Below are 72,089 nucleotides of genomic sequence, written 5' to 3' on the forward strand. Positions count from 1 at the left end.
CCAAAAACTTTCCTCTAGCACCATTGCAATTATTAACCTCCTCCCTACTCGTTAGCCCCTAGCAAACATGATCTGCTTACTAATACTGTAGCTTTGTGTTTTCTATGCATATAAGGAAAACCAATTTTCTCTCAACTCTTCCAAATCCTTAGCTGAGACTCCTGTAATAATAATAAAAAGATTAACAAAAGAAAACTGAATAGAAATTTATTAACATGAATGACTCACTTATGCATGGGAGATACCCAGGAAAAAAAAAATGAGTTAACTCAAAAGAGATGGCTTTAGAATTCAGGCTTAAATACCATTTTAATGGGGGAAGGGGAAGACAAATATAGACCTCTTAATGGAAAGTAAATAACTTTCTGGACAGATGAATGGCCCTTAGAAGAATAGATGGGAGATATCATAGTTTGAGACAAAATCCATTTGGGTGTGGTTTGATTTCTAGTCTCATTTCCTGTGATAAGGGTCAATCTTCTGTGGTTTGATGAAATTTCCAGGAACAGAATTTATGACAATTGAGTTCCTTTTGGAGGATCTTTAACCAGCTAAAGGGAATTGAGAGAAAGCCTCTCCCTGCATTAGTTGTTCAAGTGCCAATCATCAATGTTCCAAAGTGACATATTTTGGAGTAGCATGTCCTGAACTCATACAGTTCTCTGTTGGGATGGCACATTCTGATCTCTTTCAAAATACTCACAGCATGTAGGCTTTTGTGTCTGGATTCTTTCATTTAGCATAATTCTTTTAAGATCATTCATGTTTTTGCATTATCAGTAACTCATTCTTTTTTTTTTCAATTTATTTATTTTTAGAAAAACAGTATTCATTATTTTTTCACCACACCCAGTGCTCCATGCAATCCGTGCCCTTTATAATACCCACCACCTGGTACCCCAACCTCCCACTCCCCCCCCCCCGGCCACTTCAAACCCCTCAGATTGTTTTTCAGAGTCCATAGTCTCTCGTGGTTCACCTCCCTATCCAATTTACCCCAACTCCCTTCTCCTCTCTAACACTCCTTGTCCTCCATGCTATTTGTTATGCTCCACAAATAAGTGAAACCATATGATAATTGGCTCTCTCTGCTTGACTTATTTCACTCAGCATAATCTCTTCCAGTCCCGTTCATGTTGCTACAAAAGTTGGGTATTCATCCTTTCTGATGGAGGCATAATACTCCATAGTGTATAACTCATTCATTTTTAATTGGTAAGTAGTAGTAGTTCATTGTATGAACGTGCCACAATTTGTTTATATAATTAACTCAGCTTTGGGATTTTCCCAGGTTTTTAACTTTTGTACATAAAGCCTTTAAGAACATTTGAGTGACAGTATTTTTGTGAGAGTATGTTTTTATTCCTTCTGAGTAAATATCAAAAAGTTGAATCCTAGATTGTAAATTAATTATATTTCCACCTATATAACAAGTCATTATACCAGAGAGACTGTATTATTATGCACCATATGCATTATTATGTACTATATTATTGTGCAGCAAATATTGTTGGCTTCATTTGTTTCACATCTTCACATACTTGATGTTGTTTGACTTTAATCTTAGCCATTCAAATGTATACTAATGGTATCTCATTGTGGATTTAGTCTGTATATCTTTTTTTTTTTTAAGATTTTTATTTATTTATTTGACAGAGAGAGAGAGAGAGATCACAGAGAGGCAGGCAGAGAGAGAGGGGGAAGCAGGCTCCCTGCTGAGCAGAGCACCCAATGCGTGGCATGATCCCAGGACCCTGAGATCATGAGCTGAGCTGGAGGCAGAGGCCTAACCCACTGAGCTACCCAGGCGCCTGTCTGTATTTCTTAATAATAAATTATATTGAACATCATCTATATGCTTATCAGTCATCTTTATATCTTATTTGTTGAAGTATAGTTCAAATCTTTAGTCCAATTTTTAACACTTTTTTAGTCTGAATGTTGAGGGGTAGTCACTATTTTTTTTCATATTTTATTCTGTTGATCAAGACTTGTAGAACACATTGGATGAGCAGAAATCTGTAATTTGTCTCTGATATCTGAAGAAAATAATATCATATTTTTACCATTAATCATGATGTTAGATTTCTCATAGATATCTTTTATAACTTTGAAGGATTCATATTCTAATATTAAGGTTTTGATAGGGTTTTTTTATTATGTTAGATTTTGTCAGATGCTTTTTTTACATTTTGAAATAATTCTGTTAAATTTCCTTTGGTCTTTTAATATAATTTAGATTAAATTGATTTTCAAGTGTGAAGTAAACTTTTCACTACTATGATAAATCCCACTTGGACATGTTGTATATTATTTGTATATATTACTGAAATTGTTTTTAAATATTTGCTTATAAATTTTTGCATCTTCGTTATGAAGGATTTTTTTAGTAGTTTTACTTTTGAGTAATATCTTTGGCTTTAATAATAGAATGACAGTCATCTTCTACAGTGGTTGGAAAGAGTCCCTTCTTCTTTTTTCTGGAAAAGACTGGGAGGATTCTTTTATTTATTATTTTTTTAAGATTTTATTTATTTATTTGACAGACAGAGATCACAAGTAGGCAGAAGGGTGGGGGGAAGCAGGCTCCCCACTGAGCAGAGAGCCCGATGCCGGGCTCAATCCCAGGACCCTGAGATCATGACCTGAGCTGAAGGCAGAGGCATTAACCCACTGAGCCACCCAGGTGCCCCAAGACTGGGAAGATTCTTATTATATCTTCCTTTGAAGTTTTATAGAATTCACCAACAAAGTCCTTTTGCTCTAAAGTTTTTCTTCGTTCTTAACTATAAATTTAATTTTGTAAATAGATATAGAATTTTCTGGTTATTTATATCTTCTTGAATGAAATTTAGTAGTTCAAGTCATTTAAGAAGTCTGCACTTTTGGGGCACCTGGGTGGGTCAGTGGGTTAAGCTTCTGCCTTAGGCTCAGGTCATGATCCTAGGGTTCTGGGATTGAGCCCCGCATCAGGCTCTCTGCTCAGCAGGGAGTCTGCTTCCCCCCTCCCCTGCCTGCCTCTCAGCCTACTTTGATCTCTGTCAAATAAATAAATAAAATATTTTTTAAAAAGTCATCTGCACTTTTTCTCTAATTTTAAAATCTTATTGGTATTAAGTTTTTGATAGTGTTCTCTTATTATGCTTTTAATAATCTTTGGAGTCAGAGAATTTAATAAATGATGGATCCCTCAATTTTTATTTGTATTACCTTAGACAAGGTGATAAGTCATCATGACTATGTTTGCGGGTATTTTTTACTCTGCATTTACCACAGGCCAAACCATAATTCATAACCTCTTAATCCTTAAAAGACTTAGATCCCAATGAACACCATAGGTTTTAGTGGATTATTTTCCTTGGTCTACAAAAATGCATTTCTTTCTTCTGTTAAGATCACAATTTTATGACCCCATTCATACTACTTTTTTTTTCTGATAAAAAAAATAAATCAGACGATCCTATATTGAGAGATATTCAATAGGATTCCAACCCAGTACTCCTGACAAAATTATCAGGCCAGCTGAGAAACTGTCATGGACTGGAGAAGACGGGGAGCCATGACAACTAAATGCAATGTGGTACACTGGACTGGATTTTGGAACAGAAAAGAAACATTAAGTAGAAAAACTGGAGAAATCTAAATAAAGGCTGACTTTTAGTTAGTAATGTGGGGTTACCTGGGTGGCTCAGTTGGTTCAGTGTCTGATTCTTAATCTCAGCCCAGGTCTTGCTCTCAAAGTTGTGGGTTCAATTCCCATGTCAGGATTCCCACTGAGCATGGAGGCTACTTAAGAAAAAAAGAAAAAAAAAAAAAAACAGTAATGTGAAAATCTCAGTTGCTTAGTTTTTACAATTGTACCATCATAATGTAAACTGTTAACAATGGAGGAAACTGAATGAGCAATATATGGGAAACTTCGTGTTGTCTGTGCAACTTGTCTGTAATTTCAAAATTATCCAAAATAAATATATATATATATATTAAAAACTTTGTTGACTATGGTCAAGCTTTTTGTTTTGTTTTCAGCCTATTTCTTTGCCCACACCCTGTGCAATGAACTCTCATTTGACAAGCACTGGTACCATTTGCCCACATTTCTCTTAAATACACTCCAATAAGACTTCCATTGCTCACTAATTCATCAAAATCTTTCTTATCAAGATGGCCAATGGCATCACAATGCTAAATTTGGTGGTGAAGTTTGTCTTCATATTACTCTGCCTCTCCGCAGCATGTGACACAGTTGATGACTCTCACACCTGCTTGAACTCCCATGATTTTCTTTCTTTAGAATTTCTTTCTCTAGAATCAGCTGTTCTCTTCCTTTTGATGATCACCTCCATGACATTGATTTGACATTATTTTTACTTTGAGAATGCCCAAATTTATTTTTCCCACCTAGACCCTACCCTTGAACTCGGAAGTTATTTATCCAAGTTCTTTCTTTACCAAGTCACCTATGACGATCTTCCTAAACTAGTTCAGTATGACTCTTTCCATCTAGTTACTCCAGCAAAATACTTTGGAGACATCCTTCATCCTTTTATTTAACAATGTGTATCAAATTCTGTCTGAAACCCTGTAGCCTCTAACTTCAAAATATATCCCTAATCCAGTCACTTACCGTTATACTCATTGCTACCATATAGATTTAAGCCCCAACCATTTTTTTTTCCTGGGCTGTATCAGTAGTCTACTAAATAGTAACCTGTATTCCTTCCTTACCTCCCTAAAGAGATTCTTCCACAAAGCGGCCAGTATGATTCCCATTTTACTAAGAATAAAAGTGTTAACCATTTCAAAGACTTGCAGGGTCTACATCATAGCATTTCTTAATAACCTCTGACTTCTCTATGCCTCTGTGGTATGTCTTTGCTATAATACCAAAAAGTACAGTTCCTCCTCAAACTCTTTGCATTACTTTTTTTCTTTTTCTAAAATTTTTGAGATGTCTGCATGGTTATATCCGTGGTCTTCCTTCTTACTTCTTCCTCTTCAGTGAGGATCTCACTGACGATCTTATTTAAAATTACAACACCCACATCCTGACATTTCCCATCCGCTTTACTTTGCTTGCTTTTTATAGCAATTATTACCTTCTAACATTTTACATAATTCATTTATTTATTAAGTTTATTATTTGTCTCATGAACACAGAAATTATGTAGTTTTTTTCAAAGTACATAGTAGACAATAAATATTTGTTGAATGGATGAATGGGTTGACTTATAATAATGGCATAAAAATCCTGAATATTTTAGAAAGTTATTATTGATTTCTGCCTATAAATTGATATGACACCTATATTAAGAATAATTCCAAAAAAAAAAAAAAGGAATAATTTAAAGGAAGCCTCTGTAGGCGGGTGACATGCTGTACCTCCTTTTTCAAAGTAATAGTTTTTGTAGTAGCCTAGATGTGCATATTGTATTTTTCATCAATTGAAAACATTAACTAGATTTACTGAGTACTCAACTGTGTAAAGCACTCTATTTCCTTCTACTGAAATATTATAAAATAGAAATTTGTGCCCCTATTAATTTTATTAGAATGTGTTTTGAATGAAACCAAATTTGCCCCTTTTTGAGTTTAACTCAATATGAGACAGGTCTATTTATCAAAGATATTTTTATAGTAGAGACCAATTAAACCTGACAGCTTATCCACAATGGTTTCTTGTATGATAGAAGCTTAAACATATTACATTAAGGAGACAATACAATACAGAGTATAGTAATAAGAACAATTTGATTTTGGAATGTTTTCTGCTTATCCATATTTTCCTTTTCATTATTGTATTTTATATTGACAAGTCTTAAAGTAGAAAAAGATGAGAAATGCTGCTTTATTTGATTTCAGGAAACATTTTAGTAGCTTGCAATTATTATAACTTACAAGTAAATGATTGGGTAAAAGTGTTAAGTTTTACCTTTAGTCCTTGAAGAGTCTTGATTGAGAGAAAAAACAGGGAAGTACAGTCCTCAGATATTATTAACAAGTACTTAGAGAATACTTATTTATTCCAACCACTGTTCCAATAATTTTACTAATAATAAGTCATTAATCTCTTTAACAATCCCCTGAGGTAAATACTATTATTATCTTTATTTTATAGATCAGAAATGTGAGGCACTTGCCCATGGGTTAAGTAATTTGTCCAAGGATACAAAAAAAAAAAATTAAATGTTGGAGTAAGGTTTGAACTAGACAATCTGGTTCAAGAGTTTTGGTTCTTTATTTTTTTTTAAGATTTTATTTGTTTACTTGAGAGAGAGAAAACAAGGGAGAGAGCACAAGCAGGGGGAATGGCAGAGAAAGAGAGAAAGGGAGAAACAGGGTCCCCGCTGAGCAGGGAGTCTGATGTGGGCCTTCATCCCAGGACCCTGAGATCATGACCTGAGCTGAAGACAGATGCTTAACCCACTGAGACGCCCAGACACCCCTGAACTCTTTATACTTTGGCCTTGTTCCAACTATTATGCTTAGCTTTGCCTAGAAAGTATCTCCTAATTTATTCCTTTACCAGAAACTATATAAAGTACCCACAGTTCTTTTTCAGAGGGTTTTGGGAATTGATGACCCATTTAGTAATCTGGTACATTGTAGCAGACTGATAGTGCATTATTATTTTGGGATATTTTCTCTGTACTGCACACCCCTGTAGGGGAGAAACTTTGGGTCATTATAACTGTACCTGCAGCACCTATTATAGGTAACTGGTATACTGAAGAAACCCATATTCTTGGTGTAATAAATAGCATTTACACAAGGTCTTTTTCCACTTAACTAATTCTTATAATATTCAGATAGGTTAGACTGTGCTGTGGTAACAAATATATCTTAAATTCTATGGACTTAAGGTCATAAATGTGTATGTCTCCCTTATATAAAATCCACTGTAGATCAAGTAACCCTCTACAACTTGAAGTGAGACAATCTAGAAAAATGGCCTGTGTCAGGAGTAAAAGAGATGGAAAATTTTGCTATATCATTTTCAAATCCAGGTCTGAAGTTCCTAAACATCACCTTTATCCACACCCCACTGGCCAATCCTGAATCATATGTATACAATTTAACTTAAAGGAAGTTTGGGAAATCTAGTTATCCTGTGTGCCCAAAAAGGAAAAAAACAAAAACAAAAACAAACAGACAAAAAAACTGTTTGATGATTATATGACATTATCTCTGTCAAAATTCAAATTTTTCCAAGATATAAGATGTAGAAAACCAGCTGTGTCAGATGAATATTCACTTGTATGATCAAATTGACTCATTGATAGCTGGACAACAAATTCGGCAGAGATTTGCAATTTTCTTACAATATCTATTCTTTTCTTCATCTGCAGTAATAGAAACCTAAATTTTTAGTACACACATGGCTACTCTGAAAATACTATATCATTAGCTTTCTCTGCCTCTTGATGCGGCGCTGTGACTAAGTTCTGGCTGATAGGCTACAAAGGGAAATGTTCTGTACAGTAACTGAGAAGTGCCTTTAATGGGACATATGCATCATCTCAGTTTTCTACTTACATTTAGCCATGATGTATGAAAATTAAAAATGGCTAAGTCTGTAGCAACTATATTGAACCATTAGATCATATTGGGAATGGAAGCCAAACATGGCAAAAGAATAAGATCTATGAAGGCCGATTCCTTGGCAGATGTACCATCTCTTTTCTTAACTTTCTAAACATGGGGGAAAAGTAAACTTCTATTTTATTAAGCCAATCTTATGTTGTTATTCTTCAGCTACTTTCAGGCAGACCTAATCATAGATGATACAGCAAGTAATCAATTGGTTTAAAAAGATCAAGTATACCTTGCATACAGACTTATATGTTCTAACATGATTTTGAGGACTCTTATTCATTTACATTCATTGGCATTAAATTTACACAAGACCAGAGTGTGGTCTCTGGAGTCAAATTGTCTGAGTTTGATGTCAGATCTACCACTTTCTGGATAAATAGCAATGGACAAGTTCTATAGTGTTCTTATGTTACTCTTACATTTCTTTAAACAGTAATATTTCAATGCAAATAATAAGCTTTTATAAAGATGAAATAAGTTGACACCTTCAAAGTGCTGACTAGACTTACTAGTTCAGAGAGAGTGGTCCTAAAATGTTACTGTTTCATACAACAAATGGAGCAATGGCACTGACTGTTAAGGTCTCATCATTGATTTAAACAAATGTTCTATACAAAGACTAATGTGTTTTTGGATTTTTTTTTTTGGCATGGATAAATTTACTAATTTTACATGATTATTCCATGCTAATAAATTAGTCGTATTTAAGTTATTATTTTTAAAATTTTGAGTAATAAATAGTACATTCCTTTATATCTCAGAATAAGAAAAATATGTACAACATTAAAGATGCCAAGTCAAAAAAAGGTTAGATTTAAATTAAACTCATGGGAGAGAATCTGACCTTGCTGAGTGTGTGTGTGTGTGTGTGTGTGTGTGTGCTTATATATAGCAGGGCTGTTCAAAGTATGGTCGGTCCCTAGATCAGCAACAGCATTAACATAATCTAGGAAATTGTTAGAATTGCAAAATCTCTGGCACCACCCCAAATTTACCAAAAGAGCAATCTGTGTTTTAAAAAGCCCAGTGATTCTAAGAGAAGACTAAAGTTTGAGAGCCACTGATATATATTTTTAACTAAAATACCAAGGTTAAGAAAAGATTCTTAGTTTGTGCACATTCACTAAGTTGGTGACCTTAATGAGAATTCAAGCTCAGTTTTAGCAAGATTGGATTTTTCCTGCATGAATTTTAATGTATTTATTTGCTTTCTATTATGTCTTTCTTCATTATACCTTAACTTTATTTAAAATGTTTCATAGTAAACTCGTATGAGTACTTTGGTGAAAAGATGTTCTAAATAATCAAATAATTTAGGTTACATGCAAACAAATTAAGATAAATGGTACAGACTTCCCCTGCTATGTGAAAGTAGAACATTCCTATACATCTTTTCACAAGGCAAAACTGAGGAAAGTGAAGAAGCGATTGCCATTAAGTTGTATAGAAAGTTTTTTGAGTGCTCCAAGATCCAAAAAATAACCAGTCTTGGGCTTTCCTGATACCTTAGGACACATCTGGCTGAAAGGTGCACAGAATGAATTGAGAGAAAACACAGATACTCACAGACATAGTTCAAAGATACGGCCACTTGATGATGAGAAGTTTAAGGTAGTTCTTAAGGAAGGAGCTGGGTGGTGCCATCTCAAGTTCTGTTGGTGTGCTGCCTTTGTAAGGGGTCACTGCAAAACAAATGCTGAAAGGTATTTTCACTTTTTGCCTATTTTCATTAAAAAAAGCCCTCTTCATATGTTTCCATTAAGGGGAACAAAAAAAAAAAAAAGGGTACTATTGTAGGTCTCTTATAAAAACAATTTGCATAACATGAACTTTTGAAAAGTGTTATACCAGAGATACCTGTATTACTATTACCAGATCAAGATGCTTTACTTTTCCACTACTTGGGATCCACTCTATATGTCACATTTCGTCAAAAGCATCAAAGAGCAACATCTCTATAGCTTGATAAAAATTAAAAAGGGCGGGCACCTGGGTGGCTCAGTGGGTTGAAGCCTCTGCCTTTGGCTTGGGTGGTTGTCCCAGGGTCCTGGGATCGAGCCCCACATCGGGCTCTCTGCTCGTAGGGGAGTCTGCTTCCTCCTCTCTCTCTGCCTGCCTCTCTGCTTAGTTGTGATCTCTGTCTGTCAAATAAATAAATACAATCTTTAAAAAAAATAAAAAGGAAAGAGATAATAGAATAAAATAATAAAATACAGCAGTGAACAGAAATGTAGTACCTAGAATATCCAGTTGCTACTCACTGGGTATTCTAGAATTTAAGGTTCAGAAACCTTTCTGGTCATCAGCTGCCTGTCAGGATGGAGCTTGGGCAAGGTCCCTTTTAATGTATTCCCTTCAGTATATACTAGGATATATATTTCATTATTTCAGAATATAAAATTTGCTTCCCACTTGGAATATTAGCTATAGAATATACTTTCTTCATAGCTTTTCCTACTCTTTTTAAAGAGACCCACAGATTTCTGATGGATTTACCTTTAAAGTGTCTGGAAATTTTCAGTAAGCTCTATGCCCTACATTGGGCTGAAACTCATGACCCCAGGATTAACAGTCACATGCCCATATGGTTCCATTCATGTGAAATTTAAGAAACAAAACAAATGAGCAAAGGGGGAAAAAAAAAGAGAGAGAGAGAAAGAAGCAGAACAAGAAACAGAAGCTTTTTAAAAAATTTTTTTTATTTAAATGCCAGTTAGTTAGCATACAGTGTAATATTAGTTTCAGGTGTGTGATACAGTGATTCAACACTTCCATACATCACCCGGTTCTCTCCACCGGTGCCCTCCTTAATCCCCACCACCTATTTAACTCCACCCACTTCTCATAACCAGTTTTGATTTGTAATTTGTAATCAGTTGTTCTCTATATTTAAGAGTCTGTTTATATATAAGTCTGTTTACACACACACACACATACACACACAAACACACACACACGGTACATATACATATACTTCATCTTCCTTATTCATTCATCAGTCAAAGGAAACGGGCTGTTTCTATAATTTAGCTATTGTAGATAATGTTGCTATAAACATTAGGTACATGTATCCCTTTGAATTAGTCTTTTGTTTTGTTTTGTTTTGTTTCTTCTTTGGGTAAATCCCTGATAATGCAATTGCTAGGTCATAGGGTAGCTCTATTTTTAATTTTTTGAGGAAACTCCATAGGTTTTCCACAGTGACTGCCCCAGTTTGCATTCCCACCAACAGCGTAAGAGGGCTCTCCATTCACTACATCCTCACCAATACCTGTCGTTTCCTGTGTTGTTGATTTTAGCCATTCTGACAGGTGTGAGGTGATAGCTCATTGTCATTTTGATTTGCATTTCCCTGATGATCCATGATGTTGAGCATCTTGTGTTTGTTGGCCATCTGTATGTCTTCTTTGGAAAAATATCTAAAGAAACAGACTCAGCTATAGAGAAGAAACTGATGGTTCCCAGAGAGGGGGTGGGTGAGGGTAAGTTAAATAGTTGATGGGGATTAAGGAGGATACTTGGCGTGATGAGCACTGGATGATGTGTGGAAGTGTTTAATCACTATATTGTACACCGAAACTAATATTGCACTGTATGTTAACTGATTGGAATTCAAATAAAAACTTTAAAAAATAAAGTATTTGAAAGTTTGATGGAAATGTTTAAAACTTTAACAAAGTAAAATAGGAAAGCAATTATAATGTGTGATAAATGTCACCAAGTTTAATCTAGTTTGTTTAAAATCTTTAATTATTACATGTTTTGATAGCCTCTGAAAAGTGCTTTTATTTTATTTAAACCCCAATAGGAAATTTATTGACATCTTCTCCTTCAATACTATATTTAACCTGTGCATCTTTGAATACTTCCCTCTGTGATTAACAAGGAGGTTAGGGAGTGGTAAATGGTGAAGAAAAATTATACTTATCAATCACTCCATGGCTGGCAATTTGTTTTAGACTTTATTCCCAAGGCACTGCTTCCTGAATGTAATTCAAGTAAACTTATCCTGCATCTATAAAGGCAAAATTTTTCACATCAGTTTTTAAATTCAGTCTAAAGAATATTACTGAACATTTTTTAAAGTAAAAGTTTTAATATGAGACAAATGTTTTAGTATTTTCTTCTTTAAACCATGTGAACCTTGACACTAAATACATTAATACAACAAATTAGATATATGTTTATTAAATATCAACTTTGGAAAAGAAAACAAAATGTTTATATCTATATGTATACATGTGCATTCTAAATCAGTTTTGATGTGGTTAAATGTGTTCAATCATTTTATAGCAATAGCTTATTTCATTACTATAAATATCTATATTTAAATATTCCAAATGGACATATTACATATAGTCTTTCTATACCACAGAATGATGCCCTCTCTATCTTTGAATCATTTCTCTAGCTCTTTAAATTTTTGTTTTCTTATTATATATCATAGAGGAGAAATTGTTTTTATATTTATTGCCAAATACATTTTTAAAGCAGAAACATTCAAAATATTTCCATTTATCTATCTACTGATTAATCTTATTTACTGACTGTATGATAACAAAATAGTAATTAAATATTGAATTAATATTTTATGCTCAATACCCAAGGTTAGTCATGAAATCAATGTAACATTTGAGATTTGACCCAGTTGCTTTTCTTTCTGCATATGAAAGAACAAGCATGAATTATACAAAACCCAGTAAAACTTCTTATTTCTTGGAAGGAAGATATCAGTGTTCTTAGAACTGAGGATATTAGGGTGAACAATCTAGATAAAGTCCTTTCCTTCATGTCACACACTCCAGTGTCAGATGGGGAGGAGGGGATAGTGCATAAACAAATAAATAATTGATTTTATAAGTGAGGTAGTTTAAATAATGACAGAAAGAGTATGAAGACAATAAAAGAATCATAAATAAAATCCATGATTGGTGATGAAAACCTGAAAAAAAATTAAATACCATGATCAAGGAAGGATTTTTCTAAGGAGATGAGATGTAATCTGCAACTTGAATAATGAGAAGTTAGCTATACTGATATTTTATGGAAGAAGAATAACAGAAAGAAAAAAAAAATACATAGAGAAAGGAATGTAGAGACAGAGGACTACCTCATACTCCATATTGGATGTGATAGAAAATGCCTCCCTTGTAGACTGAATTTAGCCTGAACTCACTTCTAAGCCCATCCTAGACCTTGATAATTATTAAGGTGGTGGTGGCTTGAGGGGAAAACCAAGTCCTCTGACCAAGATAAAGACAGATGGAATGTTTTAATAATGTCTTTAAAGCCATAGAACACGTTGGTCATGCAATATAAACATTCAAATCAGAAGCCAGAGGAAGCAAAACTAAAATCCCAAGTCCTGCACCAGGATAAAAAAGGATTAATAAAAATATAAAAGGAAAAACTAAATTATGAAATAAAACAGTGGAAGTTTCATGTTTGAGTCATTATGGAACTTGGTATTAAAACAAATGAATAAGAAAACAGGTAGTGAAATGTAAAGAGAAGAGAAACAATTTCTCAAAGGCTGGAAATTAGTGCCAAAGTTGACTACAAGTAACAATAGCACTTGAGACTTAATAGAAATATCAAGAGAATCCACTGCACATCCCAGTAGATATGAAATAAAAATTTAAGATTATTTACTGTAAAGGGGGGAGGTAGCCTCTATTGCTTCTCAGTCACAATAGGAAAGCAATTTCTAAAATTCATAATTAAATAGAAAATAGTAATAACAACTCAATCACGGCAAAACAAAACAAAAAAACCAGAACGCAAAATTCAACACTCATTCCTAATAAAATTTTTGAGATAGAATGTTATTTATTATGACAAAATCTATTTACTTCAAACTAACAGCCAATCTCATGGTTGACAATAAACCTCTGTATAGATTGTTATTGTCAAGAAAGTCAAGCAGGCTCCATTATGGCACCATTTTTTACCTCATTTGAAACTGATGGCCATCCTATTTATATACTAAAAAAGGAATAAAGAAGTAGAACAATAAAAAAAGGAATCAAATTACTATTAAGGTAGCAATATCACCATATTCCTAGAAAACCAAAAAGAATTATCTGACAATTAGTAAAAAATGAAACCAGAGTTAGGCATTTTCAGTTTATAAATGATATAGGAAATCAAAAACCTTATTATATAAAAATAATAAAAGGCTAAATATATGCAGGAATTGATATTTCTAATTGCAAGAACAAAATAACCACTCATGAACTAAGTTTCCAATAAATTCATATAAACCATATAAAAACAGCAAAGACATAAAATTCCTCTAAGAAAATGAGACCTGACTATATAGAGAGTCATATTTGTTCAAGATTGAGATTTATAGATTTATTATTATATTATGTTATATTATGTATACCATTTCTCTTAATTAGTTGATAAATACAAATTGATTTCTAATGCAAATGTCAAGCATTTTTCTTATCTTATCTTTTCTTTTTTTTAGAGAGAGAGAAATAGACAGAGGGGAGGGCAGAGGGAGAGGGAGAAGAGAGGATCTTAAGTAGGCTCCAGGATCTGCATTGAGCTGATGTGGGACTTGACTTCCTGACCCTGAGATAGTGACCTGAGCCAAAATCAAAGGTCAGATACAAACAAGTGAGCCACCCAAGAATGCCAAACATGTTTTGTTTTTTAATTTGATGACTTGATTCTAAAATTTTCTGATTTTTTGGTTATAACCAAGATATTTTGAAAGAGAAATACAGATTAGTCTTTAAAGGTGAGGCCATTTTGGAAGAAGATTGTCCCATCAGAGAGAATTCTAATTCTATAATAATCAAAACAGGGTACTGTTAGCGCATTTTTGATGTTAAGGCAAAGAATTAAAAAATACTGAAGCATAAATGTGTGTAGAAAGACACCATCTCTGTGAAACTGTCCTTGGTACAGCTCTGCAAGACTCTGTGAGGTCATACACTTGTCTGGAGCCCTGATTTTGGCAATTACAACCCTGGGGACCCCTTCGGATCTCCGGTCTGGAGGTCATCAGGGATTTTAACTGCAGCACCACAGGACTATTTATATTAATGTGCTTTAAAAGCTGTTGCCTGAAGGTCTGGCTTCTGATCAGCCTGAAACTAGGTGCTAAATGAGATTCCTCCCCTTGGATCACTGACAGGTGTTGGCACACTCTCAAAAATGGGGTCATATCAAGAAGAAACCAGGCAGTTTAGAAAATCACAAAGGTTTGAGGGACAACAAAGAGCTAGGACAAGTTTGAACGAGAAGGATTACCTAAACTAGGCCATGCCTTCAAGACTGAGCTATAGTTTTTGGCTCTGATTCCAAAGGCAAGAGAATCAAAAGCAAAAATATACAAATGGGGCTACATCAAACAAAAGCTTCTGCACAGTGAAGGAAATCTTAATGATACCAAAAGGCAGCCTACTGAATGGGAATCAATATTTGCTAATCATATAGCCAATAGGGCTTAAAGCCAAAATATATAAAGAACTCATACCACTCACTACCAACAACAAAGAGAACCAAACATTCCAATTAAAAAATGAGTAGATGATCTGACTAGACATTTTCCCAAAGAAGAGACAGATGACTAAGAAGCATTTGAAAAGATACTCTACATCATCAGTCACCAGGGAAATGCAAATCAAAACCACAATGAAACATCACCTTACACCTGTCAGAAGAGTTATTACAAAAAAAAAAAAACCAAAACCAACAAACCAAGAAATAATAAGTGTTGATGAAGATATAGAGAAAAGGGAGCCCTTGTACACTGTTGATAGGAATGTAAATTGGTGAAGCCCCTTATGGGAAACAATATAGATGTTCCTCAAACAATTAAAAATAAAGCTACTACATGAACCAGCAATTCTAGTACTATTCAGAAAAATGAAAACACTAATTTGAAACGTTCTATACACCTCAATATTTATTGAAGCAATGTCTATAATAGCTTAGACATGGAAACAACTTAAGTGTGTCTGTTGGAATGGATAAAGAAGATGTGGTCTATATATACAATGAAATAATGCTTAGCTATAAAAAAGAATGAAATCGTGCTATTTGCAACAACATAGATGACTTTGAGAGTTTTATACTAAGTAAAATATGTCACACAGATTTAGAAAAATACTGCATGATTTAACTTACATGTGAAATCTAAATAAACAAAACAAAAATGAACAAAACCCAGATTCACAAATACAGAGAACAGAATGGTGGTTGACAGAGGGGAGGAGAGTTGGGGGTGTGTGAAATGAGTAAAAAGGATTAAGAAGTACAAACTTCCAGTTATAAAATAAGTGAGTCATGGAGATATAGTGCACAGCTTGGAGGATACAGTCAATTAGATTTCCAACTATGGAATAAATAAGTGAAGAGAATAAGAGGCAAAACATAGAGAATACAGGCAATGACAGCATTGTACGGTGGCAGGTGGTAGCCATACTTGTGTTAAGCAGAGCATACAGAGAACCTATAGAACCTATAGAGGACCTATAGAGGAACTGAATCACTACCTTGTACACCTGAAACTAATGTAACATTGTGTGTCATCTATATCCAAATAGAAACAATTTCAAAAAGTAACATTGTAGTAACTTTGTAAGGTGACATAGCTAGACTTACTGTGATGACTATTCACAAAGTATACAAATGTTGAATCAGTATGCTGTGCACCGGAAATTAGAATAATTTTGCATGCCAATTATATTTCAATAAAGTAATTCTCAGCATAAGTTTATGTATTTCAAATATTGTATTCTGTATTAACTGGAAAGAGAGAATATAAATCTATCACCTTAGAAATTACTGCAATGTTAGAGGGAATTGTTTAAAAAAAGATTTATTTGCCATTTAAGCATTCCAACCACTCCTACGGTTAAAAAATTAAGATGCATTAGATATTTTGTATATACTTAAATATATACTACATACCATGTACTGTGAAGAGAATAAATAAATCAAACATGGCTTGATTTTCCAACTGCCTACTGGACATTTTCACATGAGGGAATTTGCTCCTTAAATAGCATTCAAACTGTATTCAGCAGCCACACTTTGTTGGAAATTGGGGATTCAAAGATGAGTACAACATAACTCTGTAGAACCAGCTTATCGTACTGGTATCTAGAACTAAACTTATCATTCTATCTCTTCTAAACCTTCTTTTATTTTTATTGACCCTCCCAGCCACTCAGCTGAAACCTGAATGTGGGCTTTGATGCATCATCCCCAATAAAAAGATGCCTCTCTTGCTCAAAAACAAAAGCAAAATAAACCAAGAAACAGAAAATACTGAGCATATTAAACTATTTATAAGAATTTATTATATGATAAAGTTATGATTTCAAATCTGTCCACAAGTATTAATACTAGACATATGTAAACTCAATGAACATTTGATAAAATTATTCAAGTGAAAAATTACATGATACTATGCATAATTGTGGCAAGATTAAAAGCAATAGGATGTATTTTGGCATGGGAAAATCATCTTCAAAAATGTGGAATTTAATAGGTTTTGAGAAAAGTGTTTTCTGTTTTAGTTTAATTTTTTCTTTGGCTTTTTTATTGTAGTTTTTGACAATATTCTTACATTGTGCCCCAAAATATCATTATCTCTACAACTAGTTATTTATATCCATGATTATTTCTTGCACATCTTCTCATGTTTTTTCTTCTATGCATTCTAATAACATGAAAACCATGCAAACTATTTCAAATTATTTTATCCTAAGAACTTTCTAATCCTCTGCCTACTAGTGGTTGTCTATTTCAAAGAGAAAAAAAAAATTGAAGTCCAAAGAAAATTCTAACTTCCTGGCAACCTTCTTATATCTGGGAAATGTATACATCATGGTTATGATTAATTCTCTGTATCATCAATCCTGTCTTTCACTAGTAATGACGTTCTTTTAAAGAAATTTGATTATACAATTTCCCTTCCATGTTGATCTCCATCAATGATCTTTTAGATGGTGAATGAAGCAACTGAAAACACTTTTCATATTTTAAAACATGCTACATACATTGCACCCAAAATTCAACTACATATAAAGAATCATACAAATTCTTTTTCATTTCAAAGAATCTCAAATTTAACTTAATGATTATGGAAGAAATGATAAATGATTGAGCTAAATTAAATTAAATTCTCTTTAAATGTTAAGTAAAAGCTATGTACAAACATGAATTGAAATGTAAAAGAAATAGTCATTTCAACCAAGAAATAAGATACACTTTTGGTTTCCTTATTGCAGTTGAAAAGAATGCTACAAAGAGAAAAATTGCTTATCTGGAAAATTTATGGTTAAAATGGAATAACATCAGATTAATATTTTAAAATATTAATATTATATAGTATTTTAAAATATTAATATTATGTAATATTTTAAATATTAATATTATATAAATATAAAAGGTTTCAATTTAGAGTCCTTTCCTCTCACTGTTTTTACTAAAATCTATTTGCTCTTTATTTTTAATCACATTCCTTTGCCTATTAGAAGCAATACCTTACATAAAATATTTAAATGCATATTTATACACTTATGATATATGGAATATATATATTTGAATATATATAACATCTTTGTCCCTGTAATTCTATTAATCATTTTTTTGATTTTTCTTTCCACATCGCATGGTTTTATTATTACATCAACATACCAAATATATATATTTTTATATGTATAATATATGTACCTATATGTACACACAGAGAAAAGATAATTCTATAAAAATCATGGGATTCATGGTGATCTTCAAATTTTAATCCACTATAAAATATATTTTACTGCAAAGAAGACAGGGTCGATCCTTAAACCAACTTATAAAATGATGGCAATTTCTTTATACTGAGAAATATATTTTTTTTACCTGTTGTTAATATTTTTTTTCCAATTTATTTATTTTCAGAAAAAGTCTTCATTATATTTTCACCACACCCAGTGCTCCATGCAAGCCGTGCCCTCTATAATACCCACCACCTGGTACCCCAACCTCCCACCCCCCCCCCCCCGCCACTTCAAACCCCTCAGATTGTTTTTCAGAGTCCATAGTCTCTCATGGTTCACCTCCCCTTCCAATTTACCCAAAAGCACATACCCTCCCCAATGTCCATAACCCTACCCCCCTTCTCCCAACCCCCCTCCCCCTAGCAACCCACAGTTTGTTTCGTGAGATTAAGAGTCACTTATGGTTTGTCTCCCTCCCTATCCCATCTTGTGAGAAATATTTTTTTTAAATGAGAGACAAATTTGGTAACCTCCAAATGACAATTATACTACCTGGACTCTAAAGGAGCTAACTATAAGCCAGACATCTCAGTCTGTAGAGGGTCCCTGGGAGCCAAGAAATCACATTCATTTGCAGGATTATTTCGGGTGCAGAATTTCTTAATTACTTTTAGACACATCAGAATTGAGCCCCAATTCCGCCTGAAACTTTTGCTGCGATGATTGTCATTCTGCTGTTTATTCCTAAAACTGCTGTGTGTGACCATGTTCCACATTTACCTTTAAGTTTAAGCAAATTATGAAAAGCAGGCTTGTCAAAGCTGTCATAGCTGAATATCGTCATCATCACATAACTGTTTGGACTTAAGAAAAAAGTTCAAACTGTGAAGGGCTTTGGAAGCAGATGGTTGAAGAAGATAGTCTGGAAGGACTTTCCAGGTTTCTCTCTTTAAAATATCATGCCATGGCTTTAGTGTCATTTCTGCTAAAATGGCAGATAAAGAAATTTAGGCTCAGAAAAGAACACCTACTTGTCTAAGGTCACTGAGGTAATGACAGAGTCGAGGCTTGGACCCAATTTTCAGTGGCTACTGCATGCATGAATTGCATGCACGAATGCCTTCTTGCATATCACAATTTGCTCTTAAAGCACATATTTGCTGGTTTTATAACTCCTGTTGACAGCATGCAAAGGCCTTAATTCTTTCAGGCACTTGTCTTTTTTGACTCTCCTTCTAGATACAGACTGGGATGGGTCCACCAGCCACTCAGATGGCTAATCATACAACATATGAAATCTCCATAGGAGTCAGAACGTTCCTTGTACTTCTCAGTTTTTACACGGGTGTGGGATAACTTGGTTTCAGAAACCATATAGAAGGTGACCTGAGCATTATCTTTATTCTACCAGTTTTATAAACTTAGCAAGACTCCAGAGGTATAGAGAACTTGCAAGAGAAGACACAATTCTTAGAAAAGATTTATCAATGAAGTTGGTTATAGGAAAAGCTTAGAGGTACAATATGGTAACTTCTAGCTCTGAATAATCCCGCCAAAGAGTTATCATAAAACACAGCTAGGCGTCTAGAGTTTGTATCTTAAAATAGTTAAAACTCCTGCCATTTCATTTAAGTTGGAACATTTGCTAAAATACGTAGATAATACTAGCAAAATAGAGTTCACAGGAAGTACCAAAATAGCAATATTTTCTGAATGAAAGTATTGGTTTCAAACAGTAATGTGAAAATGCTTGTTTAACCTTCAAACAAACTATATCATATATTTTATATATGTAATTTATTCATTTTAGAGAGAGAGTGAGAGAGCACGTACATGGTGAGGAGGGGTAGGGGGACAGAGGGAGAGGGAAAGAGAGAATCTCAGAGACACTTCATTGAGCAGGGAGCCCAGCTCTGGACTTGAGCTCATGACCCTGAGATCAAGACCTGAGCCGAAATCAGGAGTCTGATGCCTAACTGACTGAACCCCCCTAGAAACATAGAAAGAAGATGTGCCTTGGTTTCTCTCTTCCTCCAGTTTCTAATATTCAGAAATATTATGAATGCAGGCACGCCCCTCCCAAACAATATACTTTTTAAAATTAGACCTGGCCCATGACTACAGCCCAGAAGGAACCAAAAAAGGCATTTTCAAGAAGGAGATAGCCGTATCAGTTATATTTGCAGGGCAATGCAAGAAACTTTGCTCCCTAAGCTTCCTGCATAGTTAGGATCTATGTAGTAGTGAACTGGAGCAAATGTGTAGTGTATCCTTAATGCAGTTGACTAAAAATTTGCTTTGAACCATTATATGGGGGATTTGATTCCTTTGCAGTTATAACAGATGAGCCACTATTAAATGAACCATAAAGTGTCCATTAATAATAACCGGGAAAAGATAAACAAATTGCACAGAATTATGGTGCTAGATCAGATCCAGATTGGAGACAATTATGTTAACTACTTGAGACAAAGGACCTCATCAATATAAAAAGGGTGAGGGGTTAAAAACAAACCTCACAATTTTACTGTGTCTACCTCTAGACATTATTTAAGGCATTTACAGGAATAATTAAAATATCTTTCACCATATAGCAAAATGTGCTTACTTTGGTCAATAATCTTTGTAAGCTGCATGTTCTACAGCGTGAGCTAAATCCTTCTTAATTTTTGTTGCTGTTCCTGTGTCAAGTACAGAGTAAAGAGGTCTGTCAGGTGTTATTTTGAAAGGTTCTTGAACAATTGTGTATGTAATTGACTATACATTTAAGAATGTGGTTTCCAGGGCAGGTAGACCAGGTAAACTAGACCTTTTACTAAACAGTACTTTTTGGAGTGCCTAAGTGGCTCAGTGGGTTAAAGCCTCTGCCTTTGACTCAGGTCATGATCCCAGCGTCCTGGGATCGAGCCCCGCATTGGGCTCTCTGCTCAGTGGGGAGATTGCTTCCCACTCTCTCTGCCTGCCTGTCTGCCTACTTGTGATCTTTGTCTGTCAAATAAATAAATAATATCTTAGGGAAAACAACCAACCAAACAAACAAACAAAACCAGTCCTTTTGAAGAAGGCATCTGTATACCAGATTCTATTGTAACTTGAATTACAAAACAAACCTTGAGAGCTGGATTGAAAGGTATCCAGACAAGGAAAGGGAAAACTCTGTAGTTATTTCAAACATAGGAAATATGATGCAAGGAATTGAATTATCTGTGTGATGGAAGAGTCAATAAACCAGGGAAGCAACCTAAGGAAATAATTAATAGCAGGAGCCAGACACTACCCTATGGCTGAAGGAAAATGGATGGAAATTGTGTTATAAAATCTGGAAACCAGAGTCATGCTACATAATCTAGAGCCATGGTTGAGACTGCCACATGGGTGCCATGACCATGGAGAGAGGAACAGGCTGGCAGAAGCTGGAGCCACTGAAAATACCTAGACATCAGTTGCAGGGATAGAAAGGAGATGTGCCTTGGTTGCTCTCTTCTCCAGTTTCTATATCCTGCCAGTGACTCCTGTCAGCTAAAACCAACTAATTCTAAGTTAGTTGGCAAAAGAGGCTTATGCCTGAATGTAGTTCCATGAGATCATAGAGCAGAGCAAAGACAAGTCAGAGTTGATGTGAGAGCAATCAGCAAACGACTGGCTCAGTGCTTGTAAACTTACAAAAAGACATGTCAAAAACACCTTCAATGTCAAGTTGATCAGTTATTGGTCTGTTCCATCAATAATGGATTGAATTTCATCTTTTGCTCATAGCTATTAACAAACAATGGTGTCCTTCTTATCCTGCCACTTTGAATACGTTAAAATCCCCAGAAATTGCCTGATGACTGATAGCTATTGAATATCATACACTTTTAAGGATAATTTTTTCCTTGTAAAAGTTATTTCCAGACAGCTTACAAATATAATTGCCCATAGATTGGCCAAAGTGTTGCACTTATGCCTGGTTTACAGATACTTTCAAATTCCTCTGTCTTATATTTTTTGGATTCAAGTTAAACCACTCTGAAGAAATGCTAGTTGCCAGATTGTGCTTAGACGGTGGGGATGCTGAGTTTTAGCTTTCAAGGAATTCAGTGGAGAATTAGGCTTTTTGCTAAATACTGGTTCTCAGTATTTTGATAGGTGATATTTAAAAATGGGAACAAGTAGTTCAACGCAAGCTTCTGAGAGGAGGAGATGCCTGAGTTGAGGCTTCAGGAATGAGTAGAATGGAAGAAATCTTGTTTCAGAGACTCGTGATAATGCGACTTCCATTTGGTATTTTGTAGTTTATTTATTTTTACGTTCTCTCTTTAGCAAATGTTTACTATCCAAGTAGTAAATGCTTATTGTAGAGTAACTAGTTAGTACCCTAAGTAAAAAGAAAAAAAAAGCTCCATTAATCCTACTAATTGGAAACATTTCAACATGTATCTTTCCAGATATTTTATGCCTAGGTGCATATATCAATTTACTTTATAAAAAGCAGAATAATTCTTATAAATGAAAAATAAATCATGCATTTTTTAAAAATTATGCATTTTATATCATTGTTGTTTCCAAGTAAAAACATATTATGAATTTGTTTGTCTGGCAATACTCATAACCTCTGTTTCTTCAATTATAGGGTATGATATGTCAGAGCATAATTTCTAAAAGCAATCATATTTTGTTAGACATTTTGGTCACTGCTAAGTATGCAATATTATGAGGAATGCTACAATAATTTTCCCTATTTCTGTTGAAACACATAATTAACTATATGTTTAGGATAAATGTTTGGAAGAATAAAATACATATACTCATATTAAAGACATGTTATACACATTATCTAAAGAAAATCTTTCTAATTTATAGACACGAATAAAATGACTTAGAAGTTAAGCAACAGGGTGATTGTTTTATTAGTATGATAACTATTGATATGTTTTATTATGAAAGAGTAATTTTAAAAATTTTCTTAAGCAAATACAGTAAATTTTATTTTTAAAAAAGACACCAGGTTGGAAAACTGGAACGGTGATTTTCTTCAAGCAAAATGTCCTTTTAAAATCCACAGTGTTTGGGGCACCTGGGTGGCTCAGTGGGTTAAAGCCTCTGCTTTTGGCTCAGGTCACGATCTCAGGGTCCCTGCATCAGGCTCTCTGCTCAGCAGGGAGCCTGCTTCCCCCTCTCTATCTGCCTGTCTCTCTGCCTACTTGTGATCTCTGCCTGTTAGAATAAATAAATAAAATATTAAAAAAATATATAACCTGCAGTGTTCTTTATTGTTTTTACTCAGTTTACTAACGCTGAACACTTTTATTACAAAAGATTCCCCGCTGTATATTTAAACAAAGATTTGTAAGACTTCCTACAATAGCTTATATAAAAAGGTAATTGTCAGATATTAGCATTTTGGGGAGAAATCATTGTAAGATTAAGCAAGTTGACATGAGACTGTGGAAAGGGATCAAGAAAATTTAACTCAATATATCTGTTGTAATAACAGACCAGGGCTATCAGTTACTTAGGAAATTTTTTCAAACTACATTTGCCTCTACAATCCTGCCCACTACTCACCCAAAGCGTCCAGGGCATTCTGCTTGTTCCTTCCTTCTTTCCGTCCTTTTTATTCCTTTTTTTTTTTTTTTTTTTTTAATTAAAACTCAGTTCAGATCATGTTTTTTAGTACACAAAAGGAAATTTAAATAGCCCATAATCTCACCATCCTGGTAATCTTAATGAGTATTTTTAACTAAAATGAACACAATTATCTGCCAAAAATGTCAGTAGAAAATGATACAAAATGAGAAACAAATATTTTTCTTTTCCTTGACACTGTTTTTTAAAATTATTCACTAACAGTTTTTCTTTCTTCTTTTAACTAACAGTTTTTCCTCTGCATATTTCCAGAAAAATAATATACATATACCAGTATATATGTAAGAATAATATCTCTATTTCTATATTTAGCTATAGGTGGATATGCATATTCTATTTTTTACACTCAGAATAAATCTTACAATGTGCACTGCTCTAAGCTTTTGAGAACATTGCCTAAACAGATAGATCTACACATTCTTTTTATTAATGCCAAATTATTCCGTTATGTGGATACATACCAATTTTATTTAACTGTATCAAGGAATATTTAGGGATAGATTCTGACATACCCAACATCTTACTGAGAACAGCTATAGTCTAGTTGAGAAAATATAGGACAGTAAATAACAAGTAGAAAATAAAATTTACGAGTTGTTTGAAAAGTGAGATTATCTTATTTAAAATGGGAGCTCCAGAGCCTTTAATCTTGTGCTTTTGCCTCAAATTCTGATGAGTAATTTTCTCAGTAAAATTTAGATCTCTAAATTGGCAAACAGGAAATCCTCAAAGTGTCTATAAACTTATCTACTATCTTTGTCTTAGGTAAAACATAGTACTTGTTATTATGTACAATTTTGGATCTCATAAGGCAAAACAGGACTCACTTTGTGGTCTGATTGTTTTCAAATCGAGAAAATGAAAGTGAAGTCCTCTCAGTATGTTTGTCTAAGCAAGTAAGCTAAAGGATAGACTTGAAAGTATAATTAAGGCACATATTTAACTATTTGAAACTGTTTTCATACCATTGCCTAGGTAAAACTCCTACCTGACTTTCCTGTTTTACAGTACTGAAATTTGATGCAAACCAGATTCTGGGTACTGCAGCTCTAACTTTTCTAGGGCTCTAAGCACCCCATGCCTTGCATTTTTAAAGACCAATTTCATTTGCTGTTTCTTGGCATTAAGAAATATAGTAAAACAGCATCCCCAATCACATTACTTGTTCTGTTATGAATTCTGTTTGCAATTCCACTACTGCATTCAATATGTGCATTTACATTTAAGTTAACATCTAGAGTTGGATAAGATGATTTGGAACATTTTACATTTAGTGCTAAAGAGAAGACATTTGATATTTATTCGCACTCTGCTCACCACCAGCAATTTCCAGATCTAAAATCACATTACATTCTGTTTCACATATAGTGGCATTTCCTAAGTGTCCTGCCATCATACTTTACTATTATTAAACCAATAACACTGGGTTATAATCTCTCTAGAGGTCCAGAAGGGGGAATCTAAAAGGAAAAAGAAAAAAAAAAAAAGACCAACGAGCTTATAATATAGATGTAAATTAAATTATTACAGACATTTTTGTATAATTCTTCCTTAGTATTTAAAAATTTAGAAATAACAATCTGATTCTTAATATATGCTCAGCCAGAGTCAGAGTCGTCACAGAAATGTCACCAGCACATTAAATAAAATTTTTTTTCTTGCATGACTAGGATATACCTGCCCAAGGACCTTGTTGTTGTAGAGCAGACAAAATTAAGTAAGACACTTTTACTGTGTCTTTGTAGAACTAATAGAATGACTTAAACGTGTTTTAAGTGATTAAGCATCCTAAATAAGGTTTAGCATATACTAAGAAAATAAATTCATGATGCTAAGACTTCTGCGAAAAATACCACGTGAAAAAAAATGCTGCCCCTAAGTATTGTACACAAATCAAAGAAGAGGAAGGGAAAAAAAAGATAAACAACAAACAAAAAGCAGCTCTTGTGTCCTAATAGTAAGAGCAAAGCAGACAGAATGTAGCTGATAGCCATAGTAGTTATTACCTTGACATTAAAATTTTCCAAGGGTGAAGTCTGGCCTATTTTGTGTAGTTATTTGCTTTAGAACACTCTCATAGTTTAATAAGGCTTCATGTTTTCAATTAGAGAATTAGTGAATTTTAATACTGCTCAAATTAATTCCTATTATTTCACTTTAAATACATCTACTTTATGTTTTTTTTTTTTAACTTATTTGACAGAGATCACAAATAGGCAAAGAGGCAGGTGGTTGGGGGGGAAGCAGTCTCCCTGCCAAGCAGAAAGCCCAATGCGGGTCTCGATCCCAGGACCCTGAGATCATGACCTGAGCCGAAGGCAGATGCTCAACCCACTGAGCCACCCAGGTGCCCCTACTTTATGTTTTTTAATAGTCATTCCCTTTATCCCATAAGCATATACTCTAATATTTTGATAAAAACCCTTAGATATGTACTCACTCTTGTAAAATATATAGTACTTATTTGTACCTTATAGTTGCATAAATTTCACTCTGTTTCTAACTTTATGCATGAACACCCTGTTTGGAGGATCTACTAGTATCGTTTAATGTCTATTTGGTCTATTTCTCTAATTGTTGCCCATTGTTTCATATGATCTGTATGGCATGTATTTGTCTCGTGATGAACATCTGAGTTTCCTGCACCTTCGCACTAACAGAAATAATGCTTTGATGACTGTCCTCGTTCATATTCCCTAATGGACTTGTGCTAAAAATCTCTCTGGGATACATATCCAGAGGTGGGGACCAGGAGCTACATGATAAATCTATAGTTAATGTCATTAATTTGCACCAGATTTAATTCCACAGTAACCATACCTATTTGCTCTGGGGGTATATAGTACACCTTCACATATTTTGCATTGCTATTATTTTTAATTTTTTCTCAACCTTACAATTTACAGATACATTCATTGTTATTTTAATTTGCAATTTTGATTAACAGTGTGTCTGAGCATCACATTTTTAAAATTTAATTCAGGCAGACTTTCCATTCTAGGAGACAGCTATTTAACCCACTGAGCCACACAGGCACCCCAGAGACAGCTATTTATAAACTTTGCCCCATTTTTAAAAACTACGTTTCCTCTCTTTTTCTTATTAATGTGCAATCATCTTTTATAGATTTTAGGCATTGTATTATGGGATTTTGACATGAAAGTATCTCATAATTTACATTTATTTATTAATTTAGACATTAGGTTCTTTAAGTACAAACGCTAAACATGATTGTAGTAAAAATTTTACGGTTTGAAGTCTTTGGTTCTTACCTTGGTTCTTTCTCCAGTTTCTAGGTCACTACCATAGGCCCCCAAGTTGCTTCTATTCATGTTATAGCCTCACCTTTCACATTCAGGTGTTAAGCCAGAGTAAGGAATAACAGTTTGTTTTCCCAAAAAGGTGAATCAATTTTCTCAAATTCATCTGTTAAACACTATTTCCCATTACTTTGTGGTACTAAGTTCATCATATATTAAATACCAAAATATATACTTTGATCTCTTTAGAGCTCTTTGTTTTGCTAGAATTCCCTACTTTACACATACTGGTTTTTCTTTTTTTTTTTTAAGATTTTATTTATTTATTTGACAGAGAGAGACCACAAGTAAGCAAAAAGGCAGGCAGAGAGAGGGGGAAGCAGGCTTCCCGCTGAGCAGATAGCCCAATGCAGGGCTCAATCCCAGGACCCTGAGATCATGACCCAAGCCGAAGGCAGAGGCCTAACCCACTGAGCCACTCAGGCACCCCTACACATACTGTTTTTTAAAGAGTTTTATAGTATGGCTTACTAGCTGGTAGGGTAAATATTCTAACTTGATTTGGCTGCTGTTAATTTTTTTTTCACATAACCTACCTAAATGCAGACAATTTTAGCCATGATTACATGAATTTATATTTGTATTTGTTAAGATATAGCATCTTTAGTATTCTTTAGTATACCATATTGTTTTACCTGTAAGGATAGTATACATCTTCATTTATTCACTACTATTTTTTTTTCCCTTAGAGAAGGGAGGGCAGAGGAACTGAGGGAGAGGAAGATAAAATCTTAAGCAGACTCTATGCCCAGTGGAGGGCCCCACATGGGGCTTCATTTTACAATCCTGAGATCATGACCTGAGCCAAAATCAAGAGTCAGATCCTTAACCGACTGAGCCACCCAGGTGCCCTGTATTCACTTGCACTTTTATTTCCTTTAATAGAATTTTTAAATTTTTTGTGTAACGTTTTTATACATTTATTTACTTTATAATGTATATTGCTAGAGAAACATGGTATTTTACTTCTCATATTTTGCTGGTTGGCTTTCTTAGTAGAAGGGAATGTTATTGAATTATATGTGTTGGTTCTGTAAGTGTTTCTATTGTGTCTTCTGGTTTTCTTTTTTTATTTTATTTTATTTTTCTATTAGAGAAAGAGAGAGAGAAAGAGAAAGCATGAGTGGGGAGAGATGAATGAGAAGCAGACTCCATACTGATCAGGGAGCTCAACACAAGGCCCAATCCTAGGACTGCAGGATCATGACCTGAGGCAAAAACAGCAGTTTAACTGACTGAACCCTCTTTTGGTTTTCAACAATAAGTATATTATTTACAAAAAAATGAGGCTTCTATTTCTTTCCTTCCAATTCATGTATCTTCTACTCCATTTTCTTACCTTTAGTGTTTTCTGAGACCAATACCATATAAATTGTGAAAGTAATACTAGGTTTTTCTGTCTTGTTTCTGATCTAAATAGGAATATATCTAATTTTTTAATCTACATTTTCATATAAAGATGTGTACCCATGTTTTCCACAGATTTGTTAAAATTCTTTTTCATGTGAAGGAAAAATTCTACTATGTAATACCTAAATATATTTTTTATCATATGTTGATAAAAAATATGATACCATTTATCAATATTTATTGAGTTCTTCTTCTATATCTGTTGATTATAAACATGTGATTGGAGAAAAACTAGATAACCTTAGTTATGCCAATGATTTCTTAGATACAACACTGAATGCATGATCCATAAAAGAAATAATTGATAAATTTGACTTCTTTAATTTTTAAAATTGAAGTTTTAAAATCGAAAACTTCAGGCACCTGGGTGGCGCAGTCAGTTAAGTCTGCCTTTGGCTCAGGTCATGATCTCAGGGTCCTGGGATTAAGTCTTGCATCAGGCTCCCTGCTCAGCAGGGAGTCTGCTTCTTCCTCTCCCCCTTTTCCCTGCTCATGCTCTCTCTCTCTCTCTCTCTTTCTCAAATCAATAAATATTTCAAAATCTTAAATAAAGTTTAAAAAAACAAAATAAAATAAAATAAAACTGAAAACTTCTATTCTATGAAAGACCATGTTAAAAGAATAAGACAAGTCAAAGACTAGGAGAATATATTTGCAGAAGACATCTGATAAAGGACTATTATCTAACATACACAAGAACTCTTAAACCTCAATAAGAGGAGTCCCTTGTAGGCTCAGTTTGTTAAGTGTCCGACTTTTGATTTTGGCTAAGATCACGATTTCGGGGTCATGGGATCTAGCCCCACCTCAGGCTCCATGCTCCTGCTCAGTGGGAGTCCATTTGAGTTTCTCTCCTTCTGCCTCTGCCTGCTCGTGTCTGTGTGCACATGTACTTTCTCTGTCTCCCAAATAGACAAATAAATCTTAAAAAAAAAAAAAAAAAACCTCGACAATAAGAAAAAAAAAATCTCAATTAAAAAAAGTGGGCCAAAGACCTTAATAAACACCACACTAAAGAAAATAAACAAATGTCAAGGAAGCATGGGAAAGGCACACTACATTGTATAGCATCAGGGAAAAAAAAAAGAAGAAGAAAGAAAGAAAGAAAAAGAAAAACAGAACAATGGGCTACAACTACACACCTATTTGTTGATACCATTAACACCATCAAATGTAAGGAACTCTTCTTATTCATTGCTTGTGGGAATGCAAAATGGGAGAGCTACACTGGAAGACTGTTAGTGGTTTCTTGTAAAACTAAATATGTTCTTATAATACAATCCAGCAATCATGCTTTAGGCATTTATCTAAAGGAGTTGGACTAATGGCCATACAAAAAGCTACTCACAGATGTTTACAGCAGCTTTACTTATAATTGCCAAAACTTGGAAGCAAACAATATGTGTTGCAGTAGGTGAATGGATAAACTGTGGTGCATCGAGACAATGGAATATTATTCAGTGCTAAAAAGAAACAAACTCTAAAGCTATCAAAAGACATAGAGGAAACTTAAATGTATATTACTAAGTAAAAAATCAATCTAAAAAGGCTACATACTGTATGATTTTAACTATACCGCATCTGGAAAAGGCAAAACTAAGGAGACACCAAAATGATCAATGGTTGCCTGTGGCTGGAAGGGAGGAAAAAGAATAAATAGAAGAAGCATTGAAAATTTTTAGGATGGCAGGTTTTTTTTTTTTTTAAGATTTTATTTATTTATTAGACACACAGAGAGAGAAATCACAAGTAGGTAGAAAGGCAGGCAGAAAGAGAGGAGGAAGCAGGCTTTCCGCTGAGCAGAAAGCCCCATGCGGGACTCGATTCCAGGATCCTGAGATCATGACCTGAGCCGAAGGCAGAGGCTTAACCCACTGAGCCACCCTAGGGTGGCAGATTTTTAAAGTATTTTCTCTACCTTAAAAATCCTCTGTATGATTCCGTAATGATGGATACATATCACTATATATTTGTCCAAACCCATAGAATATTCAACACCTAAAGGAAATCCTAATGTAATCTTGGACTTTGGGTAATTACAATGTGTCAGTGTAAGTTAATCAACTGTAACAAATGAACCACTGCAAAGGGATAATGAGGGCAGCTTTGCTTGTGCCTGGGCAGGGAGTATATGGAAAATCTCTGTACCTTCCCTTCAATTTGCTGGAGACCTCAAAGTGCTCTAAAAAATAACTAAAGACATCCGTGTGATTTAGTTCTCCTTTAGTACATTCATTAACATGATGAAACTAGCTAAGAAAATTTCTTTTTCTTTTTTTTTTTTTAGATTTTATTTATTTATTTGACAGAGAGAGAGAGAGAGAGAGAGAGAACCAAAGCAGGGGGAGTGGCAGGCAGAAGGAGAGAGAGAAAAAGGATCCCTGCAGAGCAGAGGAAACCTATTATGGGACTCAATCCCAGGACTCCATGCTCATGACCTGAGCTGAAGGTAGTGGCTTAACCAACTGAGACACCCAGATGCCCCTCATCTATATAGTTTTGAAATAAGACATTATTTTATGTCAATATCAATTAAGGTGTGGTTATTTTTGCCAGGTTTATTAAGTTCTGATTTCAAAGTAATAATTGTGACCCTGCCCTTTTTTAGTGTGAAGTTCTGAGATTTGACAAAAGAATACAGTCTTACACCAACTATCCCAGTCAAGACATAAAAGAGATCTATGGCTGCAAAATTTTCTTTTTTTTTTTTTTTAAGATTTTATTTATTTATTTGACAGAGAGAGATCACAAGCAGGCAGAGAGGCAGGCAGAGAGAGAGGAAGGGAAGCAGGCCCCCTGCTGAGCAGAGAGCCCTATATGGGGCTCGATCCCAGGACCATGGGATCATGACCTGAGCCGAAGGCAGCGGCTTAACCCACTGAGCCACCCAGGTGCCCCCAACATTTTCTTTTATGTCCATTCATAATCCTCATCCCAGGCCTCTATCACTGTAGCCTTTGATTGGTTTTCCGTCAGTACAGTTTTGCCTTTTCTGAAGTGTGATATAAACGGAATCAAAGTATATCTCATTTTGAGTTGGGATTCTTTCACTTAGTGTAATGAATTTGTGATTCATCCATGTATTCCATGGTTTGTTCAGTGTTGTTGCTGAGTAGTATTTTGCTGTCCAGATGCAATCCAGTTTGTTTACACATTCACTTATAGTTGATTTGTACTCACCAGAACAAATATATATATATATTTTTTCATATGTGAAGTGTGCATGAAGAGTCATTATAAACTTCCATGAGTAGGTTTTTAGGCTAGCATTAAGTTTTCATTTCTTTTGGTTAAATACCAAAGAATGAGATTGCATTTATGTTTATATTTATAAGAAACTGCCAAGATTATTTTCCAAATTCTCTCCAGCATTTTTGTACTTGTGTCAGTAATATATGGGAGTTCCTGTGGCTCCTCATCTTCTCCAGTACCTCTGGTAACTCCAGACTTATTTTTTATATGTTAGCCATTTTAATGGGTATGTAGTGATAATTTGTTGGATTCATTTAGCGTTTCCCTAATGATTGATAATGTTCAGTGTCCTTTCATGATCTTATTTGTCATTGTGTATCTTCCATGGTGAAATGTCTTTTCAAACATTTTGCCCATTTTTTGAATTGTATTGTTTGGTTTTTTATTATTGGGTTTTCAGTGTTTTTTATATGTTGTAAATCCAAGTCCTTTATCAGATACTTATTTTACAATTATTATTATCATTATTATTATTAAAGATTTTATTTATTTGACAGACAGAAAGATTACAACTAGGCAGAGAGGCAGGTGGGGGTAGGGGGGGAAGCAGGCTCCCTGCTGAGCAGAGAGCCCAACATGGGGCTTGATGCCAGGACCCTGAGATCAAGACCTGAGCTAAAGTCAGACAGAGGCTTTAACCCACTGAGCCACCCAGGCGCCCCATTATAATTATTTTTATCACAGTCACTAATTTATCTTTCAAAAAAGTAGAGGTTTCTTATTTTTTTTTGAAGTTCCATTGTCATATTTTTATTTTATAGATTTTTTTCTTTTGGTATTATATCTAAATAATTCATATTGGCCTTTCATTCACGAAGGCACAGACAGCAAATATTTTGGTTTTGGGGCCACATAGTCTGTATTGCAACAACTTAACTTTGCTGTTAAGATGATAAGCAAATGAAAGCTGTGGTTGTGTTCTATTAAAACCTTATTAACAAAAACAGATGGTAGGCCTTCTCCAGCCTATAGACTATAATTTGCCATCTCCAGGGAAAACACAAAGTCAATAAAATTTCCCCTATGATTTCTTTTCAAGAAATTTTTTTTTAAATAGCTATAAGATGGTCATAGAGGTCTATGATCCATTTTGAGCTAATTTTTTTAGTTGGTGTGTGGTATAGGTCAAGGTTTCTTTCTTTTTTTTTTTAATTTTTTTTTCCTCCCCATGTGGATGCTCAACTATCCCAGCATCATTTGTTGAAAAAACTAGCTTTTCTTTTTTGAACTGACTTTGCACCTTTGTTGAAATCAGTTGATATATGTGTCAGTTTATTCTCCTGTTGTCGGGTGGAGTGTTTTTAAAATGTCAATTAGATTAAGTTGTTTGATATAGTTGTTTAGGTCTTCTATTTCTTAACTGATTTTCTGTCAACTTGTTCAATTGATTAATGAAAGAGAAGTGTCGAAGTCTTCAGCTATAACTGTGAATTTTTCTATCCACAGGGTTCTTTCAGCACTATCACTTTTGCTTCATGTATTTTGAATCTCTGTCTTCAAGTGCACACATTTAGAATTGCTGTATCTATTTGGTAAATTGATCCCTTTACCTTATGTAATACCTTCTTTACTCTTGGTAATATTTCTTGTTCTGAAGTCATTCTGTCTACTATTAATGTAGTTATTCCAGCTTTCTTAAAATTAGAGTTTGCATAGTATATCCCTTTTACTTGTAGGTAGCATATAAAAACATCTTTTTCTTATCCAATCTGACAATCTCTGTATTTTAATTGATGTGTTCCGATCTTTAACATTTAATGTAATTGTCAATATGGCTAGTTATTTTCTATGTATGCTGTCTGGGTTTTGTTTCTGTATTCATTTTGTCCTGTTTTTGATTTAAGAATTTTTTTTAATTTTTATTTTTTATAAACATATAATATATTTTTATCCCCAGTGGTACAGGTCTGGTGAATCACCAGGTTTACACACTTCACAGCACTCACCTTAGCACATACCCTCCCCAATGTCCATAACCCCACCCCACTAAGAATTTTTTAAACTTTCATTTTATCTTCACTCTATGTATAGTTACTTTTTTTTTTTTTTTTAAGGTTTTCACTAGTTATCCTACAATTTGCAGCTGTGGTCCACAGACCCAGTCTGATTGCTGACTGTATTGGTATGGCCCCAAGTTAAGGAAGTTTTAAAAATTTTTAAAGGATTTTAAAACAAATCAAAGTAAGTACAAACAAACAAAAATAGATAAGAATATGAGATAGACATTGCATATGGTACATAAAGGCTAAAATATTTACTATTTGGACCTTTTGAAATGTGTTTGCTGGCACCTGGTTTACTATGTCCATCTTTAATTAGTCACAGTCTGCCTTTGTATTGTGTGATACCACTTCATGTGTAGCGTAAAAACTCAAGAAAGGTACACTTCCATGTCTTCCCTCCCATCTTTTGTGTTATATTTGTCATACACTATACTTTCAAAAGTGTCATAAAAATAAAATGCATTAGTACTATTTTTCTTTGATCAATTGTCTTTTACAGCAAATAAAAAAAAGTTTAAATGTCTTTCACAATATTCTTTATTTTGACATTTTCTTGAAAGCTTCATGTCTGTGTATAAATTCAGTTTTCTGTCTGGTCTCATATTCCTCCTGCCTTGAGAATTTATTTATAAAACTTGTAGAGCAGATCTTGGCTTAATAAATTCTTTGAGTTTTTGTTTGTTTAATTTTTAAAATTTCTTTGTCCTTTTTCAAAGGTACTTCTACTGGGTTTGAATTATGGATCAATAGATTTTTATGTTTACTTTCCCCACTTTCAAGATGCGCAATTATCTTCTATCTTACATAGATGCAACATCTGATCCACATCTTGTTTTCTTCCTGTCCATATAATTAGTTTATTTTCCTTTAATTTACTTCAAGATTTTCTTTATATTTGTTTTTAGTAGATTGTATGTGATGTATGTGTGTTACAGTATTTATCTTGCTTGACATTTTCTGAGTTTCTTAAATATGTGGTTTACTTTGTTTCATTATTTTTAGAATATCCTCAGCTACTATCTTTTTGAATCTTTTTTTCTCTCCCCTATTCTGTTTCTTTTCTTCTTGGATTCTAATTATGTGTATGTAAGGCTGTTTGATATTGTCCTACAACTGTTCGTTGCTCTACTTTTGTTTTTGTTTATTTATTAAATTACTAATTTTCCTTTTTCAACCCATCTTCATGTTCACTGATTCTTTTTTCAATTCAGTTGAATCTACAGATGAGTTTTCCTAAAGTATTTTTAATCTTTGTTATATCTTTGTCCTTTACTTCTAGCATTTTCATTAGATCCTTTCTTTTGTGTCTTCATTCAACTTTTCCTGTAGTTTTCATCTTCTGGCTAAAATTATTCACAGAGACTTTCATAGAGTTAGAATAGTTATTTTGAATTATCTATCTCATGGTTTCAAATTATATTCCCTTTATTCATCTTTTCCTGTTGATTGTTTCATCTGTTGACAATGTGCTATTTCTTCCTTTTATATGTTTCACAAGTTTTAGTTGATTGTTACATGAAGTGTATAAAACTTTATAGAGCCTGAAAGTTAATTTTTTTAAGCCTAGAAATATTCAATCTTTTTCTCCTAAACCATTAGTTTGAAGGGTAGAGTTGGTCTAGTCAGGAGATGAACTGGATATGGGTTTGTTGATGCTATCATTACCTTCTGTGTACCAACATCTTCTAATTCTCCTGAGCTCATTTCATGCTTAGAATGAGGGCTAATTTACTTGAGGTTTTATCGCAGTGTTCTTGCTTCACCTTTGGCTTTTAGGCTTCTATCTGCATCTGTACCTTGGAGGGGGTTTATCCCCCAAACCTCAACTCTCCTCCTTTTGCTGTTGTTTTTTTTAATCAGTCTTTGTTAATGTGTTGATCCTCCTATTATCTATGGGTGTGAGCTGGTTTCAATTCTAGGTAGACTGTATGTTTCTGCATCTCAGAGGTGTGGTTTCCTCAGTTATCCTGCTCCTCTCCAGGTAATATGAGGTCACTAATTGTCTGAGCTCAGGGCATTTTTCTGAAATGGTGACAATGAATGTATGAGGAATAGTATGAATTTGAGTTATATTTAAGGGATAACATCAATAAGACTTAGTGAATAACTGAATATAGAAAATGTGGAGATAGAAGTTTGAAGAATATTCTTATAAGAAAAATTTTTAAAAATGCCTACACATTTTGGAAAGATATTTCTTATTGGTTATGCAGTAATCTAATAAATCTTTCCTGACTAGTACTTAAGCACCTTTGTTCTAACTGTTAAGCATTTATCACTACCATACTTTTTGTCATTTGTTGAATAAAGGTGAAATTTTTTCTTTGCTCATGGACATAATTTATCTCCTGGTCTTACATTCTTTAATTTTATATATTTATTTCAGAGTAAATTTAATTGATTAGATATGCACTTTCTTGGTTATAGTAAAAAACTTGTGTCTCCCTAAAATTACTACTATATTACAATCAGTTATATTCCATGTACAGATTAAGGTAGTGGTGAGATATGCCAGAGTATTTTTTTCCCTAAATTTATGCCTTGAGGATAAATGTAACCAGTTTAAATTTTAGGAAAAATGTGTGTGAACTTCATAATCGGCCCACACTCTTAAAGATACCATGATTCTGGAATATCTGAATAGCATCATCACATTTAAAAACCAAATTCCTTAATATTTCTGGATCTGTACTTTGGCATCTCACATTAATTTAGGAAATTATCTATCATTATTACTTCAAATACTGTTCCATTACTTATTTCTCTTTCTGATACTTCCATTATGCATATGTTATATCTTTTGTAGTTGTCTTACAAAATGTGGTGTTTTATTTTTGTTTTTTCATATTAAAAGTTTTTTTTCTCTCTTTGCTTTCCAGGTTTGGAAGTTCCTATTATCATAATCTTCAAATTCTTTTCTCAGTCATTTCTAGTCTACTAATAAACCCATCAAAGGCATTTTTCATTTCTGTAGTGCTGTTTATCTCTACCATTTATTTTTTTATTCTTTCTTAGAATTTTCATATATCTGTCTTAAGTCTTATCTATATTTTTCATTATTACTCTTACCATATTAATTGTAGTTTAAAAAAATTTCTGGTCTAGTTTTAACATACCTGCCATATCTGAATCTGATTCTGATGCTTGTTCAGTCTCAACTGGGAGGATACCTAGGAAGAAATGATGTAGCTAAATCTCTTTTTAAACATTTAAATTAAATTACTTAATGACATTAACTTTGCCTTCCTTGACTTAGGATGTTGTTATGCCCCAATAAAATAATTGTAAGTTAAAAATATGATAAGTCAAACATGGATTTAATACACCTAACCTAATGAACATCATAGCTTAGCCTAGCCTACCTTAAACATACTCAAGACACTATTATATAATAACAATTATTATATAATAACAAGTCTATTATATAATATTTAATATCTCATGTAACTTATTGAATACTGTATAGAAAGTAAAGCAGAATGGTTGTATGTGTCCAGAGTGGTTATAGGTGTATGGGCTGTTCACCCTTGTGATTGCATGGCTGAACAGAAGCTGCTGCTCAGCATCTTGAGAGAGAATTGTACCACACATCACTAGCCCAGGAACAGCTCAAAATTCAAAGAATGGTTTCTACTGAGTGCATATTATTTTACCCCATCATAAAGCTGAAAAATGGTAAATGGAATCTTTATAAGTTGAGGACCAACTATTGTAGAATGATAAAGGAGAGTCTGTTTATGGCCCTCATTTATGAGAAATCACTTGTTGGTCTAGATTACTGTCTGATTCTTATGAATGTGATTTGATAATCTTCGTTTTCTTAGATTGGTGTTGTTAACAGAATTGTCTTTATTCTGTGCAAATAATAATAGTTAAGACACTTTTTTGACGAGAAATGGAAGTACATTATGAGAATTTGATGTGATGCCTACCTATTGGTGAGAAGTGAAATAAGAGTTGAAGATTATGGAAGGCAATTCTCATCAATGGAATTGGGAAAAATAAGTTTAAACCATAGGCTAAGTGAATAAAGTTCCAGGTAGAAGGGAAATTTTCAAGAGAATTTATTTTCCCTGGAGAATGTTACCAATCTTGGTGAAAACTGCATCTCTTATAGAAAAGATTGACAAAATGAGATAATAAGAAACACACCTTTGTTTGTTTTTGTTTTATTTGATAGCCTTCTGGCCATATATTATGTCCTTGGTGCATGAAGCACATGGGCAAATATTATATTTACTTGGAAAATAACTCAATTAAGACATTTGGTTATTTATTTATTTTTTAATTATACAGGGAGCTGGATCAAAAACTGTGACCATGGAATTCCAAGGATATTCTGTGAAACAATGATGTTTAAAGGGAAACATCAGTGGAAAGAGTTAACAACCTATGAAACAGTCTTAATTCTAGTAACTAACTACCAAGTGGAACAGATTATTCAGCTGATCACAAATCACCAAGTGGCCACTAACCTTTATGAACAGATGTCTCTCCATGGTATGACCACCATTCTGCTACAGTGGGCGGATGTGAAAAAATCAAGAGGGGGTAATTGCCTGAACTCTCACTGACTCACAAATAAAATTCCCCTAATGTGATAGAAATGGAAGGCGTGTGCCACCCACCTCACCTGGATTTATCATGATCCTGGGAGATGCACTGGATTTAATGCCATTGACCAGACCATGATACAGGATGTAATGAAAAGAACTGTCTGTCTTGGACAACTTAGGTACCTTGCTCTTAGTAGGCTCAATTTGCACTCTCAATGAAATGAAATCCACTATGCCATAGGGAGGGATATTTGAATTCACCATCATATTGCCATAATCTAGCAAAGCAGTAATTGGACTTGTTAACTATAAAAAGCAACTGACTTGGGCTGTGTGATGGGAACATCATACATGTCCAAATGAGAAGTGAAGCAAAGAGAAGAAATAGAAAGACTAATGAAGGTAATACTAACCTACTCAGCTAGTGGCTTTTGAAGAATGTGTTGACATAAGGAACACTGACAAGAATTCCACTAAGAAGATGATAGTATATTTTAAATACTTGGTAGAGAAGAGATTTACTCTGATCCAAGGGAAATATGGGCAGCATCTTGGGCCTTATACAACAATTTCATTGGTATAGCCTGGAGGTGTTATGCATAACCTTTTTAGGATTGATGGATATGGGGCTCAATGTATAGTAATTCATATAAAGTATAAAAATGACACTCTAGAAGGTAGAAAGTTAAACCATGTATACATGGAAATTACATGAAGGAGGGAACTAAATTTCCAAATTTAGAAGAGATTATTCTCTAGTCCAGTCATCTTTATCGGAATGTGTAATAGTATTGGCCATTTTGGAGTATGAGGCATTTTTGCCATTACTCTTTTCATGAGGTTACTAATAAAGCCTGCCTTTTGTCCCATTTTGATTGGCCATGCTAAGTGGAAATTTTTGAAATTATCCATGTCCTTCTAAGTAGGAAAAATTAGGCAATACAGAATTGGTAAGGGACAGTACAAGATCTGCATTCTGAATAAGAAAATGGTTGGGGGTGAATTTTGATACTCTGATTCTCTTTTCAACAGTCTTTTTTCACCAGGAAATAAGTCAGCATCTAGAGACTAAAAGCAAATCATTAAAAGATTAAAAATTTGTTCCTGTGAAGATTTTAGTTGTCTGCAAAGTTTACCTTATAGTATCTATATATTAATACTACATAGGAAATATAACAGGTCAAGCAGGATTGATGAATCAATATAGATATGTCTAATGATTTCTTTAAAATACCAGCTTTGGGGGCATCTGGGTGGCTCATTTGGGTAAGCATCTGCTTTTGGCTCAGGTCATGATCTCAGGGTTCTAGGATCTGGCTCCTTGCTCAGCTGGGAGCCTGCTTCTCTCTTCCCTTTCTCTCTACCTATTTCTCTGCCTACTTGTGTGCTCTCTCTCTGTTAAATAAATAAATAAAATCTTAAAAAAATAAATAAAATAAAACAAAATACCACTTCTGAGGGGCACCTGAATGACTCAGTCAGTAAAACATCCAACTCTGAACTTTGGCTCAGGTCATAATCCATGGGTCCTGAGATGGAGCCCTGAGTCAGGCTCTGTACTCAGTGGTGGCTCTTCTCTCCTCTTCTCCCTCTCCCTTTCTGCCCATCTCTCTGCCCTCTCTCTCTCTAAAATAAATAAAATACAATCTTTAAAAAAAAAAAAAAAAGCAGTTTGAATGCCCATTTCTCATGAAATCTCATGAAATGGAATCCAGTACGACATAAGCATATTTAAACTTATCATCATATTGCCATAATCTAGTGAGGTGGTAATTGGACTTGGTAACTGTAAACAGTAAATATGTCCCTTATGCTGATAACATGATTTATTTCTCTCTTCAAAGGAGGAAATGCAGGAGGAGATAGGAATGTAGTCACTCAAGTGACAAACAGTGTTTGTTCAATAAATCTAGACAATATTCAAGGTTAATCCAGTTTATGAAATTCCTGAGAATATGTGGTGATAGACATTCTTCAAAATTTGGGGAGTAAGTCACCATCTCTCAGTGAGACTTGCTTTAAGCTAGAAGCTTGGGTTCAACATTGCTGTTCAGGTTTTGATAAAATTACATTCCTTCTCTAGGCGTCCTTTGAGCTTCTCTCCACACATTTAAAATAATAATATCATAATCTGAATCTGACTCTGAACAATAACAACAACAACAATGCTGAGAACGGCCAGCAATCCCTGTACCTACAGATTAAAGATCACTCCAAACTTCTCTGTGAAAGAGAGAAGGCACAAGGCGGTCAACGTTCAGAGGCAAAGCTCACACTTTATTGGTCCTTCCTGATAATCACAAATCCTTATCACAGTTTCTCAAGCACAGGATGTGTGACAAAGGGTCTTACTGAAACTAGGAGGATCTATTTACAGGAAAGACAAGATATGCTAATCTGCATGTTCTGTGAGTTCTGCTAAACATAGCCTAAGAGACAATGCATACATTTCTTAGCTCAAAGGGCAGCTGTTAGGGCTGAGAAAGCTTCAGGGATGGTAACTACCTTGGGCGTTCCAACAGAGAGTCATTGAGAAGGATTTGACATTCCAAAGGCCTAAATCATTCTCTGAAATCTTCCCTACCCGCTCAGTGGCCTCTGTGTTACATTTTAGCTAGCCAGGTATTATGGCTGATTTCGTGCTCTACATTAACTCCACCACAACAACACATTAAAAGTCTTATTAAGAGTGATGACAGAAGCAGTTCCCATCAGCTCTATGGCCTGACTGAGCAGGTGGTGGTAGAAGTATTTAAAAAAATAAAAAATAAAAAAATAATAATAAAAAAGATTTAAAACTAGAATAAATGAGGGCTAGAGTGTTTGGCAGAAATTGAATAAGGCTATTCTGCAGAGATATCAAGGTTTTGAACTCAAAGGCTCCCCATTTGAAAGAATATTTCTAGTTACTGGTCATAGGTAAAATGTAGCCCCATCACAGACCATTTGAAGAGAGATAAAAGTTCATGGAGAGGGAGTGCAAAAATTCAGGATTAGTATATCACATATATGAACAAGTTGTTGCTTCACTGCCAGGGCCGGCAACAAGTGAGTCTCCTAGAACCTCCATAACACTTTTAAATTGAGGTCTGAACCTTCTGATTTTTTTTCCCAGCTGAGGCAAAAGAGGCTACTTAGTTTACTGATAAGAGTTCCTACATTGAAGGACATGTTGCTATCTAGAAATCAATCATACTCTAACCTACAGAAAGTAAAACCTTGGTGGAAGAGGCCAAGGGCAAATCTGCAGTGGGCAAAACTGAGACCCGCTTATTTAGCAGAAAAGAATGTTGGGTCCTGACCACAGGGGAATATTTGGATATTTGTAGGCTCTTGAGCTCTAGTCAATGGCCCTGTAGTATGTACAGGTAAATGGATCTTTTAAAAAGCACATTTTCATATAGGACTCTGATCTGTGCAAATCTCTTGAGGAATTTAGAGGAATAATTTAGAAGTGTCATGTAAATGCCAAACAAAAATATCAGTTGACAGCTCAGAAGTCGAATGAAATACAAAGGCAAAAAAAGTCAAATCCCAAGGCAGATGCCAGGATCGTGCACCAATGAGCCAACATGGTATCCTCACTTTGCACTGGATGAATCCACCAATACAGGAAGCTGCAGTCACTGCTGACAAGAAGAGAATTGTTTGGAAATATCTGACAGTAAAATTTCCCCCCAATACGTGCCTATATATGGCTAACAAATATATTATATTGAACATCTACCCAAAGGGCTACGAATTGGTCAATTGTGGTTGATACTTAATCTGATAAGCTTTGCTTACCTATAAAAGATACAACCTTGGAAACTATGATATAATTATTTGGAACAATAGGTTTCTATGAATTTGACCTCCCTGGTCGCATCTTATATATAGGCAAGGTTGGTTCTTTTGCTATGGGCAAGGAAATGTTCTAGGCATTTACATGGGTTAACACTTTTAATACTACAGCAATTCTACAACCCAAACTTTAAAGATGAAGAAACTGAGCCATAGGGAGGTTAAGCGTATTTCCCTAGGTCTTGCAGAAAGTTAGTAGTAGAGTCCATAAGTTTGCATTGGCTTCTCTGCTCTTAAGCAGTATCCTATACTGCTTCTTCAGTCACATGTTGATCAGAATTAAAACAAACAAACAAACAAACAAGCAAAAGAAACAGAAAACCAATTTAGCAATGTATTAGGAGAATCTTAAGTCATTTTCTGGCACGTGCAACATGTTTTCAACACAGTAAAACAAGATCCAAAATAATGGCTGGACATATAGAAATGATTATTCAGATCATCATAAATAATAGACTAATAAGGCAAATAAACTAATATACAGATGCTAAAATTATAACTTTAGGATTTCTGACTTTAAAAGCAATTAATAAAAAAGCAGAAACACAATTCATGTTCATTATGATTTGTCACTATGTAAATTTGAAGCTTTAATTTAAAATTGGAAGGGCATATCACAAAATATTGATTGTGAATATATTTGAGTTATGACTCTAGGAGTCATTCTTCCCCCTCTTTTGATTTTTATTCATTTACCAAATTTAGGATAACAAACACATTTCCTTTAAAATGGAAAATCATTTCTTAAAAAAGACTTTCTTCTATTCCTTTGCACGACTAATATTAACCGTTGCTTGCATATATTTGCTTGCATATTGGGAAAATAAATTGTTTTCTGTCTATATTCATCACTTTCACAGTGGCCAACTGGTCATCTCTGTTTTTATGTACCATGAGGATATATTTTAACACCCTTGCACACATGCCATTCAAGCAAAATTCTCCTAATTCTATGAAATTCAGTGCCTTTATTGGTTGGTTTTGCTTTAAAAATGCCTTATGCTGAATTCAACTCTAGGTTTTTCTTTTTACTCACATGGAAAGTGAAAGAATACTTGGTGACTAAGTATTTCTCAGTCCACTGTGAAGATCTCTTGCTAATAAATAGATCTGATCACCCTATGAAAATCCACCCTGTACAAAGGGAGATGAAAATACTGCTTACATTCTCTGCCATCTCTACAACTGTATCTTTTGATTTTATTGTAGCTTTTTAAGAAGCATCATAGCTGGATATGACCAATATAATTTACACGCAGCATATTAGAAAGCATAAAGCTCGTCTTAATAAAATATATGCCAAGGCCATCCCTCTAGGTGAGATAAACATGATATAACTTAGTGTTTAAACATCAGGGAGCAAATGAAGTTGAATTAATATCATTGCAGTAACACATTTAGTTACTTTCAGAATCAGTAACAAAGATAAATAAGGTATTTGAATTTTCAAGGTATTATCCCCTTTCTAGATATGCATTTTTATAAAGTTCAGAATGTTTTTAAAACTGGTAGGAGCATTCAATAAAGATAATGAATACTATGTCCTAATGTGTTAACAGTACATTTTATAAGGACTATTGATTGCCTTGTGACTCAAAGAAAAAATTGATACATTACCTATCTCACAGAGGATTTTTATAATAAAGCTTTATTTCTTAAATTTTAATCTTTAATCTTTCAAACAAGTACAATGCTGAAGCCCCCCTTTTGTAAACTCTAGATGTGGTTTAAAAGATAAAGAAAAATATTTTTTTTGTCCATATGCCATTAGATTTTATAAGCAAAACAAAAATATTTGACACATTTCCTCTGTTTTTCATCAGCAAAACAAGAGAGTTTGAGAATATTGCAAATTTATGTTGTACACAAAGCAATGTCATTTCAGTATCAATAGAATGCTTTGACATTTTGACCTCATTATTTCATTAAAATTAAAAAGGAAAACAATTTTATTTGAATGAATATACATACTATCATAAAATTATAATACTGAGAATCCAACATTTTTTACTAAATAGAGTAGAATTTCTCCCTTTTTTATCATCAGCAAGGTTAAATAATACAAAAATTAAGTTTAGGGAAGTCTCCACTAAGTGAGTTCTTACCATCAGGAAATGTCCTGTGAGATTTAAAATACGGTTTTCTTATCTCAACATGACAAATGTTACCACTTTTGACGACCCTAAATAATTATTCTATTATCTAAATGTTTTTATATTCAAATAAGACATTTAAAAAATTGCTGCTGACTTGCTGTGTGACCTGGAGCCATTCACTTAACCTCTCTGTTTCTGGATAGGAATCAGATTAAGATTAATTATCCATTCATGCTTTGCTAACATAGAGAGAAAATGAGAGAGACTCTGTAAACTAAATTAAGTGTTAAAATATGTCATACACATTCAAGGTATTATTCAAATGTATAATCATACATAGTAACATCTGTCAGCATTTGAATTAAATGATAAGCTTAGATATTTAAAAGTGGTTTTGTGTGGAATTTAGAAATTCAACTAAGGCCAGAGATTTTCCCCAATTCATAATCCATATTAAATGGTTAGGGGGAAAAATAACTGGAGATTAAGCTTTTATTCAAAATTGAATCCAATTTTCCTACATTTAAAAAATCTTAGTTTTCTTAGAATGACATTATTCCTTCAGAGAAAGGGGAAAAAGACTTTTCCTTGAAAAACTGTCATTGGTCAAGTCATTATTAGTAATCCTTTGACACCTCTGGGGAATTAAGATTCCTGATGTCCAGCCTTAGCTAAGGAGCTAATTAATTAGCTGTGCCTCGAGGAATTCAGCTACACTGTTTGAACCTCACTTTCTTAATCTAAAAAAAAAAAAAATAGTTTAGAGCAAATGAATTCTAGAAGTAATTTCAGAATGAACATTTATGATTTATAATCATTAAAACTATTTTTACAGCCTTGTCAATGCTAGAACATAACAATAATAAAACACACGTACACATTGGCTTAAAAATAAGAAATAGATTAGCCACCAGCTCTCTGGGTTGCATTCAAGATGGCACCAGTTTCTACGCACACAATTCCTTCAAAGATCAGATAAACTTGTTGCACCGCTCTCATGGACCTACCTGACCAAGTCCTGAAGAGGGGAAACATGTCCTCTTGCCACAGGGGAGGGGCAGGGGTACTTCCCTAACATTTGAGTCTTACCTCATTGTGGATGACAGCCATGTTCTCTGTGGAAGGTATTTGGGTTTTATTATCACAAGTGAAGGACTGAAGTGGGTTGTTTCTTTTGTCTAATTTAGCACTTTTACATTCTTTTATTACTGAGTTACCAATTGCCTTCAGAATTGAAGCCCAGACCTTGGATGAACCAGAATTCAACTCTAACATGCCCACACTCCAAACATGTTTTCGTTGCTGTCTGAATCATGGGGATCTGCTTAATTTGTATTTCCTCCCTCCTTAGGTCTCCTTCAAACTTATTTTTTCCCAAATATTCTTCTCCGTTTACTATAGGATTTTTTATGACCAGCTGCACTCATCTGTTCAAGTGTTCCTGCACTTCCTTCGCCATATGTGCATTCTTAATAAGTTTCTTGTGGCCAGTCAATCATGAACCATTTATAATTTAAGCCATTTATAATTTAAGCCTTAGCCACATACCAAAGATTTCACTGTTATTCATGTGCTCCTTTATCTGCTTTTACTTGCAAACTAACCATCATTCGCTCCACCAGAAGCAATCATCCACCATCTGTCAATCTGAGACTCACTTGTCTTGGAAACTGAAGCCTGGTATTTAGATACTGCAGGTATTATGAGCACTTCTCATCTCACACCCTTCTCTCTCTTCTCCATTCATTTTTTTATTGTTAACAAGCATCCTTCCCGATGTTTTCTATGCTTTGTGACTTGTCTTCTACGTAGGTATTTTCAGCATGACTACATTTTTGAAAGAAAAGTGCTGCCATCATATTCACCTTGTCATTTTTAAGTATATCTGAAAGCAATGGGAACTTTGCCAGAATAAGAAACATGGCAATAATTCATTACATAGATTTTTTTCCCCTAATTTTATTAAAGGAAGCGACTGGATATGTTAATTACATAGACTACTAATTAATACTATATGTGGTAATGAATTATCAAAGAAAGTTTACTTTTATCTTGAAAAGTAATTCTATTTTTCCTATCCATAACTCTCTTGTGTTGTATTCACATAAATCTTTCAGAGGAAAAACAGAAATGGGGAAATCTCAACATGAAATTCATTCTTATTTCCTGTATGCTAATTTGTGAGTGTATACAGGAAGAAATAAATGTCAAATTAAGCTCATAAATGTTGTTATCTGAGGAAAGCCCTCTCAAAAATGAAAGTGAGAAGCTCTTAATTTATAACATACTTCAAAAGTTGATAATGCACCTGTCTGAAATGGGATAGATATTTTGTCTTAAAATTTCTACATAAATGAGGTCTTTCCCTTCTTTAACTAAAAGCAATTAAGAAAATAACTATTATCGTGCCTTACCACACTCAGTGAGTTAATAAAAACTTTCACTGAAACACTTTTTGTACCATAATTTTCACATAAAATACTTCTCTATTTTTCATTTTCAAGACAACTACCAAGTTTCCAGAAAGAACTGTGAAGTACTTAATGAGACATTTATCTGGTCTATGTATTTTATATTTAGCTGATAATATAATGAGGCCAAGGTACTGGAATGAAACATCCCTAACATTTCACATAATTTTCCACTTCGTCTTCACGATTTTTGGTATTTCGGCAGGGTATTTTAAGTTTTTGATGTTTTGAACTTTACCATCACTATCAATAATCACGCTATCAGATGTAGCATCCTACTAAACCTTATCCTGAAAAATACATTTTCATTTATTTTTCGAGTATATTTTAAGATGATTGCAGTCTAACAAACAAAGTAATATGTTTTAAATTTGATTTTTCTATAATACCATATGAATTTTTTTTATAACTCTGATGTTTCCTCATGCACATTTTAAAACTGTATTAGAAAAAGCAGAATTTCTTATGGTTTTTCAAGTCATTTATAATTTTACATGTATGCCTCTCTCTCAAAAATATAGTTAATTATTACACTTAATAACATATAGCTAATAATCCTATAAAAATGTAAAATACTTCCATCTGGTATTTTTTATTTTCCAAACACATGAAAGCTTTCATTGTGACATGGCAGGAACAACTGAAAATCAATATGTTTAACAGGAAGCATAAAAAATTCTCTGTAATTTTCTTCCCTTTTGTGTATTTTAACATTAATTTGAAAAGGAAAATTAAAATTACAGAAAAAATATTTATTTATTCTCTTAAACATATTTCTCCTCTGAAATGTATATCTTATTCCACATTCCTTCTTATTTCATTTGACAGATCAATCTGTCATCAAAGATCATCAGCAGTTAAGAATCTTGATTTAATAGGAAGAAATTATTTCTCTTTTCTATGGTCTGCCACAATAAGAAAGGGGAGCACATAAAAAAGTTCTATATAAATAGCAAAACACTATCCAAATAAAGTTGTTTTTTCACCTTATTTTCAAAAGGTGGTTTAACTTAGTGAAACATTAAGAATTGACTCTATATAAATTGGCCCCTAAACTGTGATTCCTGAGCAAGTTAACTCTTCTGCTTCAGTTTCCCAATCAACAAGATGAGAGATGATGGTAATAAGCATACTACATTCCTCACAGGATTTCTATGACTTTGGAGGTGGTATAAATCTGCCAGTGACTTTAAGCCATGAACAACATATAAGGAATCAGATTCATTTTGCTTTAATTTCTGGCAGACTGATTTATATGCTCAATTAAAGTTTATAGAATGAAGAATCAAGAAATCCTACATGTAGAAAGATAGGCATCAACTTATAGCTCTCCCTTGATCTTTTGCTATTTCATTTTATAGAATTCTACAAATCAAAAATTAAATTAAAAAAATATGTTGGTAAGTTTCCTAAGAGTGAGGAAAATACATAATAGTGTTGTGTGAATACAGTTGAATAAGATAAGCAAAGGAGAGTAAGTAAAATTTCACCCAACTCATAAAATACTGCAGAAGAAATTGCAATCACATCTACTATCAAAATTTCATGGTTCCCAGATAGAAACACTCTCTTGTTTCCTGATTCCACATGGTAATCTCCTGTTTTCCTTTCCTTGAATGATTTTGAGATACAATTGAGTGCACTGAATATATTAGAATACATTTGCAATTTAATTCTAAAATTCCCTTTTTGTATTTGGGCACAAATATCCAGAGGCATTAGGTTAAATACATATAGGTAGCTGATAGGTAGATAGATAGATAAATAGATAGTAAGAAAGCAAAAATAACAGAGGTAAAGTTTCTGATAAATAGTACAGAATAAAAATAATAGTTTAAATATTCCCATACCTATTTAAACTATGATAATAGTTTAAATATTCCTATATAATTTGGGATTATTTAGTGCAGATAAGATATGTGATCAAAGAGTTAAAGAAAGAGGAACTGTTAGAAGTTGGGTCTACTGTTAAGCATGGAGGAAAATCATTATGTGTCAGGATAGAATTTTATTCTTAGAGACAAAAGAATAGTCCCAGGATGGCTGAGAGGGGAAATTCTGCATTGTGTTCATAAAATCCTGAGCAGAGCCCCCGAGGGAAAAGCAAAAACTCCACAGAGATTGCTAACATTGAGTTGGCCCAAAATGACAGAGGACACATGGAATGTGGATAAAATATGCTTAAAATGGGCTCAGGTAAATTCCTCTCTGCCAAAATGAAATTCAAGTATGAAGAATGTATTCCCCGGCGGGCAATGCTGCAAATTGATTTTTAGGACCCCTTCCAATTGTCCATAAATAGAAAAGTGCATGTTAGTAGTTGTAGATGGATTTTTCCAATTGTATTGGGAACTTCCCTATGACTAGAAGTACTTCAGTGGGAAGTGTCAGCTAACAAACTGTACAAGAATACAGGAATATTCTCAATTGACATTAAAAGCATATAAAGCCTTGGGAAAGTTCTTTTGACAAGCTCTTAGCAAACTGCATATGTAGAACAGCATAAAGTAGTGCAATATTGAATAATCCCTCAATGTGGTTTTTAATTATTATTGCTATCAGCTTATGCAATAAGCTTGAGTTTTCAAGGTGGAACAATCAAATTACTAAAATAAACAAATTTGAAAAAATTTTTAATAAGTTAATTACCCTTTAATTGCATTGTCTGGTGTTTCATTCATATGATCTAGTCAATGGATAGTAGCACAGTTCTTTTTAATGTATAATAACTTACAGAGTCTTATTTTCACTTTTTCTGGCTTTCTACTTTTTAGCACTTCTTTAATTTTTTCTCCTAACAACTGTGAAGTGGTCAAAAGGCAGGGATAAGGAGGAAGCGAAGAGGAGGAATCCACAGGGTGTAGATAATCCACAAACAGGCTAATTGGTCCCTGGATAATTGCTGATCTCTTCAGCAGCAATGCAAGTGAGAATTCCAGGAAAATGAAAATACTTTATTTATATCTGTTCAAATTTTGTTTTCAAAAATAAAAGTATTAATCAGATGAGTTTAAATATTTGATCAACATCTCTGATCTATAACTACTTTCTAAATATTCACACACTGCCTTTGTCTACATTATCATGGGCTTGTATTTTCATTCATTTGTAACTGAATAAAGTCCTGACTGATATGAAACTAAAAATAAGGACTAGAAACCATCTGTGTTCCCCTGCCCCTTATTTTTCTTCCCTGTATTGTGATTCTGCCTCAGCCCTATCAGTGATAAGCTGTATGACCTTGTTCAATTACTTTATCAACATTACATAAGAGGGTTTTCATTTCTTAAATAAGAATATTCTACAACATTAAGGTATTCACAAAAACATTTAAAGAGTGCCTATTTCATGAAAGGCTTATGCTTGGCATGAAAGAAACTCAAGCAATAACTAAATCATAATCCTTGTTTTAAGAAGCTAATATTCTCTAAGGAGATAAATACCTAAAATAGAAAATGGTGTTATTTCCACTTAAGATCATGAAACCAAAACACAATGGATGCGAAGAGATAACTTCAGCTTGGAAGAGGAGATTGAGAGAAAGCATTAATGTGAAAATGGTATTTAATCTCGGTCCTCAGAGATCTCTAAAATTTGTCAACCTGTGGTGTCCTAACTGATGAGAAATTACAAAGAATGAAAAAGAAGGTACATGCTATGGAAGCACGGAACTTTTAAGGAAGTATGCACAGTGTTGTTTGGTTCAAGTATTTGGTATATGTAGAAGAGTTGTTGGACACAGGTTAACTAGGCAATCTGGGACTTTGAAGTTCAGGGAGAACATGATTTGATCATGAATATTTTTCAGCAGAGTGATTGTTCTCTAGAAATATTTAGCTTGATACAATGTTGGTGTTAACACCGAAAAGAGACTCTAGGTAGGTGGAACTAGTAAGGAGGCTATTTTAATGATGTTTCTGATGGGTGATTGGTAACTGAACTAGAATGCTAGTAGTAGAAATTGTAAAAGGAGAAGAAATACAAAAGGCACACAATTTGTTTTCTAGGTAGAAGGAGAATCAAGACCACTAACATTTCAAATTGGTTGAGTAGAGGATAGTTCCATGACATAAAATAAAGGAATCCAAAGAGAAGTCAGAATGTAGCCAGTTTTCTGTAATTATACTCATTGACTTTGACATATTAATAGTTAACCAATTGGTCACTGAATAGTGTGTAATTGAATTTCTGGACAGAATGTGAGGTTGTGAATAATACCTTTGTTCAAACTGTAAAAGTGGATGAATTATGAAAGAATATAGGTGAAGAGCAAAGAAGTTGCCTTAGAATAATGCCATAATTTGGAAGTTTGAGAATAAAATATGGGCCACAGATTTAATATAGAAAGAGCGGTTAAGGCATGGAAAGAGAACACAAGTAGCAAATGATCCTAGAAACAAATATAAGAAAGAAAGAAAAAAACGTTTGAATACTTTATGTGTGGCAGAGAGGGAAAGCAGCTACAAGGCACAGCAACAAAATTCATGTTGGTCATGAGAATTCCCATGGAGTTTTAAAAACCAATGCTCACTTTGATCTCTCAATGTCAACTTGGGTTTTTCTGGTGAATAATGCTTAGGATCGAAACAAAGATGTATTTGGGGCGCCTGGATGGCTCAGTCAGTTAAGCATCTGAATCTTGATTTTAGCTCAGGTCTTGATCTTAGGGTTGTGAGTTCAAGCCCGGCACTGGGCTCCACACTGGTTGTGGAGACTACTTAAAAAAAAAAACAAAGAAAGCAGGGTTATGGACATTGGGGAGGGTATGTGCTTTTGGGTAAATTGGAAGGGGAGGTGAACCATGAGAGACTATGGACTATGGATTGAAAAACAATCTGAGGGGTTTGAAGTGGCGGGGGGGTGGGAGGTTGGGGTACCAGGTGGTGGTTATTATAGAGGGCACGGCTTGCATGGAGCACTGGGTGTGGTGAAAAAATAATGAATACTGTTTTTCTGAAAATAAATAAATTGAAAAAAAAAGAAAAAACAAACAAACAAAAAAAGGTGTATTAAAAATTGTAAGCTTGGATGATGGGAGAGTATTGATGCTATTAATAGAAATAAGGATGTGAATGTGAGGGAAACATTACACAAACCCTGCTGGAATTAAATAAACAGAAAATGTCAATTGTCTATAGTGGTTAATATGGCAACAGCTTGCTGTTTGACCACTAGGAAATCCCTCCTGATGTCACTTGCAGCTATATGATATAATATATGTTTTATCTTGAACTAAAAAATAGTTATATTAGTTCACGTGCCAGTTGAATTCCCAGAACCCTGACCCAATATTTAGTGCATTTAAGTTATAGATACATCTTTGCAAGCCTATTCTTTTAAAATATGTTTTTGGTGTGTGTATGCAATCTGAGGTGAAATCTGGAGTAAAGAGTGGGGTGTGGTGCACAGACTCATCTATAAGTCAGTTTGAGTACAGAGGGTTCTAGAGGTAATATACATTAGAAGGTCTAGTTTAATATCACACTGATTTCATAGCTTCTCTGGCCCAGGGGATTCCAGGAAACAAAAGCATTCTAATGCCTAGGAAAGGCTTAGAAATGACAAAGATATCTGCAGTCTTTTAAAGACCATTTTAAGACTGTATCCATTTTCCTAGATAACCGTAGAAAGGAATGCTAAGACAGCTTACAAGGACCAGAAATGATTTTGTATTTCAGTTCTCCTAAACAGAGATGAATGGAGAACTGTTTTCTACTTGTGCATATATGACAATATGAGGGCACATCATATAATTTAGCTATACTCTGGATTTACAAAGAAAGCTATGTGCTATTTTGGGGTTGGAATTTTTCACTGTTAATTTGCCATCTATAACAACTCTCCTTTTGAAACACTGTCCACAGATCTGTTCTGGAAGGAGCATAATTCACTTAAAAGGTTATTTCTGAACTGTGACCACATTAACTTGATTGCAACACAGAAGAAGTATACATGATAGAATTAATTCATTTCCTAAGAAGCTGTGATACTATGATATGAGAGGAATAAAGGTATCCGGATGCCCTCTAGTTTCATTGTGTACTTTCAGTGTTTTGTGCTCACTCCTATCATTCTTGTCAAGCACATTCACCTCGAAGCTCATGACTATGTCTCATTTTCCCTCACCACTATACATGTTAGACACATCCCAGTTCAACATTTTTGATAAAATGTAGCAACCAAGATTTACCAAGCTTTTTTTTTTCTAAGTATTTTTTTCAAGATTTTATTTATTATTTGACAGAGAGAGACACAAAGAGAGGGGAGTGGGAGAGGGAGAAGCAGGCTTTCCACTAAGCAGGGAGCCTGAAATGGGGCTCGATCCCAGGACCCTGGGATCATGGCCTGAGCTGAAGGCAGACGCTTAACGATGGAGCCACCCAGGAGCCCCATTCCTGAGCATTTTCTGAGTGTCAAGGATTGTTATGAGCATTTAATTCTCAAACTAACACAGTATAATAGTTTAGCTCTCTTTCTGATGTTTGATGGCTAACAGCTTTCAAGCCCCGCTTCTCCCCTTTACCCTACATTTGGGGAGGCTGATAAGAAAGCCCAGGTTCATCCTCTCCTGGGTTTACTACAGTTGTCCAAGGATCTACCTCTAAGAGTGGGTGGGATCTACATCTAAATTCAGACAGTCTGGTTTCAGAGCCCAAACCTGAACTGCTACACTAAGCTGCCTCTCTATTTTCTTCCAATGGAAAAGATTCTCAGATGGATGTCAGTAATCATGGTATTACACCTGAATAGATTAAAATACATTAGAATAATAAAATGAATAATGTGAGCTTATAGATTCAGTGCTAATGGTAAGTGAGCAAAAAGTTCTTTGTGTTAATACCTGCATTTTACAATTAAAATTCCTTATAGGAATGAGATATCTGTGGCTAAGTTAGCTGCAATAATAAAAAAAAATACATAAAAAGCACTTCAGAGGTTCAAATGGTTCTCACATGTTATGATTATCTGTCAACTGAAATTTCTTAGGTTATATTAATTTATTAGGTTTGGTTACCTTTAAGAGCATACTACCTGTGCTTCAATTTGTTCTAGTAATCTAATAATTTAAGTCACCTGCAGTGAAAAATTTCAAGGACATAGAATTCTAGCCTAGAAGATTTTTTCTTGCTTTCTGCTTTAGCTGCTCATCTTCAACAGTCAACACAATCCAATCTTTACTAGCACTGTTAGAATTGACATTGGAATCTGCAGCAGTATTTGTCTTAATCCAATATTTGTCTCATTCCCAGTTCTTACTCTCAGTATTTACCTTATTCCTGAGTGTTTTAATTTTTGTATTTGTTATATGCCTTTTCTTCTCTCAAAGACTCATCTTAACAGGTTTTCTCTCATTGCATCTGTAAATGACGGTGCAGCAGATGCATGTGTAATGTGGGACAATGCAAAGTTCCAAATAATGACTAGATGAGCCAGCAGGTGAATTCAGAATTACCAAGCCATTGCTCTCAACTTTCATGAGTTTAAATAGCAGTGATGAATAGTCATGGTGTATGGGCTTGGCTTCTCAGACCTGGGGGAAAAAATGTAACTTTTTTAGCTAGTTGGTTAGAGCAACTTCAACTTCATACCCCTTCCTTCCTTCCTTCTTTCCTTCTTTCTTTCCTTCTTTCCTCTTCTTTTTTTCTCCCAAGTATAAATAATATTTGCAAGAGAAATTTTAAATTGGTTATTTAAATTATTTAAATTATGCCTATATATACCAAGAGAAGAGAAACCATTTCGAATCTCATGCACAGTACAGTTAGAACCAATTCATTGAAGGGCAAAAATTATTTTAAATTATGTTTTTATATTACTTACTTCATGAATACAGTAAAAGAAACAATATTGGATTTATAAAAATAAAATCAGAGTACTCTGATAGGACTTTTGATCATGGTTTATACTAAAGAATTGAATAATTTTAGCAAATATAGCAATATATATTATGGTCAATACTAATACACAACATAGTTTGGTAAATTTGTTCTTACTCTGAAAATTTAATATAATTTCTTTCTCAAACAATGAGTCATAAAAAAGTACTTTTAATTTACGGAAGTAAGTGGACCTGCTCTGTGTATAAATATTTTTTTAGTCTGATGAACATGATATACTTAAGTAGAAAAAATAAACAAGGTAGGTGTAAAAAAGGTTGGATTAATGTAGGGAGTTGATTTTCTCATAACCTTAGAGAATAGTCATAGGGAAAGAAGGAAGATAAAATCTGTGAATATCTAATAAAGAAGATGGGTCTTTCTTTGATAATAAAAAGTTTAACTCAGGACATATATGCATAGTTAAAATCCATTTGCTGAAAAGGGATAAATGCGATGTTTTATATTTTATACTTCATTCAGTGAAAAGTTAAATGGGTCTAGGTGAACTAAGTTTACATAGCGTTACTGATTATATAATAATAAAACAAAAGAAATATTTCCACCATGCACCAGTAGGAAAGTGATGAAACCAACTGAATCTGGAGACCCAAAGCCTACCCTCAATCCCACTAAAGCCCCATGGTGAATTCCTTATATTTCAGAAAGGTACTATGGTGGATTCTGTGTCCCACTCTAATTAAACTTCTGGGCTCCTCCCCCATCTGCATTTCATATCATGTATTTCAGTGACAGCACTGAAGCAAACAGAAAAGAATTCATCAACTTACTCTTCTAAGCTATTTATTCCAAATAGGTAAACATTTTTCATCCTTTCTTCCCCTTAGACTGGAACTAGAGAATGAGTAAGGGAGAAACACAGTGGATAAAAGCAAGGTTGATAGGAAAAAAAATTATATATATATATTAAAAGAATTCCAGGGTTGGGTAATGAGGACAACTCTGAAGGACAAAATAAAGTGTCAAATAGTTGGAAGTGTCAAATATGCCACACACAAGGAGGATTCAAGATGACCTGTCACCCTTGCAATTTTCCTGTAGGTCAAGAGACCATCAATTGATTACTTAGGTCAATAGTTGAAAGTTATAAGGGCAATAGTCATCAAATTTTTAGACTGTACTCCCTGTCAGCTAAAACAAATTTTGGGGTATACTTTATACACTTATTTATCATCCATGTTATATTAAACATATATTTATATTATAAAATATACAAAAATGAAACATAGAAAGGAGTAGAACACTATTCATGGATGTTTGCTCTGCAGGGGATTGACTTTCTGTTATCCTGTGCACTTCTACCCCAGCAGGTGCTTGTTTACCTGACTTTGGCGACCATAAACTTAGAGGAAAGGCCCACAAACTACAGATTAAATGCCAAATCTGTCCCTCTATTCAATTTTTGTACATTTCATGAACCAGCAGTGCTTTTTACACTTTAAAATGGTTAGAAAAAAATCAAAAGAAAATATGATTTTGTGACATGGGGAAAGTGTACAAAATGCAAATTTCAGTGTCTATCAGTAAAAGTTTATTGACACATGGTTATGTTCATTTGCTTACTCGTTGTCTGTTGCTGCTTTTGGGCTACAGTGGCAGAGATGAATAGTTGTGGCAAAGACCATAGAGTCCACAAAGCCTTAAATAATTGCTAGGTGACTACCAAAAATGTTGGCTGACCTTTGACTTAGAGGATAATATCATGCTCCATGTAAATTCTTTCCCTTCAGATCACACAAGCTAACTTTACATCTAAGACCTTTCTCTTGATCAAATTAGTGCACCTCTTGGTTTTCTGTTTCTTATATTCTAGAGCTGACAATTGAGTCAGATGATCCCAAAGGTTCATAAAGTGCTCAGTCAAATATGAAACTAATTTTTACTTTGAACAAAAGTATACAAGTAGGAACAAGTAGGCAGTCATGGATTTTTCATTGTCAAAAAAATGAAATGCATATATATATATAAATAAAAAAAATGCATATATATATATATGCATTTTTTATATATATATGTATATATATTTCAGTTTCATTCTATCTTTTTGTGCTTTTCTGATTTATTATCTACCCTTCTCACCTCATCTTCTTCCAACAAGTTGGCTTGCATCAGTGGACATCCTTGCCCTGTTCCCCTCCTTGTTTTGACCAATGGATGATATCAGAAGACTGGGAAAATGGATGAGGTATGTATTTCCTAGTTTCCTTTCTGGGTTTTCTGCATCCATGACTTGGGGGTAAGGTTATAAAAGCAAAGGCAGCTTTGCAGTTCAACCTTTCTTTAGGAATTTTAATCTAAAACCTACAAATGTACATTTTAATTTTATAGTTTAGTCTTTTTAATGTTGCACCAAACTGACTTTTTTTTTTTTAAAGATTTTATTTATTTATTTGACAGAGAGAAATCACAAGTAGACAGAGAGGCAGGCAGAGAGAGAGAGAGGGAAGCAGGCTCCCTGCTGAGCAGAGAGCCCGATGCGGGACTCGATCCCAGGACTCTGAGATCATGACCTGAGCCGAAGGCAGCGGCTTAACCCACTGAGCCACCCAGGCGCCCCAAACTGACTTTTTATACATATATATTTAGTCTGCTTTTTCCTCTCCTTCTGCCCCTCCCCCTGTTCCTTCTCTCCTTCTCTGTATTGCTCTCAAATAAATAAATAAAATTTTTGAAAAATGGAAAATAATAAGTATTAATATGTATAGTGTGTTTTCCATTAGCTGTAACAAAACATCAAATTCTTCTCTTTTTTAATCTCTGGATTCCGTCCCTCCACTCTGCCATTTCAAAGTGGTTCTCTCTTCTCTATAACAAAAATCAAAGGACAAAAAGACTAGAACATTCTTAATATAAGTGTGCATATATTGTATTTGCATATTAGTATCCACAAGGCTTTCTTATTGGATTTTACGTATTCAGAAAGAGACTAAAATGATGGGAAAATACAATGGATTAGAAAACTTATTGGTTTACAAATACACTTTATTCTCCATGAATGCCACATTGCTGGTGGGTGTGAGGGGCTTCTCCCACCTTTCTTTCCATGAGAAAGAATATGCCAGTGATGGTGATGTAGTGACGGGAAGAAGTCAGCCTAAGCTCTCTCTGTTCCATGTCACTACTTAGAATAGAGATTTTCTTCTTAGAATAGAATTTTTCTTGAATTGGCTAAAAAAGTCATACTCTTCATGCTGCCTTCTGCAGTACCATCTGGGAAGGGAATTAACAGTCTGGGAAAATAGTCTGTGGTGGAATCCTTTGCACTTCACTGTGGTGGACGGCACAGACCAGTTGCATTTTAACAGATGTGCAAAATCTTTGCAAGTTGCCTATTATGCTTCTAAGGATTCAAATGAAATAAAGTACGAAATTTGCTCTATAAAACCAAAGATGAATAATCTAAATTCTTCAACTGCAATTTTTGCTCATCATTCATAGGATATTATGTACCCACAATAAATTGTTAAAATATACTCACATAAATAGAGACATTGACTTATTGGCATGTTAATGAATAATGTTTATTGCACTTGTGAGAATACCTCCAAGAAAGTCAGTCACCTTCTAACAGCTAAAATATGGAGCTGGTCTTAAAAGTTAAAAGTAGTGAATGATCGAAAATTGTGGTTTTTTTAAGGGGCCAGGCATAATAGAAAAAAAAGTTTAGCTGTTTAATGCAACATGGCAAGCAGCTTTTGCCACTATAGCTTTGATATTAAAAGTAATTTTTGAACATGCGATCTACCTTTTTTCTAATAATTTTTTCAGATATTTTTAAATTGTTTTTCCTTTGTTATAATATTGTATCACTCCTTAGAGAGTGGCTTCTTTCAAATACAAGCAATTTCTTTAACTAATAAAATGCAAAACCAAAACAGCAGCAAGGCAACACCAACACAAGCTTCCCTAGAACCAGTCTTCTGCTCTGACGTGGCCCACTAGTTTTTCTTTATTGGCAAACTGTCTCTAGTAAGTAGTATTTGTAAAATTAACTCTTTGCTCCCATTTCTCTTTTATAATTGTGTCGTTATACTGTTGAACAGTAGAGATAGCCAAGCTGTAGAAATACGTAAATCACGGGTTATATTCTAAACACTGAGATAAACAAATGTGACTGAATAGTTAAGTTTTCTTTATAAAATTATGACTTTAATGAGTAGATGTATTTCTATAGGTAAATTCCATAATAAAATTCAGACATTTCTATGTAAAAATACAAGCATGATTAATTTAACTTTAAAAAATATGTTTAAATAATCTCACAGTAACTGCAGAATATACGGAATAAACACAATAGGATATAGACTCATGAAAAACATTGAAAATGTATCCCTAACCACCAAAATTATTTTTAACAGTTATTCTCTTCAGGAGATAACCAAGTTATTCTCTTCACCCAATCTAATTCAAACTATGTATATAGTATCATAAAGTACTCTCTCTACATGTTATAAAAAATTTTAAACATAATTTTAAAGGCTGCATAATATTGCATTATAAGACTTTTCAAAACTTAATCTAAACATATTTGCTTACTAGGCTACAATCGGATGGTTTTAATAGGGAGACATTGGATATTATCTAATTGCCTTCCTGTTGGGAATAGGTTCAATAAGTTTTTATATATTTCAACAAAGGAATATCATGCAGTCAGTATCACTGATGCTGTAAATCAATATTTTTTTAAAATAATTTATTTATTTGACAGAGAGTGAGGGAAGGAAAGAGAGCACAAGCAGGGGAGCAGCAGAGGGAGAGGGGAAGCAGACTCCCTGCTCAGCAGGGAGCCCGATGTGGGACTCGATCCCAGGACCCTGAGATCATGACCTGAGCCCAAGGCAGAGGCTTAAACCACTGAGCCACCCAGGTGCCCCTCAATATTTTTTTTATAAGAAAATAGATTTATTCAGGGCGCCTGAGTGGCTCAGTGGGTTAAAACCTCTGCCTCTGGCCCAGGTCATGATCCCAGGGTCCAGGTATCGAGCCCTGCATCAGGCTCTCTGCTCAGCTTCCCTTTCTCTCTCTCTCTCTCTCTCTTCCTGCCTCTCTGCCTACTTGTGATCTCTGTCTCACAAATAAATAAATAAAATATTAAAAAAAAAAAAAAAGAAAACACAGTTGTATCTGGAAAGAATATACCGTCCATTGCCTGAAACCAGAGCGGACTCATGTGGTCTTAGCTTCTTCACATCGCTAACTTACATTCAGAATCTGAACTGGTGAAAAACCTGGCAGAAATAAAACTTCAAAAACCAAGAATGCATTGGACGCCCACTGGAAAAACACAAGAATTTTGCTGAGAACAATTTCATGCACACAAAATTAAAAATTACTTGATATGATAATATAACATCAAAACACACCCATGCAGTGTTTTTATTTTAAATTAAAACTTCAGATATTGACCTTAAAACTCATGAGTCCTTGGTCCTAGCACATGAATGGGTAGAACTCGACAGCCTTAGCGAACAGGGGGCTGGATTCCCCAGTCCTTAGCTGTTAGAAACAGCTGAATCAGAGATTCAATCATACAAAAAGGAAAGTTAATATGCATGTTTTTTAGACATTAGAGTATATTGTACTGAGCTTGTTGGCTTTCTCATCAACACTAGCGGGCACCGAGGCCAGAGACTTTAAACAGCAAAGAAAATTTTGTTTCATGTTCAGTAAAGAGCACGACCGAACATACAGCTTTAGATTGTGGGTGTCAGGAAGTGACAGATGAACGGCCCCCATTTCTCTTTCTCTCAAATGTCAGTCAAATTTGGGAACAAGAGGAGAAATTCCAAAGGAGGCTTATATTTCATAATTTTATAATTAGTCTATAGGTTGAGAGGAGAAGGAAGAATATTAGGAACTAGAATAAATGTACAGATTTGTCAAAAGATAAAGAAGGCTGTTATGAACTGTTACAAATAAAAGCATGTTTACAAATACAGAAACAAACATAAGGAAGATAATATTATTGGAAAGAAGTTAGTGCTGGAAAGAAGTTACAAGCTAATTTTATTCTTGCTCATAACAGCAAACCAATATATACCATCTAACAGAAGAGGCAACAATGTATTATATAATACATAAGTATAAAGGTAATCAACAGAACCCAATTTCTAATGAAAACAACTGAAAAACTAAAACAGCAAAATAATAGATCATATGCATATCTATGTGAATATATACATATATAACATATTTTACATACATATACATATGCATGTATTTATATGTATTCATATATGTTTGTATGCCTACAAAAACAACTGAACTAAGGCCAAACATATCATAAAAATAAGTGAAATAAATGTAGCTCACCTATTACAGAAAAAACGATCAAACTTATTCATAAAATCTAACTCATTGCTCTTTACAAGAAACCCAAAGAAAAATGATTTAGAAACATTAAAAATAAAATTATAGGCAACATGCACAAGGAAAATGTAAACAGAATGAAACATATATTGTGATCTTATTATCAATTAAAGTAGACTTCAGTTAAGTCAGACTGAGAAATACAAATACCATTTGATTTCACTTATATGTGGAATATAACAAAAATGAATAAACAAAAAGCCGAATCAGACCTGTAAATCCAGAGAACAAACTGATGGCAGCCAGAGGGGAGGGCGGTGGTAGGATGGGCAAAATGGGTGAAGGGGAGTGGGAGGTACAGGCTTCCAGTTATGGAATGAATAAGTCATGGGAATAAAAGACACAGCATAGTGAATATAGTCAATGATATTGTAATGTGACAGATGGTAGCTACATTCGTGGTGAGCACAGCATAACATACAGAGATGTTGAATCACTGTGTTATACACCCCAAACTAATGTAACATTGTGTGTCACCGATACCCAAATAAATAAAAAATATTAATAAAGTAAAATTCAGGAAACAAGTGGATATTATTAAATTAAAGGCTACAATTTAAAACAAAGGTGTAACAAAATTATAAATATATATTTTATATATATAAAGCCAAGAAGCTACTTTGATATAGTAGAAATTAGAGGGAATACAGACAAGTAATAATGGAATTTCAGGGAGTCGGTTGATAATACAATAAAAATAATACTTATAAAATTAACCAATATGACTGTATACCTTGAAAATAGAGAGCAGGTCTTCCTTTCATGAACACACTGAAAATATACAAACACTGAAGATATATTTGGTTACAAGTAAAGTCTCATTGTGTTTTGTTAAATGCAAAAATATTAGGACTATTTGTTGGTAACTTTGCAAATAAACAAGACATTAGTAATAAATCTTAAGTTGCTTCCATCTAATTATTAAAAAATCACTTAAAATTATTCTGTAGACCAAACATTAATAATTTTTAGAAAAAATAAGGAAAATAAATATTAAAATGTATGGGATATTGCTAAAGCAGTACTCTAAGGAGAATTCTTAGCTTTGAGTATTTAACTCGATAATATAAAATAGTTGGAACATATAAATTAAGCACAGTACTCACAAATTTCAAAGAAAGCATAAAAGTAGCCAAGACAAAAGCAAAATAAAGAAATTTAAAAATTTCAATAAACGGGATAACCTACTGAACCAAACCCACAAAATCTCTGAGATATGCCTGTGTATTGTTTTCATTATTTGTACTTTCTCAAAATTCTGTTGACTTCCATTGTCATTTGATTATGAACAGATTAATGATATACTTTTAACTTAACAAAAGGAAGGCTTTCTTTGCTTCATCACCTCATTTTATTATTTTCTAATTTGTTTTGTTTATTTGCATTATCATCGGAAAAGATTTTTTGTATTATTTATATTTTTATAAATGCGCAATTTATATAAAAAAGAGATAATTGTTAAATATCAGTGTTCAGATTCACTCAGCTCTTTAAGACCACATCTCATCAAGACCAGTGAAATCTACATTTCAGACTAGTTACAACTATGTTCTCCTAATATTTTTTTTTCCTAAATAACTCTTGGAGAGATGTGTTAAACTTATTGTTCTTGTTTTTCTTTTCATTTATCTTTTAAATTCTCCATTATGTTTTTATAAAAGTTGTTGCTCTCTTATTAATATAAATATTACTTGTAGACCCTGTATTTTGATTTTTACGCTATTTTATAGTGACTTTCTTTGCTTGTTTAATTTTTTCCTCCTTCCGCCCTTCCTTCCTTCTTACTTTCCCTTTCTTCGCTTTCTCTTGCTCTTCTGCCCCCACTCCCCATTCCCCCTTTTTTTTTTTTTTAATATTTTATTTATTTGACAGACAGAGATCACAAGAAGGCAGAGAGGCAGGCAGGGAGAGAGGGGGAAGCAGGCTCCCTGCCAAGCAGGGAACCCGATGTGGGACTTGATCCCAGGACCCTGGGATCATGACCCGAGCCGAAGGCAGAGGCTTTAACCCACTGAGCCACCCAGGTGCCCCCCCATTCCCCTTTTACCTCCTCTTTCCTTTCATTTTCTTCCTTACATCCTTCACTCCTATCTTTTGAAGTGTGAATTCTTCTTTGTTTATCAAGATCGTGATCTCTTGTTTTAATTTGTTTCCCTAGTATATCTTTGCTCATCTCTTCATTTTTATTAATTCTGAAATTCTTTTTTTTTTAACATTTTATTTATTTGACAGAGAGAGATCACAAGTAAGCAGAGAGGCAAGCAGAGAGAGAGAGAGAGAGAGAGAGGAGGAAGCAGGCAGAGAGAGAGAGAGAGAGAGAGAGAGAGAGGAGGAAGCAGGCTCCCTGCCTAGCAGAGAGCGGGATGCGGGACTCTATCCCACGACCCTGAGATAATGATCTGAGCTGAAGGCAGAGGCTTAACCCACTGAGCCACCCAGGCAGCCCTGAAATTCTTTTTTAATATGCATCTTTCAGGGGCGCCTGAAAGTATCTATTTTACTCCAGTACTAAAGTAGGATTCTAGTCAATTTGATGTCTATTCAACTCTGAGAGCCTCACAGCTCTTTAGTGAGTCCTTTAAGTCTTTTCTGTTTTGCCATGTTCTTTTTCTCAGACCTGTTTGAGGATTCTCAGAGGGATATTTTCCTTTTGGAGGTAGCTGTTTATTAGCTATATCTCTATTCCAGGATTCTTGGACTTTTCAACTCCCATTTACCTTATTCTACTAACTCTTGAGAAGCAAAATTTGTTTGGCTTTGTTTTGATGTAATTGGGTCCTACTCATTCATATTTTATGGTTTCTCAGTATCTTATCACATTGTCCCTTTTTAAAAACTTTCTTATTTTGTTTGTCTATTTTGTTAGTGGATTTGTGTAGATTTTTAAAATCCTATTAAAATAAAGTCCGAACTCAAATTCCCAGCAGTTATAAATATTTGCTTCTAATGGCTATCCTTTTGAAGGGTCCTCTACCTTTGTGTAGCCTAGAACCTCTACCGTGATTGTATAATCAACAATAGAATAAGTTGAGACAACTCTGAAAATGTATTGAAAATGTGCATTAATTGATTATTTAATTTTATGTCTCTTTCTCTCTCTCTCTTTTTTTTTTTTTTTTTTTGCATTTCATTGCTCATCAATACTCTTTCTCAAATGGACACTGGAGGGGAAAATAAAGTTAATTTACCAGATATATTTCCAGTGGATTTTGGATGATCTGCATAAATCTACTTAAGATTAATTACGATTTTCTGTCCTGAACAATACAATTGTCTTGAGTTTCTTAGCAATTAAGACTTTAATTAGCAAAGAAGAGTTTCTTAGCAATTAAGCCTTTAGAACAAGTGATCCTTTCTCCCGGTCCTGTTTTTCTCTAATTCTGGTGTCTTGAACAGATCTTTTCCTCTTCCTCTGAGTATATGAAAATCTTAAAAAAAGAATAAAAACATAAAATTCTATTGCAATACGATTTTATGTCTGTAGATTATTAATCAATTTTTAAATATACTGTCTTTAAAGATTTTATTAAATCTTTTAAAAAATACTTGCAGATTCATTTATATTTGATAGAGAGAGAGATCACAAGTGAGCAGAGAGGCAGGCAGAGAGAGGGGGAAGCAGGCTCCCCGCTGAGCAGAGAGCCGGACATGGGAGCTGGATTCCAGGACCCTGAGATCATGACCTGAGCCAAAGGCAAAGGCGTTACCCACTGAGCCACCCAAATGCCCCTGAAAGTATTCTGATTATCAAATAAAGAACAATGATAGTATGTAAATCTAGAAAAATATTTGACCTCCATTACAAAAAAAAAAAAAAATACTTTCTTTAATAGGAGAGTGAAAAAGGATTGGGATGACAACTAGGAAATTGGGCCATTCAAGGTTAGAAATGTCATCAGCCAGATACTTCTTTGGAAAATATAAATATAATAACTGGGTTAAATAAGGTACTTGATATTTTTTTATGAACAAGGAAGATAAAAAGAGTGAAAAAAACCCAAAAAACCCACAGGTGTTGAGAAATAAAGAATGTATTGTTTATTCAGTGAATTTTTTATGAAAACAGTACACATATACTAAGCTCATTCTGAATAAAAAGGGATTGGGAGTACAATTCAAATTACTAGAGATTATTTGTTATCTGGATGTCTTTGGTAACAGATTTTTCTTGCCAATGAATCAGATTATCTTCAATGCCAGCTTTCCATTGGCAATGAATATATCATTTTACTTTAGTATTTGTAGCTACTCTCAGTAATATATGTGCCAAGGACAACATCATAGTAAGAAAAGTAAAAAAGCAGTGGGCTTAATCATAAAGAGCGAAAAATAATCACTCATTTATTCTATTCATGTAATTGAGGTTTAAGTAGGTTCTCAAAATTTTAAAGGGTATTTCTTTTTCGGAAATACCATTTTAATAGTTGAAAAACCCGCTGCTATTTCAATCTCCTTGATTCTTTTAAAAAAAAAGTGATATTAAAGAATAATTTAAAATATAATAAAAATGTTCCAGTTTAATTTTAGTACATCTGAATGTTTTGGTTTTTAGATAAAATAAAACAGTTTCATAGTTAGTATAAAACTCTTTGAAATATTGCACAAACAAAAGAGGTGAAATACTATATTATATCATGCACTGTCAGTATCTCACATCTTCCCATAAGGTTTTGGTTTCTCTCAAAGGTTGTCATTCATTGGACTACTAATCTATTTGTTATTTGGATTGGAATTTTAGCATAAACTTCAACTAATGTCGCCAACATTGTTGTGATTTCTGGACAAATATTCACCATAGAAAGTCAGCATAGTTGTTTTAATATCTCTCTGAGACAGTACACACCATTTTGTACATTCAGGCCATCATTCTTGCCATAAATAACAGGGGATGATAATCCATGCAGAAGAAAATGGAAGACGAAGTTAAAATAAATACTCTGCATCTACCATTGTTCCAATGTGGTACCATTTAACTTCTGCACAGACAGTAATGTCTATCATTGACATTTCAGAAAAGAACTGAAAACATTGTAAACCATTTTCTGATGTAAGAAATTATGGTACCCAAACAATGCTTCAGTCTAAGAGGGGAAGGCTGATGACTCTAGCGTAAAACAAATCTCATCATAAAACCTGCCGTTACCCTCCTGTACAGGATGCATATGAAAATTCACTAATAAGAAATTCAACTTCTAAGATTCTCAGATTTGTTTAGGCTCCTTCTGTGGCCACAAAATGGAATAGAATCAAACACGAAGGCAATAGTAAATGATGGTATCATGGAAAAACTAAATATGCAGTAACTGTACAAAAAAATCACCAATCCCATCTTTCAAGTCATATTTAATGCTGATGGCTTTTTATTTTATTTTAATAAATCACTTTGTAACTTAAATAATTGAATCATAACTATCTCATATTTGATATTTATATCCTTAGGAATCCTTTTTAAATGTGCCTAATTCTACCTACAAGGTAGTTACAGAATATTTTGAGAAGATTGGGGATAATTAAAGATTACAAATGGGGAAAAATAGGAATTTGTTCTAGTTTTTGACAATGTTAGTGAGCAAGTTAAAAACTCTTCAAAAACTGGATTTTTATTTCAAATGTGTGTGTATGTGTGCATGTGTGTGGTTTCAGCTATTTTTGAAGATGGCAGATCTACACTTTGAGGGCTGTCAGGTTTTCTATCCAATAGAGTTGTTGAAAAGTACATTTTCATAGTTCAATTTGCTACCCCTGGTCAAAATAATGTGACACTTAAAGAGTGATATGATAAATTAATTGATTTCTCCACATCACCAGGCACAGAGATGGTTTCTTTTATGTTTATGGAGGCAAAGTGAGGTTCTGGTAACTGACAGGACTGTAAAAATATTCATCAGGTTTTTCTTCAGCGATAAGTAACTACAGAAAACAAATATCCCTGAGTCTTTTACATGGCACAAAATTATACTGTGTATTCGCTTTTTGATAAGCAATATCTGAGGTATTTAGATATGGAAAAACTATAACATTTATCACAGATAGGAAATGAGGGGGCAATCATGTCTTACTCAGTGTAGATTAAAATACTCAGCTTATTTATTTAAATGCAAATTCTATTTATTTTTAAAAATCATTCTCAGTGGTTATTTTATGTTCAAAACAACAGGCAAAAGAATGATCTCAAGGAAATAGGAAATACTGTGACTAATTTTGTGAATAAGTATCTCAAAATGTTTGCAAAATATCAACAGAGAGATAATATTCCTTTTTATTTATAATTATATAAAGTTGAACAAAAAAAAAAAAAAAAAAAAAGGAAGTCTAAAACCCCTTAAGCTGACAGGCTGCCGAGCTATAACTGGCAGAGTGAGTACAGAGAGATTCAATGTGAAAAGTGGAAGATAATGTGCTCACACACTAATGGGCACTGAACTAGACATAGGCTCATTTTTCACATCATGTCATCTCTAAGGTTTGAATAAAAAGTAATGGCCAGAATGAGCCTGGCTCTATCTCAGACATTATCATTTGCCTTCTCAGTTTTATTTGTGTTGACTTGTACAGTCTAAAAAGATGACAGTCTCTGGGCCTCTGGATCACTCAGAGTGATAATACACAGCACATTACACTGTTGGTGACAGGTTCTGTTCTCCTGGATGGCATATGAAAGGAACGCATCTCTTTCCGTCATTTCAAATGCTATAAACTGACAGAATAAAGAATCTTGCAGAGGGGACATCACAAACCCTGTCTGTTATGATTTTATGAGATAAACTGGAGTTTCCAGGGTATCTTGTTCAGGAAATTAGTGTCAGTCAAACTTTAGTGTGTTTTTTTTTTTTTTTTAAGAGATAAATAGCAGATTCTCAAAAGTAGCCTTACTCTATTTCATATAGCAAAACCTCCAAAACCATGTGTTCATTCCAGAGAAAAACTGGTTTTTCTCTCTTAAAAAAAAAAAAAAAGAAAAGAAAAGAAAGAAAGAAAGAAAGGAAGGAAGAAAGAAAGAAAGGAAAAAAGAAAGCTCCTGGACTACTAAAGTGCAATAAACTATCTGCGGCTTCAAAGAGAAATAAATGTCTACATATCGACGAGATCTTTAAGGAAATCACTAGCCTGGTTGTATGAAAGAATAAATCAGCACTTTTAAATATTTTGGAAGGCTCATTTTTTGCTGAATTGCTAACTTAATGTCCTGTTGAACTATAAACATGCCAAGACTATAATGTTTTTTTCTTGGTACATTTATTCAAGGTTTTATCTTCTTTCTCTTTATTTCAGTAACTATTACTGAATTGATTTACAGTAGTTTGAATTTAAGAGAAGACACCACAAAAATATCACCAAGGTAGATAATAATATGCAGAATTTTATTAATTTATCCTAAACGGAATAGCATATGGATTTCCTATTCTTAACGTTTTTTAAAACATTACAGTGTCATAAAAATTTACAGGTACTTGAATCATAATCTGCCAATTGTCGTAGCTTTTTCCCATGTAATTTCAAGTACTTCTATTATAATAAACGTTCCTTGCATGACTTAAGTTTAAGTGATTATTTAAGTTAGACTTGCTCGTTGTACTTTTCTGTCCATTTCCATGTTTGAAACTTTTTTACTGTCACGATGAATAGAAATGAATGTCAAAGAATGTTTCATAACATACATTTATAAATGGTCTTTTTGTCAAAAATTTTTATTATCAACTCATTAAGATTTTTAGAATTTGACCGAGTATATGGATTTTAAGTATAGGATAGGCCTGATGATATAGGTTTTTCACCATAAGGAGTCTTTTAAAAGTTAAAGAATGTGAGTATAATACCCATAGTGTGGCTAGGTAAAAGAACTGATATTTAAAAAGCAATGAGAATTTATTTCATATGTATTTCTTTTCTTTGGACGTCTTACTAATTAATTAGTACTGAGACTGCACACTACTTTGAAATACAAATCTAGGTTCCTCTTTTAAAAAGGAAAAAAAAAAACATGAAGTAGGTAGCCTCTAGTTAGAAAAAGTATGACGATGTCTTTCATAAATTCACATGGAACATTGCAAAGGTGTGGCTCGTCATTCCACAGCTGGATTTTCAGAATTCTCTGGTGCTTGGAAGTTAGATTTGAAATTCTCTGAATTTCAGATCTAGGGAATGATTGGACCACTTTAAGTACCCAGACATGTTTGATCAGACTCTCTCTGACCTTCCATTAGGGTGTTTTCATTCATACAGTTCCATATTGAGATTTATCCACCTGTCATCTACTTGACATATCAAACAATATAGTCACTAGCTCTTGTTTGATGGAAGACATAGGGAAAGAAATAAGAGTGAAGGAATTAAAAGGGGTTTAACAGCATTAGTCTGTAGTAGGATTATCTTGGTTTTCCTTTGTAATTTTTAGAGTTGCTCACTTTTTTTTCTGACAAGCAAGCCATTTTTATGAGGCCCAGCTTCAGTCTGCAAATTGTTCTCCAACTTGGAGATTTTCATTTGCTCTCTTCTCTCCTTTAAAGTTAGGACTCAAATGTAGTCTGTATTCTCCTACTTACATTGTATCACACAGTTTGATGCCCTTTTTTATAGTCAACCCCCTCTCCTGTGTTCTTATGTGTTTTGTCTAGTCTATTCCAGGAGGTGAAAAACAGCCTGAATTATTATTTATTGCACACACACCCCAATTTCCTCAAAACAGTGCTTCATAAATAGTGAACACATAACTGTGGGCTGATGAACAAAAGATGGCCGAAGAACTACTTTCTTTCATGGAGCTAGCTAGCCCCTTTCGGGTGAGTTTCATTGAAAGCAAGTTTGGCTTCCCCAGATAGACCTCAACTTTATAAGTATGAAAGAATCTAAAATGTTGTTTTAATGAAATTTGTAATGTTAACCTAGCAAATAGCAATATTTAAAAAAAATAACAGTAATAGCCCACTTCATTCCTTGAATAGCTACATCTGATAAAACTCATTTATTAATGGAAAATAGAAATAAACAATACACATATTTAACGAAGAACTTCAAGTGAATATTCTTCTATATTATGTATGTGGGAAAAAATAGAATCGAAACCCTTTAAAATTGTATACCAAGTTGGTATATGGAGATGTACATATTATAGAATACATTTTTCCCAGTATCATTTCCAAGTAAGTATCTGTTGTTACAGAAATGAGAATAAACTGTAGCTCCTAATAAAAGTCTGCAAATTCACAATGTTCTATATCAAGCAGGGTCGTAACTGACCATCTACTAATACAGGCACATGGAAGATGCAGTCATTTGCTGAGGCTTACTGTAAAGTCATTTTTGCTCTTGGAAGTGGGAACCGCTGCCCAATCCCATTAGGATTCCACCTCATGTCCTTAGACTTCCTTCTGCCTTTCTTTGTTCAGGTCTTATCCCTCCATGTGGGTGTTGAACTCGCCTCCCAGAACAAGTAAGCCTCCTGCTTGTAGTCTGCCATGGAGTCACCAGGTTAAGGGTGTATCTTCTCCATTCCTGATAAATGCCAGTTTTATCTGCCCATTTCTTTTGTGTGTCTCTCAGTGAGATAGCAGGGTTAGGACATATCACATCTTGTATTCTCCATGTCCCTTTTATTTTGGAAAGCTTTTGAGAGCTTAACATTTCCCTGTTTCTTGTTGTTCAGACCAAACCATTCCCTTCTGAATCCGTTTACTCGTGGCCTCTTGCCTCCTCCAGCAAATCCAGGCTTCCTCTTGTCATCTTCAAGGAACCCGCCCCTATCTCGCCTCTCTATCCTTGTATGCACTGCCCTAGCTGTCACTTTTATCTCTAGCCAATTTTAACCATGTAAACAGAGTAGAATCATTATAACAGTTAAGAGGAAGTCAAGTGATTTCAAAGTCAAACTAGGATTAAAAAGAATGGAATCCAAATTTCTCCAACTTAAATTGATAATGAATATTTACTAAGACTTTAACTTACTACAAGATAAAAAACTTTGAATTCTCCAGACATGCTTGTATCTAAACAATAATGTGTGTAAAATATACATAACATACATACACATATATGTATGTATTGAATATTAGCTCAACCAGTTGGTCTTAAACTTCCAGAGAATTTTCATTAAAATTGGGAATGAATTTAAAATGACCACTAAAGTAAAATGTCCCAAATCCCTTCCTTTTCCTCCCATGTCCTGATAAATGACTGAATCCCTTTTTATATGTAACTTACAAACTTACAAATAGTTGTCTAGCTTCAGCATAGAGACTTTCAAGAATTTTTCTCTTAAAAAGCTCATTTCATTCTCAGTTGCTTCTATTTAAAGAAACTTTTTCCTTAACTTGAATTGAAATCTGTCCCTTGGTAACATTCAATTGCTGGATTTTGTTCTTGCCTCTGGAATCATATAAATCATGGCTAAATAAATTTTCACATCCCGTCTTTCAAATATTTAAAAATATTTATTGTGTCTCACCTAAATTTACTAGATTAAATAAGGTTAAATAATCTCACTACTTAAACTAAGCATTTTATCATTTCTTTGATGATCCTGCTTTGTGTTCTCTATTCCTATTCACTAAAATTTCTTTCAGAATACAGTGACCCAAACTAAAGTATGATGGTCTGGCCATGTCACTCTTATAGCAAAGTTAAACTAAAAGTCCAGTGCAATTTTTTACATAGGTTTTTCCTTAGGCAAGCCTTCTGTATTGTGTTTTTGTAAAGTTGGACTTTTTTAGACTCTATAACAGGTGACCTTATATTAGTCAGTGCCACATTACAACCATATTGGTTTATCTATTTATTTTTTGCCTGTCAATATTTTTTTAGATATTGATAATAGGTGGACATTTTCTATATCTCATTCAGATTCATGCAACATAAATATAATTGGTATGTTGTGTCAGTACTCATCAAAGCCTTTAATAAAATAGTCTAGAAAAATTT

The sequence above is a fragment of the Neovison vison genome, chromosome 3 (genome assembly GCF_020171115.1).
Source record: "Neovison vison isolate M4711 chromosome 3, ASM_NN_V1, whole genome shotgun sequence".
Taxonomy (NCBI): Eukaryota; Metazoa; Chordata; class Mammalia; order Carnivora; family Mustelidae; genus Neogale; species Neogale vison.